The sequence below is a fragment of the Lactuca virosa genome, chromosome 8, assembly GCF_052849685.1.
Source record: "Lactuca virosa cultivar CGN04683 chromosome 8, Lactuca_virosa_CGN04683_v6, whole genome shotgun sequence".
In the NCBI taxonomy this organism is placed as follows: Eukaryota; Viridiplantae; Streptophyta; class Magnoliopsida; order Asterales; family Asteraceae; genus Lactuca; species Lactuca virosa.
Window position 1 is genome coordinate 100382380 of NC_136433.1, and position 72089 is coordinate 100454468.

General features: G+C 35.2%; 5 protein-coding genes, 1 non-coding gene and 1 pseudogene across 8 annotated transcripts; 2 read left to right on the forward strand and 5 right to left on the reverse strand.

Moving 5' to 3' along the window:
- Nucleotides 1-22825: 22825 nt before the first annotated feature.
- LOC145129576 (pre-mRNA-processing factor 39-1-like) lies at nucleotides 22826-27641 on the forward strand. 2 transcript variants are annotated; one of them, XM_079064334.1, is made up of 13 exons: nucleotides 22826-23064; nucleotides 23659-23999; nucleotides 24069-24172; nucleotides 24247-24476; nucleotides 24882-25049; nucleotides 25132-25609; nucleotides 25692-25844; nucleotides 26207-26323; nucleotides 26450-26533; nucleotides 26635-26784; nucleotides 26878-27147; nucleotides 27219-27311; nucleotides 27392-27641. In XM_079064334.1, exons 2-13 carry the CDS (start codon nucleotides 23684-23686, stop codon nucleotides 27476-27478), a joined length of 2250 nt encoding a protein of 749 aa, XP_078920460.1. In that variant the 5' UTR covers nucleotides 22826-23064; nucleotides 23659-23683; the 3' UTR covers nucleotides 27479-27641. The 2 variants fall into 2 exon arrangements, with proteins under 2 accessions (XP_078920460.1, XP_078920461.1); XM_079064335.1 differs by having other exon boundaries at nucleotides 22828-23064; nucleotides 27395-27641.
- Nucleotides 27642-27775: 134 nt separating this feature from the next.
- On the reverse strand, nucleotides 27776-29066 carry LOC145129578 (uncharacterized). Of its 2 annotated transcripts, none has more exons than XM_079064337.1 (3): nucleotides 28270-29066; nucleotides 27993-28081; nucleotides 27776-27921 (listed from the first exon to the last, which is right to left on the reverse strand). In XM_079064337.1, the coding sequence occupies exons 1-3, from the start codon at nucleotides 28624-28626 to the stop codon at nucleotides 27780-27782; spliced, it is 588 nt and encodes a 195-aa protein (XP_078920463.1). In that variant the 5' UTR covers nucleotides 28627-29066; the 3' UTR covers nucleotides 27776-27779. The 2 variants fall into 2 exon arrangements, with proteins under 2 accessions (XP_078920463.1, XP_078920462.1); XM_079064336.1 differs by having other exon boundaries at nucleotides 27993-28165.
- Nucleotides 29067-30437: 1371 nt separating this feature from the next.
- On the reverse strand, nucleotides 30438-31478 carry LOC145130680 (zinc finger BED domain-containing protein RICESLEEPER 2-like). The gene is made up of 2 exons (XM_079065450.1): nucleotides 30632-31478; nucleotides 30438-30529 (listed from the first exon to the last, which is right to left on the reverse strand). The coding sequence occupies exons 1-2, from the start codon at nucleotides 31476-31478 to the stop codon at nucleotides 30438-30440; spliced, it is 939 nt and encodes a 312-aa protein (XP_078921576.1).
- A 6174-nt stretch (nucleotides 31479-37652) lies between these two features.
- Nucleotides 37653-41501, reverse strand: LOC145130681 (phosphoinositide phosphatase SAC8-like; annotated as a pseudogene).
- A 2600-nt stretch (nucleotides 41502-44101) lies between these two features.
- Nucleotides 44102-44185, reverse strand: TRNAL-CAA (transfer RNA leucine (anticodon CAA)). The gene has a single exon. It is a non-coding gene; the product is annotated as a tRNA-Leu (tRNA).
- A 406-nt stretch (nucleotides 44186-44591) lies between these two features.
- Nucleotides 44592-45520, reverse strand: LOC145129068 (nucleolar-like protein). Its single transcript, XM_079063822.1, has 2 exons — nucleotides 45365-45520; nucleotides 44592-45153 (listed from the first exon to the last, which is right to left on the reverse strand). The coding sequence occupies exon 2, from the start codon at nucleotides 45151-45153 to the stop codon at nucleotides 44794-44796; it is 360 nt and encodes a 119-aa protein (XP_078919948.1). The 5' UTR covers nucleotides 45365-45520; the 3' UTR covers nucleotides 44592-44793.
- Nucleotides 45521-59242: 13722 nt separating this feature from the next.
- LOC145130682 (putative aquaporin NIP-type) lies at nucleotides 59243-63719 on the forward strand. Its single transcript, XM_079065451.1, has 5 exons — nucleotides 59243-59404; nucleotides 59592-59813; nucleotides 59942-60139; nucleotides 63385-63446; nucleotides 63542-63719. The coding sequence occupies exons 1-5, from the start codon at nucleotides 59291-59293 to the stop codon at nucleotides 63717-63719; spliced, it is 774 nt and encodes a 257-aa protein (XP_078921577.1). The 5' UTR covers nucleotides 59243-59290.
- The last annotated feature ends 8370 nt before the right edge of the window (nucleotides 63720-72089 follow it).

Below are 72089 nucleotides of genomic sequence, written 5' to 3' on the forward strand. Positions count from 1 at the left end.
AAAACCTCCAGAAGATCGCGAAGATGCTCCTCATGTTGCTTTCTGGTCTTGGAATACACCAAGATATCATCAATGAACACAATAACGGAATGATTGAGCATCGGCCTGCATACCCGATTCATCAAATCCATGAATACTGAAGGTGCATTGGTGAGCCCAAATGGCATCACCACAAACTTGTAATACCCATAGCGAGTCCATAACGCGGTCTTCTCCACGTCCTCCTCCCTCACCCTAACCTGATGACGCCCAGACCTTAAATCTATCTTAGAGAACCAAGATGCACCTTGCAACTGATCAAAGAGGTCATCAATCCACGGAACAGGATAACGGTTCTTCACCGATAGCTTGTTCAACTCCTTGTAATCAATGCAAATCCGATGTGAACCATCCTTCTTCTTGACGAACAAAATCAATGCTCCCCACGGAGAACTACTTGGTCTGATGAACTGCTTGCCTAGCAACTCCTGCAGCTGAGATGACAACTCTTGCATCTCAAGCAGTGCTAAGAGGTACGACGCCTTAGCAATAGGGGCCACACCTGGCACAAGGTCGATCCTGAACTCGACCTGCCTCTTGGAAGGCACACTGGGTAACTCCTCTATAAATACATCTGCGAACCCCCTCACAACCGGGACCTCTGAAACTGAAGTATGATCCCCAACACACGTATCCACCATATAATCCAAGTAGACTGTACACCCATGTTGAATATACTGTCGAGCCCTGTCTGCAGAACAAAACCTTGAACCCATCCTGGTGCCCTCTCCATAGATAACCAGTTCTCCCCACTTGGGGTTCGAACTACCATGCGCTGGACCTTACAATCAATCATAGCACCAAACCGGCTCAGCCAATCCATACCCACAATCACGCAAACATCCCCCATGGGGATATCAATCAGGTCGATCAGATAAGGCACCCCAAAGATCTCTAGAAACACAACCCCGATACACTGATGATGTAGAAACCCCGTGTTCGTTGGCGATAGAATCTCGCAACGGACACTCCAACTCCATAATTGGCATATCATACTCCATACTGAATGATCGATAAACAAAGGACCGACTCGCACCTGAGTCAAACAACACTAGAGTAGGCAAAGAGTTCACTAGAAACGTACCTAACAGAGGCATAGACACACACACACACACACACACACATATATATATATATATATATATATATATATATATATATATATATATACATACACACACATAAGCATAACACAAAACATAATCAACAAGATAACGGATATAAACATACCAGTCACAACATCTGGAGCTGGTTTGGCCTCCTCGGCACTGAAAAGCATGATCTCGAGCCCTCAAGGGCTCCGCCTTCCCCTGGCGCCCATCTGTGAGCCTCAAAGTAGTTGGCACGGGGGGTTGGGCCGGCTTGGCGGCGAGCAATGGACAGTTGACCTTCACATGGCCAACCTGATCAAAATGATAGAAAATCCTGGTACTCAGAGCGAGGGCCAACCGATGACAATCCCTCACATAATGCCCCTCCCTTCCACATTTGTGGTACACACCTACTGATTGACAAGCCCCATCATGAACCTCACCGTACTTCCCATAAGTGCGGCCTCGCTGGCCCCCATATCTAGAATCAGCGGCCTTGAACCACTTCGGCGCTGGCTGCGACTGCGTCAGGGCCAGTCTCTACTCTCTCGTCTGAAGCTCTATCTCGATCTTACGCCGTCTGGCGGCCTCCTGCATCTCCAACAAAGAATCATATCACTGGGTGGAAACAAACTGCCAGGTATACGTCTTAAGCATGCTCAAGTAACGGGTCATCTGAGCCTACTCCGAAGCAAACTCAGGGCAGAACATGGCCCTTTCAGTAAACATCATGGTGATCTTCGTCACCGACTCCGTCCCCTGCCTCAGATCCAAGAACTCTTGGGCCAACCTATCGCGCTCTACCCACGACACATATCAAGTATGGAACATCTCCATGAACTTCTTCCAAGATACCTTAAACCTCTACTTAGAAAAATAAGATCCCGTAACAAGTCTCCACCAATCCTTCGCTCCAGACCTCAGGAGGTTCAGAGTGCACCTGACCTTCTGGTCAGCTGGGCAAGAACATGTGAAAAAGCATCCCTCAACATCAGATAGCCACCTCATGGCTACGATCGGATACTAAACTCCATTGAAAGTCAGGGGCTTCATATTGTCGAAGTACCGATACTGAAAAACCCGACCCGGTCCAACACCTGCAGCTACAACGGTTGTGGAGGATGCAACAGCAGTAGTCTCTGCAACGGTTGTGTATCCATCATCAAAGAACTCCATCATTCTGGTCTTAATAGACCCAAATAACTATGGTATCTGATCCCTAACAATAGCCACAACCTCCTCATGGAGAATCTCCCTAATCCTGTCATCCAACGCAAGTGAACCACCCTGACTGCCAGCTCTCGATCCCAATCCGGACCCAACGTCAAATCGCCTCGTAGTCACCATACTGAAAATAAACCAGGGGGATATCAGATAACACACATATCATATCAAGGGAACCAACTCCCAACAAAGCCCTAGGGGTTGTGATTTCCCTGTTACACATACGGGTCCTGTGCTTCCAGTAGTACGGGCCCATACTACCTTCCACACCTACCCGTATTTGTTTCAGAGGATCATCACAACAACCCTAAAAAGACACACTAGCATAATCATACTCTCAATCCTCACACCTTAGAGGAAAGGCTAATCATCTCAAAACTGGCCGGCTGACCCCACACAACTCATCCATGAAACTTCCATCAACCCTGCAACACTCATGTATGCTAATCATACATAGCACCGGACCCTATAGAAAGTTGAATATTTGATCCTACCATAATCCCTTCATCAAACAAGAATAGGAAATAAGTCCAAACCATACATTCTCAGTCTATAGAATCTTAGTTATGTATAACCATGATGCATACACTAAGCAACTATAGTAATGATGTCAATTCCATATAAGAAGAACCCTAGGCTATCATGCATCATATAATCAAGCAATTCTATCATGCAAATTCCTGAAGATCCCTAGCCTATCACTAGCATGCTGTTCTAACATATCGTAAAATCGAATAACAGTGTGGTATTTTGGGGTCTACTTGCTGGCTCCAGCAGATCGTACACATCGCATCCTCCTTGATTATTTTGAAAACATTTTGAACATCGTTTCTTTTTTAAATCGTTTTCCTTAGTTTGAAACTGGATTCACACGAGTGTTCCTCCAATTCACTCAAACCAAGGCTCCGATACCAACTTGTAAGATCCATAAAATTCACGAAACTTTTAAACTTTTCAAACAGTTCCACAAACCATCATTGTTTACAAAATAGTTTTCAAAACATGTTTATTGTTAGAGTTATCCCAAAATCAAAAAGCAAAACACGAGGAGGTGCACAATCACGACTTTGCCTTCCCGCGATCATGTGAAGTACCTGAAACATAACCCAAAATTGTAAACCCAAAGCTTAGTGAGTTCCCCCAAAATACCAACACAACACAAATCCATAATAATAATAATAATAATAATAATAATAATAATAATAATAATAATAATAATAATAGTAATAATAAACATCATACATACAGAGCATTCAGCCTGACTGGAACGCCCCACCGGCCTGTAGTCTACCTGGTGCGCTCACAGAACCTACGACATGATTGGCACGCCACACCGGGCCTTCAGCCTATCTGGAACGTTCTCCGGGACTTCGGCCTGACTGGTACGCCCAGCTGACCTTCTATTTATCCAGGACGCCCTGAGTCTGTTGGACTTTAGCACAAAGTAGAACCACCTCAACCCAACCACACATACACCATGTCGATACAAATATATAACAGATAATCATACAATTAACCAGCCAATAACAAGCAGACAAATCTTATAGATCACTAAGCATAACATCATCCTATTGTTGGATTAGGTGTCTAAGCCTATAACTATTTTGGTATGTACTTCGCCCGATTGTGAGCATGGTCTTTTTGGGTTGCCTTCACCATAACAACTGATAGGATGAACTAAGGAGAAAGAAGATTAATTATGATTTATTAATATATTATAAGAATAATATATTAAAAGAGAAATCATGTTGTTTAATTAATATTAGTCAATAATTAATTAAGAATTAATTTTGTGGCTAAAAGAGATTAATTAAATAAAGGGGATTGATATTGCAATTATATGATAGTTGCAATTGGGCTATGGATTCCTAATGGAAAGGGCATTGGACGAAATCTATGGGAAGCCCATATGATTTTCGTCCAAGGGCTTTCTATAAGGACTCCATGGGTTGCTTAAGGCCTAAGCAGAGAATTAGGGTTTCACCTAAAACCCTAGCAGCCCACACAAGTATATAAAGACCCCTAGGGCTCCCAAAAACATGGCTAAGCTTTCTCTTGGAGATTGTAACACCCCGATTCTCAGGTATTGATTTATATAAGAAATTCTTTGATTTCAAGGTCTACTCGACGAGTTGGTTGCCCTACTCGTCGAGTAGCAGCGGGTTAGTCCACGTGTTTTAGTGACCTACTCGCCGAGTCCAAGAAGGGACTCGACGAGTAGGAGCTGGCAGATGAAACCCTAAATCTCGGGGTATTGCACCCTATTTAAAGGATCATTGGCCTTCCCCAACCTCCCCTTTACAGTTACTTGACACCCTTAAACCCTAATTCGTGTGAGTGTACTCCATTTGTGTTCTTAAGCTTGGGAAGAGGATTTTCGGTGGGAAGAAGCTTGGAGATCAAGTGACTAGGAGCAAGGAGCGTGTGGAACAAGAAATCTATCTCAGTTGGAATCCTTTTTGGAAGGTATTAAGTCGTTATCCTAACCCCCTTTTCATTATAGATCTATTTTAGGTGGATTTTAGGGCTTTTGTAGCTTATTAGGAAGCCTTTATTGTGTTTGAGCTCAGATCTGAGGTTGCAACCTCAGATCTGAACTCTCTTGGGTCTCTAAGTCCATAAAGTTTCTAGCTCTTGCAAGAATGAGACTCTCCTAAGGTGTAAAGCTCCATTAGAAGCTTAGATTGGTCATTTAGAGTCTCTAGGGCATTGCATGCACGTAAAGTTTGCAACTTTACGTGATAAACATGCCTTAGAAGATTGGATCTGCAATATGGAGATGTTACATGGCTTAAAAAGTACATGTATGGATGAAGGTCTGAAGGGAATCGGCGAGTTGCATAGTCAACTCGGCGAGCCACATGAAGATGGTCATGTACTCGACGAGTTGGATGAACAACTCGGCGAGTCCGATGAAGATTTCCTTGGGCTCGGCGAGTCAGTCGAATGACTCGGCGAGTCAGCTAGGGTTTCTCCCAACCTTTGGACACGCATGAACTCGACGAGTTCTAGGGGAACTCGACGAGTCAACCAAGGATTTCACGACTTTTCGAGTTCAGGAAGGACTCGACGAGTTGGTGATCTACACTCGACGATTCGGGTCAACATGGACTGTTGACTTTGACTGTGGACTTTCACTTTGACCAAGGATTGACCAGTTGACCTCTTGGGGCATTTTTGTAATTTGGAGATTTATGGAAAAAGGGTTTTATGGTAAATATAGGTGGCGGAGTTCGTGTTGGTGAGTCGAGAGTTTGAGCCTATCATTTTCAGTGTGACATTATGAGGTGAGTTTTCCTCACTATACTCAAGGGTCTAAGGCACCAAGGTCGGCCCTTTGGATTGTTATCTGGTTATGTTATGCTAGTATGATCTGTTAGATCGGCATCATGGTAGATAGGATGGTGCTATGTGCTATGTAGTATGATCCGTTAGATCAAGTATTGTTTGTAGACTGTTATGTGATTATATGTTATATGTGCACATGTTTGTTTGGCGGTTGAGGCTTATCTGCTTTGTGCGAAAGCCAATAGACCTGTGCATTCCAACCTATTGGTTGTGGGCCGTGAGTATTCCATCCCGAGGATGATTGGACTCATAGTATGCGGGAATTCCAACCTATTGGTTGTGGGCCTGGGGTATTCCAACCTGATGGTTAATTAGACCCATAGTGTGTTGGCATTCCAACCTGTTGGTTGAGGGCCTGGGGTATTCCAACCCGATGGTTGATTGGACCCATAGTATGTTGTTTACGATTATATGTGTATTATTGTGGGTATGAGTATTTTGGGGGAACTCACTAAGCTTTCGGGCTTACAGTTTCAGTTTATTGTTTCAGGTACATCAGGAGATCGCGGCAAGACGAAGGCATGATCGTACAGCTCCTCATGAATCGTTTATGTTTGTGGGAAACTCTGATATTATACATTTTGAAAACAAAGTTGTAATGATTTTTAATGGTTTGAAATGTTTTTAAAAGTTTTAAATTGGCTTGAATTTTATGGTTATTACAGAGATCTTGGACGTTTTTGGTGCCTCCTCCCTCTCTGCTTGTTCATCTTGTTGCTTATGGTGCTTGTGACTCCATTAGAGGTGCAACATTTGAGGCACTAAGCTTTCAAGAGTCAAGATCAAGAAGGTTTGTGATTTTTATTGCTACATAACAATCAAGGTATGATCTAAACCCTAATAGTATGGTTAATTCAATTATTATATGTTGGATCTAGGGTTTATGAGCTTTGGATGATTATTGCATGTATACTAGGCAAACTAGATCCAAAGCTTTAGGGTTTGCATGTACACCATAGGATTGATGTAGTGCTCAAAACCCATCAGTGGTATCAGAGACTAGGTTGTTTATCTAATGTATTTGATGCTAATGTGAATTGTTCAAAGCTGGAAAAATTTTCGTTTTTGCTTTCTGCCTGATCACCACGAGGTGGTGAAAATCACCACGAGGTGGTGTCGGGTCAGATGGCAGTTTTTTTGGGGATTTTGACCTATTTTGCTGTGGGATAATTACCAAAAACGTTTTTTATTGATAGAATCAGATTTTTATTGATATTATGTGATTATCCTTTCCAAAATAGTAGATAATTGCCAATCAATTAGATAATCATTGCCTTATATGATAAACTTGATTTATTTGAATTAATTGATTTGAATTATCTTGCAAGAAATTGAATCATGTCAAATTTAGATAATCACCAATTATTTGATTAATTAAATTATTTGTAATTTGATCTAGTATGTTTTGAAATGTTTCAAAACTTGCCCTCAGGTTTTGGAATTTGAATATTTGATTAAAATGTTTAACGTTGAAATATTAAATTCTAAAACCCTAGTTTTTAAAAAGTTCAAATTACACCCTTATGGTTTTATTAAGTTAATTAAGTGTATAACTAAAAGAGGGTTAATAAATCCATATTGATTTGGGTTACATTTAATTAAATTAAAAGTATAATTTATTGAATTAGACCACATAGTATTTTAAAAGTATAAAATACACCTTGTACTATATAACATCTAAAAGTTTAACATATTATATATGTATGAGTAAAGAGCCAGTCTTATCGTTAGTAGGTCTCATTCACAAAGATGGTCTCTAAGGGGTGTTTAAAGAAATTGCCTATAAAATGGCGATTGAATGGGTATCCACTCTTACCCACCGTACTCTTGACTAGTGGAGGGTCGTTAGCCGAACGGGAAGGATAGGACACAACCTTCCATTATATGTATAATGAAATACAAAGTAGCTAAACACTCTTCATAAATCCCCAAATCTTAGTTACCTTAGGCAAAATGTGAAAATGATGCTATTTCATGGAATTACACTTTGTACCCTTGCCAAGACAATTAGTGGAGCGTGTGTGGTTAACCGACACACTAAGTTGGGATTGGCATTGGTAGCGAAGGGTGACTCGATGTTTGTCATAGATCAATGGAGCATGTGTGGCTAACCAGCACATTGATTAGGTGATAATGACATTGAGTACACCACGTACATTCGCGTGGTTATTCACACCTTATTTGTGATCCTCGGCATCCCAGTCACAAATGAAGGGCATAATCGAGATTAAACATGCCATTGAAAAGTTCAATGAATCTCAAAAGATCTAGGAGTTTCAATTCATTTAAAACTTAAACCTTCAATTTTCGTTTTTCATGGTGGAAATTGGTAAATCGTCATTTACCTACCTTCAAATGTTCTGTGATTTGGATTATGGCATCCCTCTTCCAAATTGTAGAATATTATGTCGGGTCCTAGCCTTAATATCTCATTTGGGTGTTTTATTAAGGACTCAATCAACTAACTTGAATTTTCTCCCCTTGTAGATGTCTAGTTATGACAACTATGGTCTTCCCAAATCCATTGGAAAAGGTTTTCCACATGAAGCTGATGTTCCACGATTGGATTGTGGAAATGGAAATCATGCTTCACTTCCTCCACCTCCTCCAATTACTCTCCCTGACCCACGTGTTCGAAGACTTGAAAAGTTCAAGGTCACTCAAGCCCTATTGGCAAACAAACACGAAGATGGAAAGTATATATGTGCTCATGTCTTGGATATGAAGTTGCATATTGACAAATTGGGAATGTTGGGTGTCAAAGTCTCTAGGAAGCTGGCTGTTGACTTGGTTCTTCAATCACTTCCTGACTCATATAGTGAGTTCATTAGAGAGTACTATATCATGGACCGAGACGTGACCCTCATTGATTTGACTTATTTGCTTGTTGCTGCTGAATCAGAAATGATCTGGCGGACTGGTCAAGAAAATTTGTCTGGTAAATCAATGTCTCAACCTTCTATGGACAATGGAACCATTGGAAGTCCAGAAAAGTTTTCTCTACACAAGAGAAAGGCTAAGTCTGAGATAGTCCCTTGTGTCATTCCCAAAGAATCTGTGTGTTTCTACTGCCAAGAGAAGGGCATTGGTCACGAAGTTGCCCTAACTACCTGAGAGATCTAAGAGATGGGAGAGTCAAGATGTATGACTCTACTTCAGGTAAAATCCACTATCTAACTCTATTAAGTTTTTTTAGATTCTTAATACATAATGTGATAAGATTACATTTGGTGTTTTGTAGGATCGAAGAAAAAGGAAGCTTAAAAGAAAGAAGTGAGTTGAATCTGGTCATGAAGAAATGGATTTCGATCGCATGATTCAAAGATCGGATTTTTGAGCTGCTACTTTAGAGTTAGGATAGATTGCTAAATAATATTTATATAGTTTTCATTTGTAATCGCATTGTAAGGACAAGATTTTTCCGCAATAAAATAAACTTTGATTTTGTCTTATTTATGTTTCCTTGCGATGGATTATATGAAAATTGGTGTTTGAATGTTTCTATTGTTAGCAATATTGTGAATGGATTTGATTGTTAGTTATGTTATTTGTGGTAATGTTAGAAATTTACCAAATAAGGAAAGATTCTCATCGCCCAAGTTTCAATTGGACAAAAACTTGGAATCATCCAACTGGTATTGTATGATGAATGAGAAACTTCGTATTTGGGAAATTAAGACTAACTCCTTATTCACATAAGTATGTGAGTCAAGTAAAGGACTAAAGGATCTGGTACGCATTGTTGTGCACTAGGTCGAGTCCACCACAAAGAACGATAAAATATTCGTCATGATTTGCTAAAAGATTAGTAAATGTTATTATACTTAAAAGATTAAGTATGATTCTGAATCATTGAAAAGGTTTCAATGAATAGCAGAACGAATAAAAGGAATCAATTAGGCAGAAAGATAAAAGTTTCTCTAATCTGAAAAGATGGGAGAGTACTTAAGTATATGTTTTATGATTAACTTAGTGATTATGAAACCGTATCACAATTGATCCTCTAAGGACACCTTAGTGTACTAGTATGGCTAAGAAGAGGAATCAGAAATTGTTGAAATGGTTAAATCAAAAGGTGAATCATACTTCATTCCAGAATCAAGTCTTAGAGTCGTACTCCAAAATTGTGATTTGAGTGACATCATCTTAAAATTTTTAACACACTCATCAAATGTGAAGTAGGAAAATGTTTTCTTGCTCTTGCACGTTTGAAATTGGTAAGTTGTGATGTCTTGGATAAGACAAAGAGCAACTAAGACCAATTGTGTGTAGTATTTGCCTTGATAAGGACCCACACTAACTCTTGAATATTTGTTTTGTCAAGGAATGTTTCTTGACAAGAGAATCTTATATGTCAAGAGGACAGTGGGAGTATAAATGATCTTGAATAGTTTTAAGATCTAATCAAGGGTAAACCTATTGTTAAACACTAGCACACGACTTGAGGTTTGTAACCTATCGTGTTGACACATTTTTGTTTCTGTGCCATTCCAGTTTAAGTCAACTATGCATATGAGTTCTATGAGTTCTCAGTTGATTACATAGAGGCAAGGCATCCTAATCAATGGAAAATACATTGATAGGTAGGGGTGAGCTGCTCAAAGACTTAGAAGCAATGGTGGGACCCTTGACGGTAAGAAATTAAGAATAAACAAGTTCTGTCCATATGGGTTGGATTTGTCACAAACATTGTCATATGATTATGGTTATGACAAATTCACATAGATAGGAACACATACGCCATAAAATATAAGTGTCATAAGGTTTCTCTCCTTCATGAAAATGATTGTGAGGAAATGCTTTCACTAGGAAGATTTTAAGGAGATAACGATTGTGTAAATTGCATTCTCAAACTCGATTATGATTACGACATCCCTCTTCATAGTTCGAATTGTGAGATTTGGCAATTTGTTTGAACAATTAAGACTTATTGTTGTAAGTTCTGAAATTGTTTAGACACACATATGAGATATCTAAGTAAAGGTTTATGAGTTTGAGAAGCTTAGATAAAGGCTTATCATAGCATCTCGTATCAGAAATATGAACTTTCGTTAAGGAAATCAATAAGTATTGATTTTTAGAAGTTCAGCTGTTTTCTGAGTACATGTCAAAGCTAGTGGGAGCATAAGTGTTATGCTAGTAAAAGTAATAATTATCATGTTAGTGGGACCATGATTATTATGTTGCAAGTTAGCAATATTAATTATAGAAAACAAAGGTTTCGCTTTGCAAAGTTGCAGGGGTTGAATGGTTGTTTTGCTATAATTAAGGGAGAGAGAATATTATACTTCATTTCAAATCTAAAAGTTTAGATCGAGAAATTTTAATCAAAATTAGTCAAAAGATATATATGGATGTTATGTTGAAAAGATTCAACATATAGGAATCCTATATGGCAATATTATAGCAATAAACTGGTAAAGTATCACGTTTTTCATGAATCGTATCCCATACGCTTCTGGTAGAGGATCGATTGTATATGCTGTAATATTCGACCATTCTGATTTTCCAAATGCCTAGGGCATTAAGAGGGAAAAAGGATCAGAACCAGATATGACTCAAATAATTAAAGAACTGTCAAGGACGATCTAAGGTTCGCCAAGGATTGGTCACTTGTGGGCAGTTGGAAGTATAGTAACAAATGAACCATAATGACATTATTATGATTAAGATATGATTCTATTAATAATGAGTTGTCGTATGGAAAATATGGAAATGTTTCCATATTGGGAGTTGGACGTTAAGAATTTATGTCTAGATAAGAAACTTTTATGCAAGAAGGATGTTAAGCCCCCCATCTCCAACCACATCTTCCTTTGATCCTTATACATCCTCTTATCGTAATCCTGGACCTGACATATCCACTCCTTCCAATACATCCCCTACACCTCCTACATCACCTACACCATCTCCTTCCAATACATCCCCTGCACCTCATACATCACCTACACCATATCCTGCATCATCTTATTCCCCTACATCTCCACACGGACCTCCTCTTCCGCCTCTCCTTTATACCTTTTCACGATGCCCTAAAACTACCACCACCTCTCAACCAGAAAACACCACATCTCAACAAGCAAATTCTACCTCCCAACCCGACACTTCCTCCTCTATACCTCGTCCTCGTCCCTTTAATTTGCGTCCTAACACTAAACCCTCTCAACCATATAATCCTGCCTCCTATCATACTACTACTGTTCCTACTGAACCAACCACATTTAACGTTGCTAACAAATCGCCTCAATGGCGTCAGGCCATGGCCGACGAGTATTCTGCTCTTCAGCGCAACAACACCTGGTCCTTAGTGCCTCCTCCATCGAATGCTAATGTTGTTGGTTGTAAATGGGTTTATAAGCTCAAACGGGATCCGACTGGGGCAATTACACGTTACAAAGCACGTCTTGTTGCAAAAGGTTATCGTCAGAAACATGGTCTTGATTATCATGAGACTTTTAGTCCCGATGTCAAAGCGACTACAATTCGGGTGGTTCTATCCTTGGCAGTCTCACACAATTGGCCTTTATGGCAACTTGATGTTCAAAATGCCTTCTTACATGGCGATCTCACAGAGACACTCTACTTGCAACAACCACTGGGTTTTGCTGATCCGGACAAACCTGATCATGTTTGTCTTCTCCACAAGTCTCTCTATGGACTTAAGCAAGCTCTCCGAGCATGGTTTCATCGGTTGTCGACTGCACTTCATGCTCTTGGTTTTCGTGGATCTAAAACGAATCCTTTTCTTTTTATATACTCCTCTAACAGTGTTCTCTTGTATATTCTTGTTTATGTTGATGACATTATTCTCACAGGAAACAGTACCGCTGATATCGACCAGGTTGTTCAGAATCTTAGTCGCACTTTTGCTCTACAAGATTTGGGGTCGTTATCTTATTTTTTGGGGGTTGAAATTATTAAACAGGGGTCCGACATTGTTTTGTCTCAAAGAAAATACATACTCGAGCTACTTGAACGTGCAAATTTGTCTAATGCCAAATCTGTGCCATCTCCGATTACTACCACCGCCAATCTTTCCCTTGGCGACAGTCCACCATTTTGAAGACCCGGTTAAATATCGCCAAACCGTTGGTGCACTTCAATATATGACTCTTTCAAGCCCGAATATTTCGTTTGCGGTAAACAAAGTGTGTCAATTTATGCACTCTCCGACTCAGAATCATTGGTCTGCGGTTAAACGTATTTTGCGTTACCTACTTGGCACAATAACAAGTGGACTTTTATTTCAACGCAATTCCGATAGTGTTCTTCATGCTTACACGGATTCCACTTTTAATGCCTTGAGTGCTTTCTCTGATTCTGATTGGGTTGGTTGCCCGGATGACCGTCGATCCACCGGGGGATATGTTATATATCTCGGTTCTAATATTGTCTCATGGTCTCTAGGAAACAAAAGACCGTCTCGCGATCATCAATAGAATACGAGTACAAAGCCTTAGCTGATACAGTTGCTGAACTCACATGGCTTCAAACTCTTCTACAGGAACTACGATTTTCTACTCGTACTGTTCCAGTTCTATGGTGTGATAATCTCGATGTTACATACCTATCTGCTAATCCTGTCTTTCATGCTCGTACCAAACATGTTGAAGTTGACTTTCATTTTGTTAGAGAAAAGGTTGTCCGAAATCAACTCCTGGTTCAGTTCATCAATACAGATGACCAGATTGCAGACGTGTTCACCAAACCGCTACCTTCTTAACGTTTTCAGTTCTTGCAGTCCAAGCTAAGAGTCGCTCCCCGACCTTAGCTTGCGGGGGAATATTAGACAAATGTTATAAATATTAGGCATTAATTACATGTTTATATTCTAGAGGGATCATAGTGTAAATATATCTATTATTAATACTTATGTAATCGTGACATTCTATGACATAATATACAATTCACGTTTTACCAAGTTATCTCAACACGATGAAACAAAAACAATTAAAATAGGGCATAAAAAGTCAGTAATCAAAAACATCAGGAGACAAGGATCCAATACATAGAATTAGAAGAAAATTGGTATTTCTATTGTTTTTCATGTGAAAATCAATGAAGCCATTAATGAAAAAGCCGCCATTTTCAACAAACTGACAAAACTTCAAGACATGTAGAAACAAAGAAATTTTATCCGGATACCCAACTGGGCAATGTTCATCTTCCAAAATTTTCATTTTGATTACACATTCTTGAAAATTATTTTGTTTAATCAAGTTTACATTTGCAGTTCATAAGGAAGCATAGATGAAAATTGCAGTTCATAAAGAAGCACAAATGAAAATTGCAAAGGAATTTTTTTTTTGAAATATATATGAAACTTTGACGTTGTACAAAGATTTCGTATGTCACTGATTGTTTATGTGATTCATCCCTAGGCCGTCTAACTTAACATCACATCCGTTAAATTTTTAAATTGACCATTTTACCCTTGGATTATCCCTTTTCTTTACCACCTTCAGAAAGTAGTGAAAGCAAGGGCAAAATAGTCATAACCATAACATTTTAACAACAGGATCGTTAACGTAGATAACCCAGACACAAAAATCTTTAAAAACCATTGAAATGAGCAAAAAAATGTTAACAGGGAAATAGCAATGACAACTAAAAAGAAATTGGTTGGAAACATAAAAAGACCAATATTGGAGACGGACGAAAAACAAGGAATTTCCTTTACATTTGTCTTCCCTGTTTCACAACTAGTTAATGTTTTAGGCCGTTTAAAGATCTGCATCATAGTGTTTTTTTAAGTAAAGAGAATATATATATATATATATATATATATATATATATATATATAGTTTGAATTTAGGGTGAGGTGAGCTTACTATGTTTTCAGATATATGGGGATTTGTTGTTTCAAGCAGTAAGGCGATGACCACTGGATCTGCTTCTGTTTGGTGGTTTGATATCAAAATCACATTTTCTCCCTGATGGTTTAATAGTAATTATTAGGATTTGAACTAATCATATTCATATAATATAGCCTGTACACATGCAATTAGAAAAGATTATCAGTATAATTTATAGAATTAAAAAAAAGTTTATAAAATATTGAGAAAAAAAACATCTGAATGAGTTCCCAACAAGATGAACTAGTTCCCAATAACATTAACAATAATGCTCCAAAAAAGCACCAAAACCATGCACAAGAAGAATTGCAGGACCTTCACTTCCCACAACAACATACTGAAAAGAAAAAAAAACAAGAAAATCCCATGAGTGATTTGAAATCAAATTCAGCTATATTAGATAACCATTCCACTTCCAGTACCGAATAAAATATTGTTTAGTTGAATCAAGTTAACTTCTTGATGCCAAAAGACTATACCACTGCCAAAAAAGTCACAATTTTGGAATAAGATTCATCAAGATAGAGGGCAATAGTGGAAAAAGCACACCTCTGTTGAGAGATCATGACCTGCTGTTGCATCAATGGTGGCAGTTGAGTACCCAAAGGGTAGCAGAAATCCACCATTTCTGTATTTTTCATATTTTATAGTCTCATAATACACTCTCCTTCTAGAAACTATTCCAAGCTCAAGGGCAGGTCCAAAAAGAGTACCAAATTAAGCTCCTTCATGGATATAAGACATGCTTCAATTATCTGTAATAACAAGTCAAAAATCAAGATTACAAATCCAAATCCAATAACTCACATGCTTCAATTATCTGTAATAACAAGTCAAAAAGAGTACCAAATGAAGCTCCTTCACGGATTTATTGGACACATCCAATAACTCCAGAAAGCTTCATATAACCTCCTGATCAGATTACTAATAAAAATGGATTTATTGGGCAAATTGAACCTAGATACCAAGTCTTTTAGTTCAATCATCTTGTGCTCGAGTCCTTTTGTTGCATATAGATAGATAAGGTAGCCAAAAGTGGTCTCATCTGGGTGAACATCTAACAGAGACATTATGTCGAGCACCTTGTGCGCATCAGTAACCGATTCTTATTTAAGGCAACAATAGATCTGATAATACATAAAAAATATCTAAAATGAAAAAAAAAACATGTATGTATACCTTCCCTGAACCGTCCATGGCGACTATACGGGTGTAAGGTCGTTTAGAAGGAGAGGAGAGGCGTATGTAAGAATTGACATTTTGGAAGGGTGATTGAGTTGTGAAGAGTGAAGTGGAGTCGAGCTAAGAAGAGCGGCAGAGCCCGAAGAAAAGAGGCGGAGTAGCAGCGGGGGATTTAGGACCGAAGAGTTGGGTGTTGGTGTAAGAGAAATTGAAATTATCGTCAAAGTAAACCCTAATTTAGAGCTTGGAGGCCATAAAAATGGTGATAGCTGGTAGCAAGTGGTGAATAGGGGGGCGGATGAGTATTGAATATGATCTAGGGTTCATTGTTGTTTGTAGTCGATACCATGGTTGCAGAGCGCCAAAAATCTGAAAGGGAGAAAGATTGACAACCGCATAGTGCTAATAGGGTTTCTTCATTAGAGGATTTTACACCAGAAGGAGGACATGTATCACTTTGATAACATCAACATCAAAAAGATGAAAGGGAGAGGATCGGAGAACAAGTGGGGTTTTGAATTTTTTGGGATTTCATTTCCCCCCTTAGGTGTTAAAGGACAGAGGTGCGTTTCACTAAAAAAAAATATAAAACGACATTCTTACACGACACCCGTTTAAGATAGGTGTCCTCCGTGTTTGTAATTTTTTTTGTTGGACACCAATTTTAGTGCACACAAAAATGTGTGTCCTCTATCCTTCATATTTTGAAAAAAATGACATTATTTTTAGGGCACGCAAAAAAGCGTAACGTAAATCAGTGTGTGTCATTGTTCGCGTGTCATTAAAGGGTTGTTTTCTAGTAGTGAGCGAGAGATGATTGCTAGGACGAAATCTAATTTAAGTGGGGGAGAATTGTTTCATTTTGTTTCCTTCCATTTCTTATCCATTGACCGGAAGTCGATTGTGTGAGGTTTTGGGCCTTAAGGAGGCAAAGTTTAGTACGTGTGGAAGGAGGTAATGATAGTTAAGAGATTTTACCCTTGAATTGTGTTATGAGCCGAATGATAGAAAGGGAAAAGTCATAGGCCAGGTTCTTGCGTCAAATATGGATTTTTGTTCGAGAAGTTTTTAGTCCAAGATATTTAGATAATATTGTAGAGTTATTCAACACCTTTATGTGGATATAAAGAACGTCGAAGACGGAGTTGGAACGAAGAAGTTATGGCCGTTTGAAGTTATGGCGGTTTTGAGTTGAGTCGCGTACACTGGGCGTACTCAACGTGTACGTTGGGCGTACTAGGGCATCCCTAGTATGCTAGGCGTAAATTGAGTACGTTGGGCGTACGCGATCAGCGACCAAACCCTATTTTCGTGGTTTGAGCCCTATTTAAGCTTCTTAACTCCCCCAAACCCATTCCATTCTCAGCCTCCACCTCTCCAACACCCTCTCTTGAAACCCTAACCCTAGATCGAGCCTTGTGATAAAAAAGAAGGTGTTTTTAAGTGCTTGGAGTGTTCTTGGTGCACCTTGGAGAAGAAGGAACTCATTGAAGAAGTGTTGGTTGCATTGGAGCTTGTAGATCCAGACTTTGTTCACCTTGATCTTTCTTCTAGAGGTATAAAGTTTGAATCTTGATGATGAAATTGTTAGATCTAGCTAGTTTTGGGTGTTATGAGATTTTGGTAACTTTAAGTGCATAAAGTTTAGATATTGAAAGTCTGTGACCTTGTAATGGATAAAGTTGGAAACTTTATCCATCTAAACATCATTTTGATTCAAATTTGAAGGTTAGAGACTTGGACTTAGTTGATTAAGTTGAAAATATGCACTTTTTGGGTCCCTTTGAGACTTAAAGATTATATATTGTTTGTTGGGACCATTCTAATGGATAAAGTTGAAAATTTTATCTTATTATGGAGTTATTATGAACCATAAAAATATGATATTTAGTGTTGTATGTAACCATAAAAATATGATATTTAGTGTTGTATGTAACCCATGCATAAAAATATGATATTTAGTGTTGTATGTAACCCATGCATGTGTTAGATGGTCTTATTGGGTTAAGAACATAGGGTTTTGAACATTAAGCACTTAAGAGCCATGCAAAGTCATAAAGTTGGAAACATTATGACTTAGGACATCATTTTGGGCTTGGATCTGATTTTTGGACGGAAGGGCTTAATGGAATAAGCTCTTAATGGAGTTTTTGGACTGGGCTGCACACGCTGGGCGTACCTGGAGGTACGTTGCTCGTACGCAGTCAACGCCCCACTTTTTGGTCAGCATTAGAGTACTCTCTTGGTACGCAAGGCATACTCCGTTGGGAAGGGATATTGACTTTTAGGACCTTGACCGTTGACTTTGACTTTGACCAGGGTTGACCAAGTTTGACCTAGGGTTATTTTGGGTATTTTGGATTGTGTTCGAGAATTGGTCATTTAGATGGATAGGTGATGGTTAGAGCTGAGATTCAGAGTCGGTACCTCATAAGCTACTGTCCAGATTGAGAGGTGAGTTTTCCTCACTGTACTTACGGGTTGAATGCACCAAGGCCGGCCCATTTGATTGATATACTGGTTTACCGTATGTTGCTATGTTGTAGTTATCTGTTAGATCTATACTATGGTATATAGGATGGTGTTATGTTGTAGTGATCTGTTAGATATGTATCCTGGTATATATGATGTTAGCATGAGGTAGTGATCTGTATATCTGCTTGTTTGTTTGTTGACTGCTTATATGTTTATCTATTATATATATATATATATATATATATATATATATATATATATATATATATATATATATATATATATGTCGACATGTTATGTGTGGTTGGGTTGAGGTGGTCTTGCTTTGTGCTGAAGGCCAAGATACCCACGACGGTCCGGATAGACTATAGGCCCTGCGAGGCAGTCCAGTCAGGCCGATGGCCCGACGAGCGGTCCGGATAGGTTGTAGGCCCTGCGATCCGGTCTAGTCATGCCGAAGGCTCGAGAGCGGTCCGGATAGGCTGTAGACCCTGCGAGGTAGTCCAGTCAGGCTGAAGACTCATTTAGGCATGTTGTTGTTTTTTATGTTTATGTGGTGATACTTTGGGGGGGGGGGGACTCACTAAGCGTTGGCTTACAGTTTTTGGGTTATGGTTTCAGGTACTTTCGAGGATCATTGGAAGGCGAAGGCGTGACTGTACACATCCTGATTTTATGTAGTTGATCTTAGGAAACTCTGATTTTAAATAATATTTTGGAAACAATGGTTTTGAAAACACCTTTAATAATAAATGGCTTGTTTTGAAAAGTTTAAATTGGTTGTGATTTTTTGAGGCGTTACAGGCTTGATGGATGTATTGTATGCTATTTATCTTAGGGACTCTTGCATGTTTTTATGTGTCTGTATCAATATCGACCAGGGCCCGATTCCAGACAGGGTTTGATGAATGTGATGGGCGGGGCTTATCTCATGTTCTGACAGATTTGTTCCGATTGGGGCTCGATGCTGGGCGGGGCCCGATGGTTGTTAGGCATGGACCATTGTATGTTTGATATGTATGGTATAAGTTATTTTGGGAACTAACTAGGTTTAGTGCTTACGATTTTCAGTTTATGTTTTAGGTATTTCCGGATTGAAGGGGAAGAGCGCAGGATGATCGCATCGCACACACCATATTGTTCCGCATTTTATTTGACTCTGATGTATTTTGATGATTATTGACATACTATGATTTCATTATGGTTTTATGAAAACATTTTGGATGATGGTTTTATTATTATAAAAATGAAATTTTTGGTATTAAATTTTGGGACGTTACACCATTCGTAAACTCATTTTAGTGTTCTTAGAAGTTCTTGAAAGAAGAAGGAAGAAGAAGTGAGCCAAGATCCAACAAGCAAGGTTCCATACCTCCTTTTAACACACTTCTGGACCTTTGTAAGTGTAAAAGACTTAATCTTTATGTTGTTAGGTTGCTAGATCTTTAGTTTTGTCCCATGTTCTTATTGATTAGAAAGATTGGGGGTGGTGAGATCTCATAAAGGTCGCAACTTTATGAATCTCTGGGATATTTGGGGTGTTTCATGGTTTGGATCTGAAGTAAGAGTGGGTTTTGAATCCATGCATGAGGTTTTGGTCATAAACCCTTATTTTTGACCTAATATAATCTCGAGCATCGCCACGTCATGACAAACCCTAGGCCACGCCGTGGCTTCTGGCAGAAAGCCAAAATCTCCATCAAGTGCTTAATTCCTTCAGATCAATACCCAAAACTTCAGATCTAGTTATTTTTACTGACTTAATGGATAAAGTTTCCTACTTTATCCATTAGGACCCCATCCCAGAGCTAGCGATCTACAACCCTAAGTCCTCAATAGCATAAACCCTTCTCAAAACATACATGACTTCAAGAACAAGATCAAGATGCAAACTTTCCCCGTCCAACAATATTATGAGGTGATAAAATAAGCTCAAGAGGTGTTGGAGTTCACTCAGTTCCAAAGCACAAGCTCACAAGGACCAAAAGGGATATATATGATCAAACTACAAGATCTAGCAAACTAAAGTTCAAGATGAAAGCTTTTTACTTACAATGGTCCAGAAATGAAGCCCCTTTGCTAGATCTACACTTGAGCTCCCTACTAAAACACTTTGCAAGAAACTTAGGCTTCAAGCTCCACAAAAAAAACATGAGAATTTAGTCTTTAAATGGCCAAGAACACTAAGAACACTCAAATAGGCTAGAGTTTTTGAAATGGAGAGGTTAGAGGCTGAAAATGATGCCCTAACTTGAAGTTAAGTTGCTTAAATACGGAGAAAACCCTAAAAATCGTGGGCTTTGGCTGCGACATTCACCACGTCGTGACACCCTTCATGTCATGTCATGGTGACCATCCGAAATACACATTCTTCATTTGGTATGCCACGTCGTGACACCCTTCGTGTCATGTCGTGGCACATGGTTTTACTCAAAAACCATGTCTTTGACTCCTTTATACAATCCAATGATCCATTTTGGGAAACGAGTGTTACACCATCCCCTTAGGCTGGTAGCTGTACACATACTGCATCCCACAATAGGGTTGAGGTGGCATGTGTTGGCCACGATAACGCTGCATCACTTCCCCATTCCCAAAACTCACCTACTTACTTTCTCTCACATTTAAAGTTCACGACAATTCACCATACTCTCTCTCTCTCACTCTCACACACTCTATATATATATATATATATATATATATATATATATATATATATATATATATATATATATATCTCTTTATTTCGCCCCCCCTCTCTCTCTCACCCTCTTTAATGACTATATTTCAATTTTTCCACACTCTATAAATAATAACTCACATAACTCATTTAACAAAACCTTCATTTAATATTTTATACTATTTCAATCATATGTTCTAAAATGGCTTTAAACGATTATATATATAAGCTTGGTAAAATCAACTTGCATGCCGATTCCCATGTATTAGAAACATGAAAGGCATTCATCAAGATGAAGTTGTGTAGTGAAGTTTGCCCTCAAAATCCTCATAAAGATTTCCCCTCATAGATTAAACTTATTTAATGAAGATAACAAAATACTAATAATTTCACTGGTGGTCATTAAAGGCATATTTGATAGAAATATGAGACCGAAGAGGATTATCTACCTATAGAGGAGAATTCAACAACATATCGTGCAAAAAATTGTCACCTATATCGATAGACCACAAGAGTGAGATAAACAAAGTCCATCTGCATGGATAACTCTCCAACAATGAGAAGCACTCATATGAAATTGAAGAGAGAACAACCCTATCAAGGGCACCATATTTGCTTCGCATGAACATAACATAAAGAAAAGAAAGACCCCTTTATAGTATAGAATTTCACGCCTATGTGCAAGGCTTGCATCACTTGATGTAACGATCGAATTCTAACAACCCCTTCATTCTTAAAACAACAAATGATCTCCCATGACACCCAATGATGTCAATATTATCCATTAGAGATCTAAAAAACATTTTAAATGATACCACGCCCAAATATGGGACTATGTAGGGATTTAAAAGGAAATTCATAGTGGTATTCGAAATGGCATCTTACTTTTGACCTATCCCCTCTTCCTGGGCAACAGGTGGACTCTCAACTGAGAGTCTGAGACTTTCTTGTATATTGGTCGTATATTCTTTTGAATGTCTATCCTTGTAGAGTATATAGTGGCAAACGGGGACCACTAATTATCTTTTATGCAAATATTGAAATGCATTAAACCGATGGGTGTGGTACCTAGGGCTGTAAACGAACTGAACGTTTGGCGAACTGTTCGTGAACTGTTCGGCGGGAAGTTCGTTTATGTTCGTTTATTTAATAAATGAACGCATATGAACACAAATTCTCGTTCGTTTAGTTAAACGAACGAACATGAACAATTGTCTCGTTCGTTCATTTACGTTCGTGAATGTTCGTTTATGTTCGTTCGTTTAAGTTTTTTATGTTCATATATTTTCAATTGTTTTTTTTATTACATTACTATATTATAGTTCGTTTATGTTCATATATGTTTAATTGTGTTTGTTTATCTTTGTTCGTTTATGTTCGTTCGTTTATGTTCGTTTAGCATGTTCACGAACATAAACGAACGAACATGAACAAGACAATTTGTTAAACGAACGAACATGAACAAGAAAACTTCGTTCGTTTATCTGTTCGTGCTCGTTCGATTGTTCGACTAAATTAAACGAACGAACATGAACAAGCTTTTGTTCGTGTTCGTTTACAACCCTAGTGGTACCACAACGCACCACACTTTTTGCTTGTCATGTCAGTGCCACATCAATTTTCCATTACCATCCATCAACGGATCAACCCACAAAACTAATAGGAAATAATACCAACACACCACACTCTTTTTTCTTTATGATTTTATGTACAAAATACAAGCCACCTATGCATAAGAACCAACCCACCATGTGATAGATTTCCCTTAGGCACAACCCACCAACCCACGACACCTCTAGTCGGTGTCGGCTTTATAATATTGAAAATATGATTATCAAAGAAAAAATAACAATATAATAAAATATATTATTATCTTCAATATTAAAGATTTGAAGTTACCAAGTAATTTCGGCACAAATTTGATGTGAAAATTATACAAACAAAAAGTCTATTCGTGCCATTTCGTGGGTAGGGCAAAAAATGCACACTTCACCCTGAACACACACTCGGCAGCTGCTGGGCCTTCTCACTATCGCCTATCCAGTTACGCACCTCTTCCCATTTCTCATTCGCCGTCGTCACAACTCATCGTCGTCCGCCGTGTTACGCTTCTCACTCTTGCTTCGGATTACCTTAATTGCCGGTCGCATCCGCCTTCGTTACTACTACCGTGAGTAATTATCACGCTTTTTTACTTTGATGATGACATTTAGGGGTTCTAATTGAAATGTATCTGTTTTTTCCTTTTATTCAGAAATTTTTGATAGGGGTTTCTGATACATTTGGTAGGGGAGTTGTTCATTTGTTTAGTTTACCGAATTAGAGAAATGTAAATATGACAGTATGAAACATATAAATATAAGTAAACCCTGCAGCTGTGTGATCCGTTCATATTTTTTGAGTTTGGTTTTATGGCTTGAAATTCATCACTTTAGAGCATACAATCATATTGGATTCATTGATCATAAGAAAAGCTGCATTGACGATATATACTGAAAGGGGATGTATAGGCTATAGGCAATACATCTCCGTGTTATTGTTATTTCCAAAAAAAAAGGTTTTCCTTTACGTGGCTTAGCATATTGCCCCCCTAATCACACACACCAATGCTACCCTGATAACAGTTGAGAGTACTCTTAAGTTTGCACTTACACTTCCAATATTGAGATCATTCAAGTTCTGTTTACGTAATGCTTTCTTAAATTTCAAATCATAATCACTCTTATCTATCTTGCTTATGTATTTGCTGCCATTTTCTGTACAGGTTTCATATTTATCTTCTTGTTACAATGGGAGATGGTGAAACAGTCGTTTCTCAAACATCAGCTGTCGATGATTATTCATCTGCTTCTTATTCTGCCTCTGATTATGGTGATATAACTGGAAATGCTGCTGAAGCCACAGTTAGTGGAGATGTAGCTGCATTTGTTGCTACTGATAACACATATGTAGATAATACCACCTCTGACATTACTGGAAAGTCAGAGGCTACAGATGTGGGTCAACAGGTTCCATCTACTGCCCCACAAGATGTTAGTGAGAATGGAATTGGTTCATACAGTGTTCATACTTCTGCATCTACAGAGCAATTGGTGGATGGTTCTGGTATATCTTCATGGCTTTTACATTCTTTATTATTTTTAATTTTGGGTCTGACTTTTGAGATTAATGCAGCATTATCTCCTGAAGAAGACCGATTGTGGAACATGGTAAAAGCTAATTCACTGGATTTCAATGCTTGGACTGCACTAATAGAGGAGACAGAGAAAACATCAGAGGTAGGCAACTTTTTCAACATTCATTTTTTCTATCTTTTTTTTTTCACTATATTGATTTTACACCACATTGACAGGCCAATGTGTTAAAGATCAGGAAAGTTTATGATGCATTTTTGGCTGAATTTCCTCTGTGTTATGGCTACTGGAAGAAGTATGCTGATCATGAAGCAAGATTGGGGTCTATTGATAAAGTTGTGGAGGTTTATGAACGTGCAGTTCAAGGGGTAACATATTCTGTAGATATGTGGCTGCACTACTGTGTTTTCGCCATAAATACATATGAAGATCATGACACCATAAGGAGGTAACTATAGTCTGCTTGTTAATCAATCAACTTCTATTGCTGTATAATTAGCTGTCTTAATTTCTTTAGGGTTTGAATTGTATTTTTGATGACCTCATATTTAGTTGTCCATGAGTTTTTGCTGTTTTAAACCATGACCCGTTGAGGTGCACCATTAAACAAATTGCTGCTGAGAAGATCTCGTCCAGTTAAGGGCTAAGATGGTCATTGTCACTGCCACCTTTCTCAGGCATTATATGATTTTTATTGGGGGGAAGGTAAATTCAGTGTTTTGTGTGTACATTTGGAAAGTGTCATGCTCATTTAGTGGAGCTATTTTTGCATACGGGGACATTATAGCTATTACTGCAGTCCATAATCTATGGTTAATATAACTAAATATTTTATTTATGATGTTCTTTTCAGGCTATTTGAACGGGGTCTAGCTTATGTTGGAACTGATTACCTCTCTTTTTCTTTGTGGGATAAATACATTGAATACGAGTATCAACTACAGAAATGGTCGAATCTTGCCATGATTTACACACGGATATTGGAAATTCCTAATCAGCAGTTGGATCGGTATTTCAACAGGTGATGATTGATATATGTTTTTTCAACACAATCTTTCTTACATTAGTCACATCTTTTCATTCTAGTTTTTTACTTTTGACAGCTTTAGGGAATTAGCTGCTAGTCGCCCTTTATCAGAACTGAGAACAACTGAAGAAGTTGAAGCTGCAGCAAGGGCAAAAGGGGAATTCAAGAATCAAGAAAGTGAGGGTGAGATCCATCCGAATGATGGATTAACAGAAGCTAAAAAGTTGGAGAACTATATTTCCCTTAGAGAAGAGCTTTATAAAAAAACTAAAGATTTTGATTCTAAAATCATAGATTTTGAAACAGCCATCAGGAGACCTTATTATCATTTTAGGCCACTTAATGTTACAGAGCTTGAAAACTGGCATAACTACCTTGATTTCATTGAAGGATGTGATGACTTGAATAAAGTAATCAAACTGTATGAAAGATGTCTAATTGCTTGTGCAAATTATCACGAGTACTGGATACGTTATGTTTTGTGCATGGAAGCTAGAAAAGATATGGATGTTGCCGAAAATACCCTTGCTCGTGCTACCCATGTGTTTGTTAAAGTAAGTTATATGCAATCTCAATTTCTGTTGGCATGTATTATGTAAACATCTTTTAGTAAACGTTGACTTTTTTCTTTTACAGAAGCAACCAGAGATTCATCTTTTTGCTGCTAGATTTAGAGAACACAATGGAAACATTGAAGGAGCTCGGGCATCTTATCAACTTGTTCATAGTGAAATATCTCCTGGTCTTCTAGAAGCAATTATCAAGCATGCTAACATGGAATATCGTCTGGTAAAAATTAAAATCACTTAAGGGTTGTTTCTTTTTTCCCCATTAAGTTCTGTATGTGTAAACTTAATGCTGCATATCTGGATAAAGTGTTGCATATATAAAGTTCTTTTTTTTCCTGGACTGAATAAACCTTCCAAATGAAACTAAATGATCATATTACCCTTACATTCCAACAAATAATTTTCAGTATTCATCCATTTTAACAAGTCAAAAAGAAATAGCCATGTATAGCTGTCTGGTTTAAGTTCTTAATCCATTTAGCTCATCAAGTAAAAAAGAATGTACCCGTTATTCAAGCATTTTAGTGCTTTAAATCGATTGCATATTTCTGATCTTAATTGGTTGTTGCTTTGAATTGTTAGGGAAATGTGGAAGACGCTTGTTCATTGTATGAGCAGACTATTGCAATTGAGAAAGGGAAAGAGCATTCACAGATTCTGCCCTTTTTGTTTGCACAATATTCTCGATTTCTATACTTGGTCTGTATATATACATATATATATATATATATATATATATATATATATATATATATATATATATATATTATTCAGTTGTACAGTTATGTTATGGTTTACTCTAAGTAATGTATAAACTGCTTTCAGGTTTTGGGAAGGGTAGAAAAGGCAAAAGAGGTTCTAGATGAAGCTGTTGAGAATACTGCCCACCTCTCAAAACCACTTTTAGAGGTCTCTTTTTCTCCATCTTACGCAAATGCCCTTTTCCATGCCTATGTTCCTTTTCTTGCTTTTTGTTCAAATCTATAATCTTTTATTATATGGTAATGCAGGCTTTAATCCATATCGAATCAATTCAATCACTTCCAAAGCGAATTGATCATATAGATTCACTCGTTGAAAAATTCATATCTCCCGAATCCGATAATCCAAATCCCGCAACTTACATCGAGAGAGAAGAGCTATCTAGCATTTTCTTGGAGGTGACTATTTCTAGGGTTAATTTCATTAAATAACTATAAAAAATGTGTTGTGTAGTGTAGGATTGTTTTAAGCTCTCATGATTCATTTTGCAGTTTGTAGATCTTTTCGGGGATGCGGGGTCCATGAAGAAAGCCGATGTTCGGCATTCTAAGCTCTTTTTACCTCATAAAAGCAGCTCACAGTCCAAAAAGCGCCACCTGGAAGGCAATTTGGTCTCGGATAGAGCGAAACTTGCAAAAACAAGTGCGGTTTCATCAGTGAACCAGTGGTCTGCAGCAGGTTATGGTGTGCAGCCTCAATCTTGGCCACCTACACAACCTCAAGGGCAGCAATGGCCTGCTGGATACACCCAACAGCAACAGGTATATTATAATTTCATTTTTTTTGGAACACAAAAAACCAACTTAACCATTTTTATTTATTTTACTTGTAGGCTGGTTATGGCACCACATATAATGCTTATGGAAGTAGCTATGTGCAACCACAAGTCCAACAAACAGCTGCTTACACTTCATACCCGGTTCAGGTATTTTAAGTAGATTTTCGAACTTGAAGAAATGAGTTAAATGTTGGAAATGTTGAGTTTATTAATTATTATGGTTTCAGCAGGTGGTCCCACAAGAAGTTTACCCACAGCCAAGTGTAGCTGCTGCAGCCCCAGTCCCACCTGCAGCATATTACGGGACCTACTGAGCACTTTGGTTTGTTTTTGTTTTTGTTTTGTTAAGTGGGTTACATGTCATTGAGCATGGTCAACAAGTGTATCAGTAATATAGTTGAAGAGAGAGACCTATAAATAATTTGTTTTGTTAAAACTTTGGTAAAAAGGCTTCTGGTAGAATATTTTGTGCATCCATTTTGGTTGTGTGATTCTTAATTTGTAAAATACAAATTTTAGCATATGCAGTTTTCCATGACTTAACTACATATTTTTGTAACTACCCCTAGATTTCTACCACAACGCTGATGCCACCCCATTTTAGAATCTTGAAACTTAAGCAGTTGCAGAAGCCATTGTTCCATTGTTGAAGATTGGTGACTTATTTTTACTATAATACCCTTCTTCATCTTCCTCTTCTTCGTCTTCTTCACCATCGATTTCCCATAAGAAACTTGCATAAGCTGCATGAACGTAGCTGAAGAAAAGATGGAGTTAAATTTGAGATTCTTAGTTTGATGGGAACAAAAACACCATGGAAGTAGTTACCTATCTTGAGAAGCTGCCTGGACTGCTCTTTCAAAGTAACATGTTGCTCTTTCTTTATCGTGATGAAGCTCCCATAGTAGCTTCGCATACTGTGAAAGAATTTCACCATCGTTAGGATCCACTAGGATAGCCCTACAGTAATATTCCTCTGCTCCTTCAAGATCTTTCTTTGACTACAAAGCAAATTCATCGGAACAACAAAAAAAAAACCTTATAATGCCCTTCTTGTATTTACTATTTACAGTAGCCCCTTTAAATTAAAAAAAAAAAAACATACCTGATATAGATATTGAGCATAATTCCCTAGAAACAGAGGATTCCCCGGATTCTCATTCACCATCTTCCTATAATGCTCCTCCACATCATGGTTGTCACCACCACCACCGCCACCCCCTTGAGAAAGATTCCGACCACCACCACCACCACCTGCAGCACCACTTCCAGTATGAGTATCAACTCCTAACCCTTTTGCAAGATACATTTGTGAACCAGTTTCCAGCATATAGTCGTCTTTTATCGCCAAATCCATTTGCTTATTCAAGCTCAAAACCTTGTTTTCTATATTAAAACCATGGGTGATGGGAGCCGTCGTCTTCCTCCTCTTGTTCTTCGTGGCCACTGGATTCATCTTCATCCGACTTGAATCTTGAGTTGTGGTAAGAGAAAGATGGGATTGTCTCCAGCAAAGAACTGTGAAGCCTACTTACTTTTTTGGGTTGTTTGAAGAAACTGAATTCTTCATCATTGCCATTGCTGGAACTGGAACTCATCAAACTTTCCAAGTTCCCTTCTGATTGTGCTCTCCGCATTCCGCCATTACTGAAGGAAGGTGAAGGTGAGATAGGAGAGGGGCTGCATGAAAGTGGGGTGAAATGTTGAGATCCAGGCGATGGAAATGAGAATTTGTGGGTTGGTGAGGATTTGTGTGGGTGGAGGGCGGTGTCATGGTGGTTGTTGGGGCTCTCAGATGGTGGCAGGGGGGATCCAAGAAGTGGTGTTGAGGAGCTTCTCAGCATCATCTCTCTTCTTTTCACACTTGTTTTTGTTTATCCCAGGAAATCTGTGAACAAGAAAAAAAAGGGTGACAATTTATGATATATATATATATATATATATATATATATATATATATATATATATATATATATATATATATATATATATATATTAAAAATCTTGGACATCAGAAATAAATTATTACATGAGTGGCGGTGTTGAAAATTGAAATAATTAAAGAAATTTTATTTTATTTATATAAATAATAAATTTATCATAAGTTATAAAAATTTAAAATTGTATTATTAGAAAAATTATCTTAATTTTAATTTAATGACTAAAAATGAAATATTAACTTTATCAACTAATTTTCAAAAAAATAAAAAAAATAAATAATAAAATCAAACGAATAGGTCGAAGCTGCCTCCCTTTACTTTGAGATTTCTACACAGGCTACATGGCCAACAACAGAACCAAACAAAGAAGATTCACTTAAAACTCAAACACGATTTGCACAGACAATATTGAAGCATTTTTTAATTAATTTTGTATAAAATATGGACACACAAATGGGAAAAAAAATCATACCATTCTCTTTGAAGGGTCTTCTTATGTATTAAACCAAAAGCTTTTACCCTATGCATGATTTTTATAAAATGTCAGATAAAATAATTTATAAAAAGTTGAACAACTTTTAAGCGGTTAACCAAATATACGACTGTTTTCTTGAAATGGGAGAAATGCAATATAATGGTTATTACAATGTCGTATAAATGAGTAATCAAATACTTCTCCCATCCTATCTTTTGTTTGTATCCGGTTATTTATCATCTTAATCACCATATCAAACAAATGTTAAAATCAAAAGAAGAAACTAAGAAAAAGAATTAATGGATTCATATGTGATTTCTTTTTGTATGGTGGAAATGGCTCTGTAAGGTCATAAAAAAATCCTATAAATATCTTTTTAGTTGGTGAAATGTACATTTTTTTTCGTACACAAAAATATAATTATTCGGTCCAAAACACATATGTTGAAATTTCAATGATATCAAGCTGGAAACACGCAAAGGCTTATTAGGCTGAATTAGAGATGCAAACGGGGCGGATATTGTCGGATACTACAATACCCGTCCCCGCACCCGAACTCCGACCCTAACACCCGCCCCCGCCCCGACCCGCCAAATCCCCGACGGATTCGGGTAAAAAAAAACCCGTCGGATACGGGGAACCCGATGGATATCCGTTAAGTAAAAAAGATCCAATAATTTTTTTAATAAATCTGAGATATATATAAAAAAGACATAGTAATAATCATGATAACTAAAACATTCAACAATTCATACTTCATTCTCATACACAAAATAGTAAAAACAAAAAGAAAAAAGATAAGCACGACATCCTCATGTTTGTTAAATAACTAAAATAAAAACAACAATTTTTCATGAACTAAATATCAAAATCCACAAAGCTTGGACCGGCTTCGTCATCTTTTATAACTTCAAACTTTGCAAGATGTTTTTCCTTATTGGAATGTGCACCTAGCAATAAAAATAAACAAATATAAATATCATTACAAAATATTTTATGTTATAGAAAATTTAAAATAAAATATACAAAGGTTAGAATATAGAAAATCATACCCAATTTCTCATCCCATAACCAATCTTGTACACAAATCAATGCTTCTAATGTATCCGGATGAAGTCTATTACGATGAGGAGTGACATGTCTTCCACCGGTACTAAAGGCTGATTTGGAAGCAACTGTAGAGACCGGTATAGCCAAAATATCTTTAACAACTCGTTGCAAAGTAGGATATTTAAGACCATTAGCCTTCCACCATGCTAAAATATCAAAATCTCCGGTCCTTGGCAAAACATTCTCCTCTAAATAATAATCTAACTCAGATTTGTAAGTATCAACAGTTGATGTGGTACTCACGAATAAATCAAAACTAGCCAAAGGATCTCCATCATCGATATCTATGCCAAAATTAGAATTATTGAAAGAAGATTGGGTTTCTTTGACATCATATGACTTGTATTCTCTTACCAATTCGTATGTTAACTTCCTAATTCTCTCAACTTCTTGTGGGGAATCATCACCATAAATTTTGGGGAAATAATACTCAATCAACTTCATTTTGAATCGTGGGTCCAAAATAGTGGCTATTGCTAATCCATGATGTATGAGAGACCAATATTGGTCAAACTTCCCAATCATATTAGTAGTCATTGCCTTGATCTCCACATAAGGTGATATAAGACACTCTTGAAGCAACATTCGGATCTCACAAATCTTTGGAAAAAAAAGATTAGCAGTTGGATATTTGACCCCTAAAAACATTTCAGTCACACTATAAAATAGTTTGAGCTTCTCACACATCACTTTTGCTAAATTCCAATCTTGATCACTAGGTGCTTGCTTGTAGCTTTTGTCTTTGTGTACAAGGTGGTTGAAGACTTCCTTATATGGAATTGCACTCATAAGCATTAGATAAGTGGAATTCCATCTAGTTTTACAATCTAAAACTAACTTTCTCTTACTTGAAAGAGACAATCTATCCTTCGCATCCTCAACATTTCATGTGTGCACAACATTTCATGTGAAGTAATTTCCCTTTTGTTGTTCCAGCAACATCAACACTTAGTTGTGGGGGCTGTCTATCTTGAGTGTCACTGCAAAAAAAAATGTTGGAAATCAGATTGATAGAACATAGATGCTGTAAAAAAAGATGCAGTTTGCTAGAAATTAGATTTACTGATAATACAAAAAACAATTACATATATGCAGTAAAAAAGATGCTGCAAAAACAATGCACTTTGCTAGAAATCAGTTCCACTTTATGCAGTTAAATTGCAACAATCAGATTTCTGTTTTGCTAGAAATCATATTATAGTTACAAGAAAACAAGATTCCTAAAGTTACAAAAAAAAACGTGGTAGTTCACTGAGATTACAACCAAAACAGATAAAAAATGTTGACTTATTAAGTTTCTACATTCTACTTTCCAGACAAACATTTAACAAATAAGTTACAGGAAAAAAAGATTCAATGGCTGCAATCAAGTTCAAGGCATGATATTGATTATAACAAAATAAAGTGTAAGAAATTGAGTGACTAAGTTATCGATTATAACCAACATCACTCAAAATAGATACAAATCCATCAGTTTAATAGGTTACAACCAAAATCGAGTGTAATAAATAAAATCAAAAGCATTTAACAAATAAGTTACAGGAGAAAAGATTCAATGGTTGTAATCAAGTTCAAGGCATGAAATCGATTATAACAAAATCAAGTGTAAGAAATCTAGTGATTAAGAAATCGATTATAACCAACATCACTCAAAACAGATACAACCAAAAATCATTCAATCAAGAAATCGATTATACCAGAATCGATTATACAAATTCATCAGTTTAATCGATTATACAAATCCATCAGTTTAATCGGTTACAACCAAAATCGGGTGTAAGAAAATAAAATCGAAAACTTACCTGGGCTTAGGATTTTGGGATGAAGCTGGAACTTCTTGTAGGTTGTTCTTCTCTAATTCCATGAGCGCCGAATCGGTGATGAGAGCAGGGTAGCTTGAAGGTGAAAGATTGATGTCGTGATTTTGTGAAGAACTGAGAATCAAAGACGAAGGGTGGCTGCATCTTTTATAATGAAATCTTGATTCTATGCAAAAAGATTAGAGAGAGAGTGAGATCAGTTAATGGCTTGAAGAAACGAGGAGTCAATTCCGAAGCGTCGTCTTGATACTGTGATTCACGAATCTATTTTCCATAAACAATAATTCTAATTAATAATTATATATATATATATATATATATATATATATATATATATATAATATCGGGTTTTAAACGGGTCGGATAGTGTCATATCCGTCTCCGACCCGTCCCCGCTTCGGGTATAAGAATCTACGCCCGTGCCCGCCCCGTTACCCGCTAAACCGGGTAAAACCCGACCCTAACGGGTCGGGTACCCGCGGGTACCCGAATCGATGGGTAAAATTTGCATCTCTAGGCTGAATTCACTGCCACCCAATTTCGGATTTTTCTTAAGGCATTGGATCATTGGTATGATAATTTGAAAATGAAATAAACGTTTAGTTTTTAAAAATATATAATATTATTTGGTATTTCATTTTATGTGCATCTTTCTAGCAAAAAGTGATTTAGAAATTGATAAAAATATAGTAAGTCGTGCAAGAAAGATTTATTGATCGTATCAAAAGATATAACATTTCTATGTATACAAAAGAGTCCATGCTAACTTTATAATACATCAAATTATTATTATTATAGTTCTATTAAATATAAATTTGAATTCAAAATTGAGATAAACCTATTTTATTTTCTATGGTTATGTTATATGATTATTGTAACACCTCCTTCACAAAGACCTCAAAAACTTTAACATTGCCTCTTAAAAATTATTCATACCCATGTAATGTTAGATTGAGTTATAAAATTTTCTAAACCAAGATTTTAAGCGTTGTACTTAGACTGTTAGATATAGGTACTAACTAGATTATGACCCGCGTTAAACGCGGGGAACACATAAAAAAAGATAAAGTAACATAAAGAGACTTCGTGTTATTAATTATTATAATGTCTAAAAAATAAAACGAAATGTCTGATTATCTATAATTGTTGAAGGATCTCTTTATAGACAACATTTTTTGTTTTATTGGTTGGACGACCTTCCTCGTCACATATGAGTAAATTTGAAAAAAAAATGAACAAAAATACGCAAGTAAAAAAAATACATATCTTGCAATAATATTTCTTTGGTGGCGTGTACATCATGCAATGATAGTTGTACAATCGTTATTGGACTGAGATCGAGACTTTTGTGAAGAGAAAAATATTTACAATATTTCTCACTCAAAAGGTGGGGTAACTTGCTCTCTATCTCTCATATGCAGAAAATACGTGAATACTTCTTCATCCCTATCATAATGAAAATGAAAACAGAAGTGGAAAAGAGTAAAAACGGAAAATGGCAAAAACATGTAAAACTGGAAAATGGTAAATACATGTGAAACTGCACAATCTCAAAGTAGGATGCTATTTAACAGATTTTCCAACTTTAAAATTTGTCAAAAATAGTAACCTACTTTGAAAAATCTTGAAATAAAGTGTTTTTTTGGTCTTTTTTTCAAAAAAACAAATAGAAAAGTTGCAAATTGGTCATTTTTGTAGATAAAAGAAATGTGTCGTTTTGAGTATTTTTTTTACAGAAAAGTAGCAATTGCCGATTAGGACGTTTTTTTGGAATTTTATATCTCTTATGGAATTTTTTCTGTCCATGGGTTTTGACAACCGTTTTGGTCATTTTACTCGAAAACATAGAATTGGTCGATTTTGTTAGAAAACTGAAGCAAAAAAATATGTTGTAATTTTTGTTTATATTGACTCTTTAAAAAAAGAATACTTACAAATCTTCCAAGGATTGCAACTGAAAATTTGTCAGTATATAAAAAAAATTGTATTTTTTGTCCTTATCACATGTTCCAACACCGTTTTAATGCTAAACACAACATAGATTTGCAAGTATTTAGTCTTTTTTTAACAAAACACATACACATGAAAGTATAATGTTATAATCAACCACTAAATGAAAGTATGTTTCTATAACGACAAGAATGTACTTTAATATATTTTTCTGATTACAGGATCCTATTTTCATTCATGGACCAAAATAAGGGAATAGATTGCAAACTGAAACCTACTTTAGGTACCAAAACTGGAAGAAAAAAATTAAAATTTTGGTCCTTGTGCATACTGCCTTTTTCCTACATCTTTTTTTTTTTTTTAAAATCAGGGATGTCATACTGTGTAATATGCATCCAATCATGACATTTTACTTTCACTTATTTTCTTACTATGACATTCTACTTTGAAAATTATAACCAACAACCACAATGAAAAATTGTTTTGTATCCCTATCTAAAAAAATTAATTGATGTAGACCATGTTTAAGTAACTACGTGGCTGTAACACATAAGAGGGACCAAAAATTAAAATAACAATATGTATTTTTTTTTTCTTTTCTGATTACAGGATATCCTATTTTTCTATATGGGACCAAAAATGTCATAGTAATTCATGGATAAAGTTGAATGATCATCAAACTCCTGATACATATAAGTTGTTATTTGAACAACCTAAACTAGTAAACATGTTATCTGTTTTGAACAAAATGAAAAAAATCTTCTAAAATTCAAGGATATAAAACGTTGTTTTAAAATTAATATCTACAAAATATAGTGTTTAAGGCTTCCTTTGTCACACGAGACGTGATTGGATTATAAAAATAAGAAGATTTACAAACAAAAAAAATTGAGAGGGAGCAAGTTTTTTTGTTACTGCTTAGGCGAGACAAAAATAACTAATGTACTAAGTATTAGAGAAGGAAAATGGCATTTTAGTAATTTAACTATATCGATGAGCTAGTTAGAATTTGTTATTACAGTTTGTTGGCTTCTCTGATACTCTTAATAGTTTAACTTATAATATTGTTTTTGAAAAATCATTAGATGAAAGTGATGTAAATTAATAAAGAGATATGACAGTGAGAGATTTACGTTCATATAACGTTAACGGTGAGGGATTTTCATGTCGACATTTGTATTCCTTGATTCAAGTTTTCTTGGTTTCTACAAAGAATCACTTCTTTTATAATGTTAATAGTTAACATTCAGATTTACGTTCATAATATGATTTTCTGAAAATAAAATCACAATTTAACCTAATGAATCAATTCAACTGTGATAACAATAATGAAGAAAAAAAACAAAAGAAAACAAAGCAAAAAGAAAAAGAAGTTCAAAAAACATATTGAAAACACGATTTCATACATGATTTCATATAGTTGATTCATACCATAAAAACAAAAATAATACGGTGGAGAGGATAATGAAACATGCTATGGATGATGGATGATGTAGCAACAGCAGGACGTCGACACATAGGTTGAAGATTTTTTTTTTTTTTTTTTTTTTGTGTATGATACGTGATATTATGGAGGGTTAATAAGGATAGATTGGTAAACCGTGTGATTTTATAAGATGCATAAAATAAGGAAACAAATAAAATGCAAGAATGGAGGACGATTTTTATGCATTAATCCTATCTTTATTAAATTCCAGGTATTTAATAGTTGACCAACGGTTTGTTTTCATATGTTGACTTACCTTGAATATAATAGTTGAAATGATATTCGATTGCTTTAATTGACAAATATATGCTAACAAAATACTTTTAAATTAACTAAGATATAAGACATAAAAACAGATTCTTGTTACATAAGGGCAGATGATACTTCTACTTTGTTCTTTTATCTATCCCCTTCATAAAATTGTATTTTTCCTTTTTTGCCCTTTAGAAACTACACTCATAAATTAGATTTTGATCCCTTGACTTTATTTCTATGCGTTATTTAGATTTTCTATCCGTTTTTTATTTTGATTTTTACACATTTTAATTTGGAAACCCATGTCCTTGATTTTGGTTTCCCTTATTGGTTTTACCTTTTTTGTTTTACTTTTTTTTATTTTATTTATATATTATTAAAATAAAGTATATAAAAAAATTGAAAAAAAATTAAATAAAAAAATCATGCAAATATGATACGCAGACCGAACGGATATAATATTATTGGAATCGGTTAAACATCGTTTAATAAATTTCATGACATGCGCTAATAAAAAATTAATTTTTTTTATTAATGGTGTAATCTAAGTTTGTATCATAGTCCCCAAACAAAATAGTGGTTACGGACCGCAATTTGAAATAACAGTTGTCAACGATGTAATAATGACGATAAAAAAGTATTCCTCATACGCAGGTAAAATGTTGCTCAACAAAAATATTAAAATCAATGCATATCGTACAATTGTCCAAACTAATGCATCATGAGAACCGCTAATTCAAATCGCAATCTGTGACCGCAATGTTATTTGTGACCGTTATATTTGCTTAGATTACACCAATAATAAAAAAATTAATTTTTTTATTAGCTTATGGTTTGATACTTAATAAATCAAACAAAAATATTTAACCGATTATGATAATAACACAACACATACGTATTATTATCAAAATCAATTAAATATATTTGTTTGATTTATTAAATATTTCATGATGCATTAGTTTAAACATATGGTGACATACAAACCCATTTTGACCAAAATGCCCCTGATTCAATAGCCAATAACAATGATAAAAAGATAACCCATGCATAAGTAGTGTTTCTGTCAAAAGAATCCCAGAAACACCAATAAAACCTAGGAATAGGTAACCCACAAAAATCTTCCAAAAATACCCTCCAAACCAAGAGGTAGAATTGTCACTGATAAAAAAATATATATCATTCCCCTTTATGAAATCCAAGTCGACAAACCCAAATTTTTTTGTACATGGTCTAATAAAAATCACAGACATAGTATTTTGTTAATAAAAGAGACTGAAATACCCCTATTCATTACAAATCGACTTGATGCTGTGAATAAAAAATTGACAAGCACATCGAATTCCGTTTATAAAAAAGACTGAAATACCCCTATTCACAGACCTAGTATTCCTCAATTTTCCTTTGCTTTTCCTATTATTAGAATCCGCAGTCTTGTAAAATCTTTTGTATTTATTAGAATCCGCAGGCTTGTAAATTATTTAAATAATATCTTGAAAGAGCACTCATCCCATCTTTGATTAATCCGGATATAGTCTGTTTCCCATATCTTAAAAAAAACATCATGAATGAGAATGGAAACATAAGAAAGTTTAATATTATTATCATTATTATTATTACATGACAATGTCCCTTTTAGAGCATTGGTCCCAGAATACTCGAGGCTGATTTCATCACCTTGATCCACCCACACTATTCCAAAAGTTTGAACATAATTTATCTGATAAGCCCCAACTAATCCTAGAGTGCTTTTATTTGATTTGCTTTATTAGAATCATTCCGTTATCTATTGAGCTTTAGGGGTAGAATGGTCTTTTTTTGGTATTATGATTGTTATTGGCTGTTTTGTTATGTTAGGAGCACTATCTTTGTCCCTTGTTTGTTTGAGGGACCATTCCTTTTGGAGTATCTTTCCTTGGTCATGTCTAGTTTATATACCCTTCAGGGGTTGTTGTTTAAGTAGCTAAGAATTGATTTGTAAAGAACTTTGTTCTTCTTTTGGAGAGTCCATTCCTCTCAAATGAATGAGAATTCTATCTTAATTTTCTGGTATTATTGAGTGTTTTGTTGCTGTGAATCTGTTAGAATGTCGGGGGTTTACGATAGATTCAACAAGGATCTATCATTATCCATACATCACTTTATCCAGACATTAACTTAATGGAAAAAAAGGGCCTTAGAAGTCCTGAAAATCTCAAGATCTTCATCAGCTGTGAAACTACAAATGCTTTCTGATTGTGTTAGGGCACACATCCGCTGCAATTGTTGATCCATGTAACGACGTAAATTTCCAAAACAATTTTTCATTTTAAAAACATACTCTCATTCATAAAATATCATAGTAATCCAATGTAACACATGTTATCTCAATAAACAAATCCCAAGATCCTCAAATACATAAATCCTCTCAGTGTGTACGGATCATGCCGGCGCCTTCCCGCGATCCTCGCTAGTACCTGAAACACATAACACAACAACTGTAAGCATAAATGCTTAGTGAGTTCCCCAAAATACCACATGCAACACATATGCCACTCGAGGCTACAATACGACCCTCCGGTCGATGTGTCTCAGCGGGACCCTCCAGTCCCGTAGCTCGTTGGACCCTTTGGTCCGGTCATAGCTCGTCGGACCCTTCGGTCCAGTATGTGTCGTTGGACCCTTCGGTCCGGTCTATATCGTTGGGCCCTCCGGCCCGGTCTGTTCAACACATAGCATACATACAACACAATGCACATAACTCATATATATACACATAGCATACAAGACCCTCTGGTCTACACATAAATACCACTCTAGATAATGTATAGTGAGAAGACTCACCTCAATGAAGTCGGATAAACTCTCGTGCTCAACGTCCCGACTTAGCCTCCTCCTATTATTCAGATAACATCCCCGATCAATATTCACTCATGATCTCATCTCTACAGATTGGGTAGAAGGCCATTCTACCCTTCCCTGAACTCTCCTGAATCAGTTTTGACCAGAACCCTAAAGTCAACGAAAGTCAACGGTCAACTTTGGCCCGACTCGTCGAGTGCACAAGGGCGACTCGGCGAGTCCATGCGGGTCCTCTGAATCCTTTCAGCCTCTCTTGGCTCGTCGAGTCATCCTTCCACTCGACGGGTTACACCTGTCACGAATCGCGGGGCAACCCCGACTCGACTCGTCGAGTCCACTTGGGGACTCGGCGAGTTGCCTCCATGTTCATCCTCAAATGACCTCCTAAGGTCAGATCTGCTTCCCTAACTATCAGATCTACCCTTCAAATGTTCAAATGTCACGTAAAGGTGCAACCTTTACGTGCATGCAACCCACAACAAGTCATAAATGGAGAAATAACTCTAAAAATGGCAACCTAGTCCCCAATCTTTCATTTGCTTGCATAAAGTTGAGGGATAGTGACTCTATGGACCTCTCATGGTCCAGATCTGATGCTATTAACACAAAGGGGGCCTCATACTCACTAGATCTTACATAAAATGGAGGTAAAAACCCTAAAATCATGAAATCTATCATATCAACACGAAATAGAAGGGATTATACCTCCAGAGATGAACTCTCAAGATGATTAGCCCATATCCAAGCTCCCTTCACGCTCTAGATGGGTGTTTCCTTCTTCCTTCTAGCAAAACTACACCAAAAGTGATGTATTAGCCTCTTCTTGCTCTCAACTCTCTCACTGCTCTCTCTAGGGTTTCTCTGGGGTGAATTGGCCGCAAATGGAGGCCATAAAGGCCTTTAAATAGGGCACAGGCCCGGGGATTTAGGGTTTCACTTTACAACGCGGACTCGCCGAGTCCACGTATCTACTCGTCGAGTCCGGTCATTAATCCAGTCAAGAACTCGCGATCCTACTCGGCGAGTCTGAGCGTCTACTCGCCGAGTCCCTCCATAAAACCCAAAATAAATAACTAAAATAAGACACCTGGGAATCCAGATGTTACAATCCAAAGATATCCTTGCAAGATAACTCTGCAACAATAAATAAATAAAAAAAACGCCAATTTTACATTTTTACCCTTTTAGGGCTTGAAGAATGACAAGGGCATTCACGTCTTTTGGTAATACCTGGGTAACGTTTGTGTGGTCAAGGCAGTCAATGTAGTTGGATCGGATGATTCCTTTCTACTTTGCTACCAACTCTCCTTGTGTGGTTTGGAGGAAGAATCTACTGAGATGGAATAGTGAATATTATAAATGGTTTTATGGAAGAAAAAAAACCATTATAGCTCCATTTTTAAGGAAACTATTCCAGGTGACAAAATTGTAAATAGTGCAGTTAAGTTTTGCTAATATCCCTGCTTTTCAAAGTCATCGGCTGTTTCATCATACACAAGTTTCAAATTCTCAAAATTTTGGTTGCCACATCGTTGATGGAAATCAAATGAGACATATCTGAATCAATAATAAGCTCACATTAAAATTGCAATCAAATGATATAACTTATTAAATCCTAAGACATAATTAAATATTAAAGAATCATCTAACATCAGGAAGCTTTTCCATTTCTGTGGCATATGCCAGGTTTAAAAGGCTCTCATTTCCATGCTACATGAAACACAATAACATAAAAAGATCACTATAATTGTAGAGAAATATTACAACATATGATACATATTTAAACAGGTTTGGTCAAATAGTAAAATATTTAAACATCATTTATCAGTTAGTGCTTTGGGCCAAAGTGTTACCTGGTCAGTTAAGTCAACAACAATAGTATCTCCATATCTTTGCATAAGATCTTGAAAGTGGCATTTCACCACCATGGGATGCATCCAGTTAAACACAAGGTTAAAATTACCTATGTAAATAAAACATCACACACTTTAAGGAAATAATATATAATATAATATTCTCATTAAAGTAGAAATCATGAATTCAGGAGTAAAGTAAATGGTGTTATTATGATAGAATCCATATTGTATCTTGATGCTCAATAACAGCAAGACGTGGTTTATAACTTAAATCAACAATTTGTTCCCACAATAGAGGAATTGAACCTCGGACCTGAAATCAAAAATTAATTTCATTAATAGGATAATAATCATAATATAAGTTATAACATCCTCAGTGTCTATTAAGAAATATAATTTCAATATATCTAGTAAAATGAATGTTTAGAAGCTGCTGAAAGATCATGTGTTCAGAAGATTAACACAAGTCAACAACCATTATTTGGGAATTTGAAATTTATCTACTGAAATGTTGTGTTATAGTAATTACCTGTAAAAATGATGACTTGAATCCATCATACTCCAGCAATTGTTCAGTTTCAATAAAATTTGCAATTAAAACAGAATATCATATATGAGAATATACCTGCTTCCAAACTGGAAGTAAGCCTCATCTTTTTTCTATATAATGATGGTTTTATGAAACAATTAAGGTGTGAGACTTAATGGAACAGCTTGCAGAATAAATGAACTTACTTGCTGATTATTAAGATTACTTAAACCTTCATTACAACATAAGAACTTCCTAGACATGACTCTGAAGATAGGATAACCAAGGTAAGTTCCAACCTCCTTGCGAGAAGTTATGACCAATACATATGTCCCTACACAAAGACAACAAAAGGTTCAGTACATTCATCAAATCTTTGGGCTTACTATAAGTTGAACAACTGTCCATGTATGGAAAACCAACTATAAGTATCATTGTTATGGATGCTAAATGATATTTTATCCAAAAGGTTCAATGGCTCTCTACCTGTATCTAATATATATGTACAAACCCTAATATAATAGTAATTATCACCTGCAAGCAATCTAATTGTTCCAGCAACTCCAAATATTGTATACATCCTGGAAGCAGTTTCCAAATTAACTTCACCTGTGACAGGTTAAGAAATTTCCATGTTAGCACATCTTATAAATAGGATTATGCGTATATTTACATCTTCAATGAATTTGTTGTTTCGATTTACCGTGAAACTTTTCAAATTATTTAGGTAAGTAACAAATTTATGTTTCTGAAACTTCAACATACTGAATTACTGATTTAATTTTAAACTCTAGTCTACAGAAACAACGCCCGAAGTGAAAGGATCAGGATCTAAAATCACCAGATTTTTTAGAATTGTAAATTTATCAGATGGATGCAAAAGACAAGAATAATAAGAGATTCATTACATAGAAGTATTGATAACTCGACACTCTCGAAATGGCCAACATCATCCAAAATTTCCTAGAACAAAGAAAGAAGAGATCTGTAAAAGGGGAAAATCGGATGAGGAATTCTAACAATGAAATTGATATTGAAAAGGATCTGTCAAAAGAAAAAAAGGAAAAACAAAACGATGAAGAACAGAAATCTATTACACAAATGCACCATTGGAAGATAATTTTGAATTTGGGAGTAAAATCAAGACGAACTAACCGTATTCTTGGAGGCGTTTGAAGAGGCGAGGTAGATACGAATTAGGGATATGTTTTCTGGCATGATGAAGTAAAAAGGAATGATTTTTATGTTTCTTTAGGTTACAATTGAGGGGGTGTTTGGGAAAACTTTTTAAGGCTAAAAGTCGTTTTTGAAAAAGGACTTTTTGTTCAGTAACTTTTTCCAAAAGAAAATCTTTAAAAAATGTTTGTATTTGCTTTTGGCATAAAAGTTAACTTTTCAGGTTAAAAGTCTCAAAAGTCACAGAAAGATAGGATTTGTGACTTTTGAAACACTCTCTTTTACTTCAATACAAAAAGTCATTTTTGAAAGATCTTTTTCAATAGCCAAACATCTTTTGGATGTTTTTCAACTTTTTGAAAAAGTTAAAAGCCAAAAGATGTTTTAAAAGCAATGCCAAACACCCTCTGAGAGAGAGAGGGTAGGTGAAGAAGGAAAGAAAAAGATAATCATATAACGGTGTTTGAATAACGAGGATGATGTCAGCAAAACAATCTAAGGGTGAAAAATTAAGGACTAAAATTTAATGAATGGTACTGATTTCTTAAGATTAGAATTTAAGGTTTTCTTTTAATAATATTTAGAGATATGAAAGATCAACTTTTCTTTCATAATTTTTCAAGTTTTATAAATAATTTATACATTAAATATAATTTACAATTTTATATTGTAGAATATGAATAAGATAAAAAATTTATGTCATTTTAATGTAATTGCAACTCCATCTATTTTAACTCATATGACTTTATCAGAAAAAAAATGATTAATTTGGTGTGCAAAATATAAATTAACAAAATTAATTCCAAATAAAAAACCATAAAACGCCTACTGCCCACGATTAATGAATTGGTGGTCGGGCCCCACTAAGTCACAGGTTTGGATCTTTTATAAATGAGCTGGGCCCCACTTACCTCTGACATGTCCTCCTTGCCGCCGTACACGTGGTGTCATAATTGTCGCCGATGATATGCAGCACATTGTAGGTTGTTGCCGCCGATGGTACACAAAGTCTCACTTGCCTTATATATAAACGAGTGAATCACTCAAATATATATGGGATATTAATAAAACTAATAATTTCTAATGTAAAATTAAGAAAAAAGAACTTATTTTTTTTTAGAAAAATGGCCAATCAGTTTGTTGAGAAAATATTTTTAATATGACGACTTAATTAGAACATGTTGAGGTTTTTCATGGATCGTTAAGGCGGTGTTATTATGATAACAAAAATTATTAAAATAACAGACATACATAAAAAAAAAATCAACGATCACTAATGCTCTAAACACTGTCTAAAATATATTCGTTAGAAGTATGATTGTAGAAGACGAAGTAATCAAAGCAAGAATATGGATAAATAAGATGTTTTCATTTATTGTAAAAGTTTCATTAGAATGCTCAAATATATCTTAGACATGAAAAATGAAGTTCAACCTAGCACTGAGTATTTAATAATTTTATTAACCTGAGTTTGTAGGAGAAAATAAACAAACTCAAAAAAGTATCAGAAGTGGGATTTGAACCCACGCCCTCTCACGAAGACCAGAACTTGAGTCTGGCGCCTTAGACCACTCGGCCATCCTGACTTTGTGCATTATTTTCTACAATCGTTAAATAACTAAATAAGGATACTTATGACATTTATCATTTTCAGTTCTAGGAAAAAAAGATTTATATGTTTTATGTATATAGATGTTTGGAGTTTTTATTTCTAAAACAATCAAAATTTCAAAGTACAACACAAGACAATGTCAGATTATCCGAATACAATATAAAAGTTTATATTATGAACTGATATTTACAAAGTATAGAAACAATTTTGTTGCTCAGTATTAATCTGCTTAACCTATAGTACATATTTATCTAATTAGTCATCATGTTTTTATTCATCTTTTCAAATCTCTTGTAAATAAGTTCACAAAATAAGTAGGTCTGAGAAGGCATCATATTTTTATCCAATAATTATCACATAATCCGGCTTACAAAACCATATACAACCCAAACCTACTCTTGTATTTTTTTCATCATTTGCAACCATGAACTCAATATCATCAAAAATTGATTCTTACATGAAAACTAATAATAATAATAATCAAGAAACTAGTTTATCACCACCATCAAAATTATCTAGAAGCTAAATAAGGTACTCAATAATGAAATCTTTATCGAATTTTCATATGCCTATTCATCACCTTCAAGTTTTCCTTCTCTTCTTCCTTTCGGGCGCTTCCAAATTACCAATTTCTCCTCCATCAACCTCTGCATTCTTCCTCTTCTTTTTCTTTTCTTTCTTTCTCAATTTACCCTCATCTTCTTCTACATCCCTATGGCTTATATCAGATATGGTTGAAGTTTCATCCTTTGGTTTTTTCTTCAGCGCGTGGTGCTTTTTAAAGTATACAAGCTCGTTAAATGCCACAGAAGCACGACGGAGGTAAGCAGACACCGGTTGTGAAGCTCCATTCTCGGAGGTTACAAATTTTGACAAGATATTCGCAGCTTTGGAGAGATTGACAGGCTTCAAAGATACAATTTTCCCAGAAACCGTCTTCATCTGAATCAAAGAAACTCACATATATGAAAATGACTAGTATTTCCCTTATATTAGCAACAAAAGGAAATTGTGAAATACATAGCTAACTGATAATTGGAATAATTACGACAAACACTCGAGAACATAACCTAGAACGGTCAACAAAACCCTAATTTCACAAAAAGCAATTAAATAGGTTGAGAAACTGATACGAATAACAGAACAAACAAACCTTTTATCGATAACAATGAACAAATGACCTGAAATTTGAGAGAAGCGAAGACGATTGGGGGAAGATAGAAGTGATTCGAGAGTGTAAAGCTTTGAACATTTGTTGACTTCGTTCTAGTTAGCTTCCCTCAGCTTCTGCTTTGGGCGGCGGTTTATTACATCGACCCGGATCATCCGAATTTTCTTATTTGAGAATTGAGCCCATTTCAATCCTTAGCAGACTAAACTAAACGGATCTGATCTTTAAGTTTAAGAGACCAGCTTCTATGTTGGGCTTCGTTACGGGATATTGTCACAAAAACTTTTAAGTTTGTACGTTTTGGTCCAGCTCAATACTTGGTAAGCTTCTTTATATATTTATTTTATCATGTTAAATGTTACGTAGTTGGTTACCAATGCCACGTTGGAGGTTCTCGTGGCTGTTAAAACCATTCATCCCTCTTAAAAGGCTTCCCTTATTTCATTCCTTTCAAATGATTTTCAAAAGGAATCATTACAACTTCTTCAAAAAAAACTGAGGTTCAAAGGAGATTCATATCTCCATTATGGAAGAACAAGGGCATATGCCGATGTGGTGATGTCTTTCTAATTTTCATTTCAAGAACATCGGACAACATTTTTCATTTTAAGAACATCAGACAACATAGGAAAAATATTTTAGGATTGCCTTCCAGATGTGCGGCACGCATATGGCGTGCGCGACATGTGTAACATTCCGGGTTTCAAGTATTTTTAAATCCTTCCCTTGGTTTTTAACTATATCATTTTGGTCCTTGGATTTGGTTGGAGTTAGCCCTAAGAAGCCCTAGTGGCAAAATGGTAATTTTGGGGCAAGAGGTTTACGCTGAGCATACATGTGAGTACGCTAAGCGTACCAGCGCACGCCCTAGTACGCTGGGCGTACACATATGTACGCTGGGCGTACTAGTGTCCGGGTGAAACCCTAAATTTGACCTTTAGCACCTCTTTTGCTACGCAAAAGACTCGGAACACTCCCAAGAGGCTAGAAAGGACCTTGAAACACCAAAACTCCTACATTTCACCCAGTGTTTACGGCCGTAAACTCATGGGCCGTAAACCCACATGCCGCAAACCCATGGGCCGTAAACCCATGGACCGCAAACTCATGGGCCGTAAACCCACATGCCGCAAACCCATGGGCCGTAAACCCATGGACCGCAAACACTTGGGCCGTAAACCCCATTGGACCGTAAACTCATGGGTCGTAAACCCTGTTGGGCCGCAAACCCCTGACCGTACACCCCTAATTACGGCCGCAAACTCCCTAGCTTCAATCACGTGTGATTCTAACACTTAGTTTCAAACGATTCCTAGTCCCTAAGGTGGTTTCCTCCATAACAGATAATGTTATGTCCTTGTCTGATACATATATGTGATACCATATGTTAATAGGATCCACTTGTGTACAAAACATCAGTTGACACTCAGTATCCACGCCGACCTTACACTCGAGTCTTACGACAAACTGTGAGTTCATACCCCTACATTTTCCATATTTTCAATGTTTTCAGGGGGGGGGGGATACAAGCTAAACATAAATGTTTTCAAAACTTATGCAAACCTCATACTTTAACCCTTTTGTACTGTGTTGAGCATAAGGGACGTTTTCACAAAAATTGCATAGTTTTTCGGACATGCTATTCACTATACATGCAGACTATAATCGGTATAGTTTGGGATTTTTCTAAAACATATCAAGTATAGAAACTTTCACTACTAAACATATGCACTAAGACAGAAACAGTTTACAGTAATTATCACTACATACGGTATACATACGGATTTGTACTATGGTAGAACGCTACTACACTACATGTAAACTAGATTGTACGATACTGTGAGGCGCTACTTCACTACTGTACCCTTAGGTGTACAGGGATAAATCCTACCATAGTATAACCAGAGTCTCCTCGAGGGAGAGCGTAAGATTTGTGAATATATCTATTCGGGACTGACAATCCCACATCTGAACTGCTAGCTACAGTTAGGCGGGCACGCCTGGGATGTACAAATGTCATTTAACTCAACGCCTGAAGAACGTTGGAAAGGTCACTAGTCATATCAAGCATGGTTATACGAATCACATTATGTATAAATCACCTTTAGTTTACAACCGGGTACTCTTCAACTGTTCTATTTATACTAAATAGAACTAACACACACTACGTATACTGGCTGAAGTCAGGGTTTTCAAACAGAACCGATTATGCATTGGTTTCACATACAAAATACCTATACTTCATGATTAGCCCTAACTAGTCACATGAGGTAGTATTTTCGCATATCACTACGGTTTTCAGTAACGAACATTCATGGTTTTATACGGAAATTGATAACACTACTCTTTCACTAAAGAAAATATCGGATTTTCTTGAAACTATACAAACATTTCTGCTAGCTCATCAACAAGTTTTCATTACGAACTACTGCTTATGAACTCACCAGCGTTATGCTGATATTTTCAAACTGCTTGTATTCTCAGGAAATCAGTAGACAGGTACCTGCTGGGTTTTTTTTAAGAGTTGAAGCAATAAGAGTTTAATGTTTATATTCATACAAACTATATGATGTAATTCAAACAATTTTCAGAATCTATGTAAACATTTTTACTTAAGTATTCATTGTAATGGTTGCGTTGCTATGATTGCTATTATTCATTGGTTGTGATGCTACACATGACGTCCTCCGCCCCGGAACGTTTCCGTCATCGGTTTCGGGGTGTGACACGTAAGGAGGAGTACGCCCCACGTACTCAGTCAGCCACCCCGTTGTGGGTCAATACGAGGCAGTGTACGCCCATCGTACCGAAGGAGTACGCCCTGCGTACGCCTTCTGTTGGATTTCAGACTTTAGGCTTCAAGTTTTGGGCCACCTGTTGGGCTTGAATGCTTCGGTCCTTATTGGTCTATCTGAGTATGAGTGTTTTGGGCCAAGTGAAGAGTTGGACCTTATGATAAGACCCAAAAAGGAGTTTGGGCCCAATTTGGAAAATTGAACCAATGATGGGCCTTGTATAATTTTGGGCTTTTTGGATCAAGGATTGGACCTGGGTCTTAGCCCATTTATGGATTGAGTAAAGTGGCTGTTTACCCTAAGTTTGGGTCATTAGTCAGGGATGGTAATCCAATTATTAATTGGATGTTTATTCGTTGTGATAGTTCGGGATTTTAGTGGGCCAGCAACCGGAGGTTTTCTGTGTGATTCGTCAGTGTGAGGTGAGTTGTTCTCACTATACTCTCGGGTCGAAGGAACCAAGGTCGGCCCTTCAGATTGTTATCCTGGTTATTGTATGCTTGCTATGCTATAGTGATATGTTAGATTGGCATCCTGCTAGATAGGATGTGCTATGCTATAGTGATCTGTTAGACTTGTATGGCTGTCTCTATATGCTAGCTATGTTTGGTTATGTTATGTGTGGATATGTGATGGATGGTTGGGTTGAGGCGGTCCTGCTGTGTGCAGAAGGCAAACAGAACCAGGACGACCCGGATAGACTGAAGGCCTGTGAGGTGGACCAGTTTTGGGGAAACTCACTAAGCGTTCGGTTTACAGTTTTGGGTTATGTTTCAGGTACCTCAGATAATCGTGGGAAGGCAAAGGCTTCATTGTGCACCTCCTCATGTTATGTTTTGTGATTTTGGGGATGACTCTGATGATAAACATGTATTGAAAACTACAATGTAAACAATTATGATTTTGGTTGGTTTGGAAAAGTTTTTTTTTTTTTGAAATTTTATGAATGCTACAGCGTGCACACCTACTATAAATAAAACTCTCCAACCTCATTCATTCCACACACCTCCCACACTTTCTCTCACGATTTTCTCTGCATTTTGCCCAATTTTCCCTTAGTTTTAAGTATCCGGCCCCTGCAACACCTGAGGTATTCAACCAAGTAGTAGCCATCAAGTAGGAGGCATGCGAGTGCGATTTGTGGACTTTGGTCAGGAAGAATCACTATAAGTTAAGCTACACTCTAGTATTTTCAGTGTAACTTATATTTATAGTTTTAAGTCGTTATTATGAACCTATAAATAAGATTTATCATTAATTCTAGTCATAATTTTGATTAATCCACTTACGGGAGAGGTGTTAAGAATGGTCACGTTGGTTTGGTTGTTGGATTTCAGAAAGGCTATATGTCGAATTGGTCTTGCCTCCCAAATGTCCATCCTGGATGATCCTTATTTGATAGAAATATCAGTATTCATTGGGATTAGTGATAGGTCTAACCCACATTGCCAGATTTCCCTAGTATCTAATAAGCGGTAGTATTATAGGTTAACATTAGCCGGGTACGTTACCATCAGTTGGATCATCAGTAGATTGTTGTTAGTTGTCAGATCAACTGTCTAGGTGAGTTCATCTCACTATATTATGTATTCCAGTATATATCCATGTGTGCTAGGATATAGGCACCAATAATGTAGAGTCGTAGTATAGTTTTCTATGTGCCTGTAGAGCCGAATGTGTGTGTGATTGTTGATATGCTTAAAATTTATTGCGAATTAGTTAGGGGATGATGGCGGAACGAAAAAGAGGTCGGAAGCCTATAGGCCCACATGTTAACAAAATGACATGTAGGCCGTAAGTACACATTGACATGTGTTAACGAAATGATGTGTAGGGCTTAAGTACACGCAACCCGTGTTGAAGACGAAATGACGTGTAGGTCGTAAGTCTAAGATATGCATATTATTTGTATGCATGTATGTGTATTGTGGTATATGTTATATTGAGGGAACTCATTAAGCCTAACGTTTACCCAGTTGTTATAAATGTTTTTCAGGTACTTCGTGAGAAGAGCAAGGTTTGACTGTACACACACGCATTCACAACATGTTTCTACATAATATCATTATACTCTGATATATTTAACAAATAAAAAAATAAAAATTTTTGGTTGAAAATTGGGACGTTACAACTATTTTTACTAATCTAAACAGGAATTCGATGAATAATAATTTATGTGTTTTTTTATAATTATTACTTAAATTAAATTATATGGACGATGATTAATTGAATGCACTAACCTTCAATTAGAGAGAAAGCGATCGGGGGTGTACAAAGACATTGTGTAATTTGATTTTTCCCCACTTAGATTTGCTGATTTAAATGGAGTCGCTAAAGCTTCTTTTATATCAGAAAACATCAATGGAATTGGATTGAAAGACGAAATCGTATGGACAGATCGAGGTGATCGATGGAGACAAAATGGAGGCTGATGATCGTAATATAGGGTTAGCGTGAAAGAGAGATTAATAAGGATTAATCCTTAAAATGGTGGATTTTAAATAAAATATATTAATTATGTTTTCATATTTGGTCGTAAATTCACACAATACTTATATGTTATTATCAGGACCGACCATGAGATTTTGAAGGTGTTGTTCATATTAGTAAAAATAGGCCTCAAAACTTGAAAAAACTAAAAAGTTGAGCAAAACAATTTTAATTTTTAATTTTCTATTGCAACGTAAGTTAAAGCTCACTAAAAAAAAACTTGCTTCGACTTAAAAGTGTCATCCTTCTAGGATTTCTTGAAACAAAATTTTCAATTACTTCTTCATAAACAATTTTATCCAAAAAAAATCTCTCAGTTGTAAACAAAGCCAATCCATTAATCCGTTCTTGTGTCATTGTAGATCGTATGTAAGACTTTAATATCTTCAATTTGAAAAACTTTTTTTCTGTAGATGTAAAAATAACATGAATAGTTAATAAAATTCTATATGCAATAGATGTATTAGGAAAACAATCAACATGGTTTAAAAAGTTTAGAATATCTACTGCAATCATTTTTTCTTTAGGTTAAAGATATAGAGGTAATTTTAATTCAAAATATAAATTATTTCCATCAATATCTGATTGTTCATCTTGCTTAAGTGAAGTTTCGAGAGACTTACAACATGACTTTAAGCGCATATCATCTAATGAACGCAAATTTTCAGAATTAAATAAAAACTCAAAAATATTATCATATTGTTGATATTATTCAAACGTTGTAGTTAGAGAAGAAATTGTTTGATCAATAATGTATAGAAAATATTTTACCCTAAAAGACTCTTGTGAGGATTTTAAAACACTAGAAGACGTATTATTTAAAGTCTCATCAAAATTCTTTTTTATTTTGATTTCATGTTTTTTAGGAAACATTGGTTTAATGTTCATTTCCAAGGTAATTTCTTTTGCAATTTGTAAAGCATTTAAAAACCTAATTTCTCTATATTCTTTAAAAAAAAGAAAATAAGCCCCTTTATTTTTTCCATTGCAATATCAATAAGCATATCTTTTGATTGCAATTGTTTTCTAACTAAATTAATAGTATTTTACATTTCGTACCAAATTACTAGAGTCATTATAAACTCAAAGTTACCAAGTTTATTTTTTGCTAAGGATTTAACTTCACTTTTTATTTTTGGATTATTATCATTTTTAGCAACTTGAAGTATATGTTTTGGAATATATAAAATTTGAAATCTTATTGATTTTACACTATCAACACGACTCTACCAACGAATTGATGACAAAGATTTAGAAGTTAATCCTTTCATATTATCTTTTAAAATTTTCCATTTTTTAGTCGACATTTCGACTAAGCCTAAAAAATTTATATTGTTATTTTCATACAATTTCTCATTAGTACCATGAAATGATAGAATATGTATAGCACGGAATTTCACAACAAAAATAATTCTCAATAAAACTTTTCTCCAATGCTTTTTTTTTCTATTTTTTGAGTCTTTTTATCAATAGTTTTATATTTTTTATAATTTTTAACGCAAATCATACCAAATATTTATATTTTTCATATGTTCTATACTTGTTTCACTCTCTTTAATTCTAGTGCTAAGATGTATCCAATCCCCAAAACCCTCATTTGCTAATGATTTTTTCAACATCCAGTTCTGAATATTTTACAATAAAAATAAAATATTTTATCAAGTTGTTTAGAAGTGCTAAGATGCATCTAATCCCCAAAACCCTTATTTGTTAATGATTTTTTCCACATAATTTTTTGAATATTATACAACAAAAACAAAATATTTTATCAAGTTGTTTAGAATAAACAAGCCAATCTTTATCATATTTTTTTTCCCATTTGGTAAAACTCTAGTATAATAGAAAGCATAAACTCTTATTAAATATTTATCTTTAGGATATTTTTGAATATATAAATCTCTTTTATGACCTTCTAATGCTAAAATATTTATCATATTAGAGTTTAGAGTTTCCCAAATTTATGGATCAAATATATCAAACGTATAAAAGTTATTACCATCATCAATATTAGCTTCATCAAAATTATTATCAATAATATTAGCATCGTCAAAATTATTATCATCTATATTAGCATCATTACTGTTAACATTGTCACTATTAGTTCCATTAACAGTAACATCATTACTATTAGCTCCATTAACTAGGGCTGAGCATGGGTCGGTTTGGGTCGGTTTTGACCTAAAACCGAATCCAAAACCGAACTATCGGTTTTTAGAAAATTAGAACCCAACCCAACCCCAAATCAATGGGTTCGGTTTCTCGGTTTTTCGGTTTCGGGTTTAATCGGTTTTAAAACAGCAAACCTTAAAACTTAGAAACCAAATACTAACCATGGACTTATTAGGTTAGGATCAACCCAAATCCAATGACTTCATTATATAGAAGAAGATATAAGGGTGAGTTTGATCCCAGCTTCGATGTGGGACATCTCTAGTATGATATCTAAAATACATCTCTTAAACTCTCCTTTATACAATCGTATTTAGTAATAAGTTTTGTTCCAGCGTCGATGTGGGATAGCTTTAGGATACCAGAAAAATAAAATTGCCAAGAACACTCAGCAAGATTCGAACCTAGATCTTTTCTGTATAAGAAACAACGACTTACCAAGCCACCAAGACGCTATATGCTTTCTTATTTCTCATAATATATATAAAATATATATGTATAATATGTTTTTATTATGTATTTAATAAACTTCGGTTCAGTTCGGTTTTTCACGGTTTCTTAAATTTATGAAACCGACCCAAACTGAAAACTTCGGTTTTTGAAAATCCCAAACCCAACCCGTCGGTTTTGAAGTCGGTTTCGGTTTTTCGGTTTCGGTTTTGTCGGTTTTTTTTGGTTTATGGGTTCGGTTTTGCTCACCCCTACCATTAAGAACAACATCATCATCAACATTTGCATGATTATTAATAGTTTGCTTTTCTTTTGTTTGTTTTATTATAAACTTATACATAGATCCTTCTTGAGCTTTAGTAGATTTTTCAATTTTTTTTTGTTTTTTTTATGTTTTTCATATCCAAATTCATATTTTTTTTATTCGAGGAGGCATAGTAAAGTGTAAAAAAAGGAGAGGAAACACGTGATTTTTAGATTTCTTCTTCCTCTATGATATGACTGTAACACCTGTTCCAGCTATCATCTAATTTTTCCAAGTTTTAGAGTTTTATGCTAGGAATCGACGAGTTGGGGAGCTCCAACTCGTCGAGTAGAGATCATTTATGAGGACGCGAGATTTAGATCCTACTCGACGAGTCGAAAAGCCCCGACTCGACGAGTAGGCGATGTAAAGGAAAACCCTAATTTTTAGGGTTTGCACCCTATATAAAGGACTTAATCTGCCTCTTGTGGCCTCCTTTACCACTACATTACCCAGAGAAGAAACCCTAGCCGTTCTTTGGTGCTTCCTTGTGCTTGAGAGGCTAAGAGAGTATTTTTGGTGCAACTTGTTGAAGAAGTTTGAAGGTTGAGAAGCTTGGAACGGGAACGAGCTTGTAGATCCAGCATCTACATCGTTTGGGCTTCCATTTGAAGGTATCAAGCTGTTACTTTAGTCATTTTAGCATTAGATCCCCTTTTTCTTAAGTTTAAGGTCACTCTTAGTACATTTGTAGATTATTTCGAGTATTGGGCATGATGTGAAGTTGTAACTTCAGATCTAGACTCCTCTAAGTCCTCAGAGTTATAAAGTCACTTAATTTATCAAGCATTGGTCCTCCTTTTTGGCTTAAACCCCTCCCTTTGCTTGGGTTTGGCATTTAGGACATTGCATGCACGTAAAGTTTGCAACTTTACGTGGAAACCATGCCCTAGGAGGCTAGATCTGCAACTTGGAGCTTCGAAGTAGCTTAAAAACGACTGAACACTAAAAGGACTGAAGGGACTCGTCGAGTTCCTTAGCCAACTCGACGAGTCGGGTAGGGTTTACCCATTTTCGAGATTCTGAGTGATTTTGGTGAAGGATTAGAGTTTGCGGTCCACATGAGTTTTCGATCTTCTGGACATTTAGGAACTCGACGAGTTACTCCGGTAACTCGGCGAGTTGATGAGTTACTCAGGTAACTCGGCGAGTTGCTGGATGCACTCAACGAGTTGGGGTCAACATGTACTGTTGACCTTGACTGATGACCTTGATCGTTGACCTTGACTTTGACCAGGGTTGACCAGGGTTGACTTTGAGGGCATTTATGGTATTTCAGGATTTTGACAAGTTAATCACATGATGATTATAGGCAGTTGAGTTGGAGCAGTGCGTGGGACTTATCTGATCTTATCTTGTCAGTTCAGCATTCACGAGAGGTGAGTTTTCTCACCATACCAATGGGTCTAAGGCACCAAGGCCGGCCTATTTTGTGATATGTGGATTGTTGTTTGATTATGTGTTATGTTAGTATGACACTTGTAGGGAAGACCATGGGGGAGCCTATGACGCTTAAATGTAAGACCATCTGGGGGAGCCCATGGCTTTTCAAGTAAAGACCATGGGAGGAGCCCATGACACTTGGATGTAAGACCATGTGGGGGAGCCCATGACTTTCCAGCTAAAGACCATGAGGGGAGCCCATGGCACTTAGGTATAAGACCATGTGGGGGAGCCCATGACATTGTGGAGTAAGACCTTGGGAGGAGCCCACGAAATCCTTATATGTTTGTATGCATGGCTTGTATGGTTTATGTAGCGTTTATAGCTAATATGGATTATGTGATTATGTGGATTATGTGGGGTATGCTCTGGGGAACTCACTAAGCATTAGCTTACACTTTGTGGATTTGTTTCAGGTACATCTGAGCCTAAGGGCAAGGGCAATGCTTGATGACGCGACATGCACTCTCTATCTGGCGTTTTTATGGGACACTCTGATGTTTGGGATAATATTGTTATTATTTTGAATTTGAAAACAAATGTAGTTGGGATTTTATGGTTTATGGAAAGTGTTTTTTTTCTATTTAAAAAGGAAAATTTTCTTTTGAAAATTGGGTCGTTACAATGACAGACTTGTAAATTCATTCTCACTTCTTAGTTTTCAGTTCTCAACAAATCAAATACACTAAATCTATAAAAATATAAATATATTATGAAAAAATTACTAAAAAAAGAGGTCAAAATGATTATCAATATAGAACAAGGTTCTAAATAATGAATGACGTGACTTGGCGACAATGTCAAGACTCAAGCTTTTTCGAGCCTTGGCGAGCCATCTCGTTTGTAAGGCGTGAATTAAGGCGATAATTTTTGTACATAATTAATAATTATATATATATATATATATATATATATATATTATTCATTTTTATATACATATATGACTTAAGGCTGCATTTTGTCAGAGCTCGGAGGCAAGTACAAGTCTTGAAGCCATGAAAAACTTTTTAGAATCTTGATATAGAATAGAGGAAGTCGGAAAAATGGTAAAGTGGTAAACCTTGATAAATTTTTAGATTTTTTGAAAAACCAAAAAGAGCTATCAAGAGTTCAAAACCCTGTTAAGAGAATCAAAACCAAATTTGTCAACTGTCAAGAACTCAAGTTTAAGAGAGATATGATAAAAACCTATTCTGATTTTTAAAGTACCTTTTTTTTATATTCTGAATTTCCGATTCTTGTCTCTTGAATAGACCGTTTCTGATTTTGATTTTTGAAGAGACCTGATCCAGATTCTAAAAATCGATTCTGATTTTTGATGATGCTAACTGCTAAATATAAGCGAGATTATGAGAGAAATAGAGAATCAATGAAAACAAGAAAGAAGAATAGAGGAGAAATCAGAGTAATTATCAGACTCTTTTGGGTTGGGTTTTGAGACCGTTGCTGGATACGAAAGGGATTCCTTGATTTTTTTCTATTATAAAGAGAATAGATGAGAGAGTGAATATCGATTGATCGCCTCTCTTTTTTCCCACTCTGTGCCCTGTAGGTGTCTGTAGTGACAATTCTCCAATTCTCTTATTCTATTTAGTCTTGGCTCATACATAATTAACTAGTATTAAAGGATGACAAAAATTTGGGCCCCATAAAATTATGGGCCCTATATAGATGCACCAATTGTACCCCTTAATATCCGGTCCCGATTATTATATATGAGCAGAACTCTCTCTCTCTCTCTCTCTCTCTATATATATATATATATATATATATATATATATATATATATATATATATATATATATATATATATATATATATATATATATATATATATATATATATATTTACTAATAAAATATGTGCTTTAATTGCACCACATGCATTTGAAACCTCCATTAATTTTCATTTTTTTCTAATAATTATTGTAAATTGGTTAATAATGTTAAATTAATATGAAAACTAAATTCTAATCATAAATTAACAAAACTATAATATTAAAATATTATATTTTACTTCTATTCATAAAATTATAACTTTAACTTTTTAACATAATACAGTTAACTTATTAGTTTAAATATATTGCCGTATGTGAACAATTGTCATTTTAAAGTCATAACTTTTATATAATTTATGATTTTATTTAAAATAGTTTAATTATTAATTTCAATATAATGTTAAACGGTTAACTTAAATCAAAATTCCAATTAAACTTGAAAAAATCGAGAGACTATCTTATAAATAGTTAAAAGTCATAAATTATAGTGTTAAACCTAAATTGTAATCCTAAATTAATAAAAAAAACCATAAAACTATTTTTTATAATCATTAAGAATTTTCAAATAATTAGCTTAAAAATAAATTACAATAATAATAGTTAAAAGTAATATTATATAGAAAATTATAATGTTATCTTTAAAAACAAAAACAATGTTTGTTGTTTTAAATAATTACAATCAAAGAAACTAACAATATTCATCCAATAAATTTTTAAAAAAATTTAATTTCTGAAACCAAATTAAAATAGTTAAGAGTTTCCAAATACGTTATTTTAAATAACTTACAACAACAATAATTAAAAGTAATATTATATACAAAAATTATATTGTTACCTTTAAAAACAAAAAAAAAATGTTTGATGTTTTAAATAATTACAATGATAGAAATTAAAATCTTAAGCAAATAAACTTTTTAAAATTAATTAATAATAACAACAACTATAAATATCATTAAACTATATATTATATTTAATTTGATTCATGAGTAACTTGCAGTTAAGGTCATTGAGACAATTGAGATTATAGAATTTTAAAAGATGTCTACATTATGATATAATTCAAAACAAACAATGTTTATACCAACTTATTATAAGATTTATTATATAAGAGCTAACAACAACGTCATTGATATATTGAAAAAACATATATTTGTAAAGATTTCAAATATATTGTTGTATTCTGCGCAAAGTGCGAATATTTGCCTAATATATATATATATATATATATATATATATATATATATATATATATATATATATATATATAAAATCGTAATCGATCTCACTATAAAGAGTAATGGTTATGTCACCATCAGTCCATCATCATAATTTGGAAATAGCTACCACACTAAAAAAAGAAGATCTTTAGGCATACATACTTATGACCTCTTGAATAAACATTATCACCACACATCAACATTTTGATCAACTGCACCAATCTTTGCCGGATATCCAAAAATCAGATATTCAGAAATTTCAGATAATGAATTTTAATATCCGAATTTTAAATTTTTTCATGTTTATATACCAAAAGGAAACATCTTCATCTTTATAATAAATGTTTAAACAACAAGACAAAGGTACAACAAAAAAACTTGTCTGATAGAATTGTTACCGGCTCTTAATTACGTTGTAGGCTATAACTGTCTTTGTAATTGCTTAAGGGAAACGTTTATCTCTGTCAATACAAAAAATAAATAAATTAACCTTGTCTATTTAGTAATACATTAAAATGGATTTTTTAAATTCTTCTTATAAAAGATAAACAAAAATGTCAGTACATCATAGAGTATCACTAAATACTCAAAAATAACCATTATGTATATTAAATATTGGGAACAAAAAATTAAGAACAATTAGTTTCATCTTTTGCTCCTATTGTAAAAGCGAATTAGCTTCATCTTTTGTAATATATTCTTTCTATTATCACATAATATTTTTAAAAATTAAAATGTTAAAAAATTATTTTCGGATATCGGATATCCGGAATATCCGAAAATTTACAAAATTATTATCCGTATCCGAATCCGAAAAACGGATATCCGGATTTCAGATATTCGAATTTTCAAATAATTTCAGATCGAATTTCGGGTTCGGGTATTTTTGAACGCCCCTACTTTCGAAAATAATATAAGTTCAAGAACGAGGGATTTATGGATCGTGGGAAGTCTCTAGACAAGCCAATTGTCTGTCAAAGAAGCTTTTGACTCGGAACCAATATATAGGTGTAAGTTATGTTAGTACAACAATTGTCAAAAAAAAGAAATTATGTTGACTTCATGGTAAACAACGAAATTATTGGCCAATCACCTTTTAAGTTCCCAAAAATAGGTCAAAAACTAATCATATATAGTAAACATATGACTCGGCTCCTCTATATATAAACATCAAGCGACAACCCTTATACTCCTAAACTTATTCATTCTCTCAAATTCTTTCTCTCGTTTATTTAGTTACACGGTAATTAATAATCTTAAATAATGGCACTTCCGAGTGATAACGAATCAAATATCTCAGCAGTGGAGAAAGGCAATTTCGTCTTGAGTTCTGATCTCACCGTTTCCTCGAATCCTGTTGTTGATTTGGCCCAAAGGGTATATGTATATATGTTTAATGTTTTTGCATGCGTGCATCTACTAGTTGGATTAATGGATCGTCCAATTGAAAATGATAATAGAATGCATAGGTTGTTAGACGAAGTTGATGCAATATAATATATGGATCCTCTTGTTCACACATGTACTTATTTGGTTTACTTTTATTATATGTACGTACATGCAGTTGTTATCCGAGTTTATTGGAACCTATTTTCTTATTTTTGCTGGTTGCGGGTCGGTGGCTGTCAATCAACTTTACGGTGGCGCAGTCAGTTTTCCGGGGATAAGTGTAACGTGGGGCCTAATCGTTATGGTTATGATTTACTCCGTCGGCCATGTCTCCGCCCACTTTAATCCTGCCGTCACAATCACATTGGCCCTCTTGGGTTTGTTTCCTTTTAAGGAGGTATTAATTAATGTTTATTTCTCGTTTTAGCTTATTGAAATTTTAATTCAGACTCTACTTTTACCAATTACAAAAGATTATGATTTATAGTAGGGCCTTTGATATACTTATGATGTCTTCATGTGTAGGTGTTCTTTTATATAATATCACAAACATTGGGATCAATTTTCGCTAGCGGAACATTAGCATTGATTTTGGACGTAACACCGAAAGCATTTTTTGGAACTACACCCTCTGGCTCAACCATGCAATCGTTCTTTGTTGAGATCATCATTACTGCCATCCTAATGTTCGTTATTTCGGGTGCCACTATTGATCGAAGGGCGGTATGTATAGTAAACACACAATTATATTATAATTATATTATTATTTTACTTGAGGATGAAATAATTAGTTATTTATACTTTAAGATTAAAATTCCTTATTAATTGTTTGACTTCTAAAATAAAAATAAAACAAAGGATTAAATGTTTCAATTTTAAAGTAAAAATAACATTATCCTTTTTATTTAAAAGTTTTCTTTCACATAGTTAAAACATGTCACATACTTAAAACATATCACATAATTAAAACATATCGAAATAGAAAATAGTAAGTTTCATGTGTTATAAAAAATGTTTTTTATTTAAAGGGCCATTAATATCTGATATGACCAAAAGATGCGAAGGAATATACAAACTTCATACTGTACTATAAATGAAATATTTTTTTTTTCACCACATCCATACTATATACGAACTTCATATCATACTACATACAAACTTCATATCATATTATATTATCACTCTTCAAATTTCCACAAAATATACCTTAATTTATTTACTTAAATATGTTGGTAGTTATAAACATTATCATAAATGGAACACTTCTTGAATTATCAATATGATATACTTAATTTGTTGACTTCAATATAGTGTTAACTACATAACCTAAATTAATATATTAAATAAACTTAAAAATATAATGTAAAATTTAAAACTTAAAGTAAAATATAAAATAATTTTTTAAAAAAAATCAATTTATATTTTTAAAATAGTTAAAAGGAAAATATTAAATATGATAAATGTAAAAAACCTAAATCTAAAAGTAAAATTAACTAAAAGATGTCCAAAAACTATTTTTTATAATAACTAAAATTCAATTAAGTTGTTTTTAAAATTAATTTATAATAATAATCGTTAAAAATAACATAAAGCTATAAATTAAATTATATTACATTACAAAAAGTGGTTGATAGTTTAAATAATCATCATGATGAAACTAAAACCTTGTAAAAAAATATTAAAAATTTATAAATCATAACAATAGTTAATTAAAATAGTTGAGAAATATAACTAATTTTATATACACACGTAAAATGTGAGTAGATACCATTAAATGATTTGATTTTAATAAATGTCATTTTATCTATTGTTCAAATTAATTATAATTTTACATCCAGTAACGTAATAATAATTATTTTATAGTTAATATAAATAACATAAATATTTTCAGTAACATATAATTACCACAAGTTTAACTGTATAATTTTATTTCGCTTAACGCACAAATATTTTCCTTGTATATGAAATAAATACTTGTAATGATTTTTCAGTTTTTTAAACTTATATGAAAAAATTACTTGTTTCATTAAACTGCCTTTTCGAACTAACATTTCTTTCATGAAATTATTCTAATGACAATTCCAAAAATCCTTATTATTTTTGTTGTAATTTAGGACAACTTAAGGTTTATCCAAGTCTTTTGTAAATTCTCTTTCATAAACAAGTATATTGAATTCTTTGCACCAAAGATCTTTCAACTTATTGTTGTTGCTTTATTCATTAATGAAGTGTTATATCATATGAATGTACTATGATTGTCCTAATAAAGTACATCATCTTCATTTTTTATGTCCAAATCCTATATAAAGCTTTTTAACCATATTAATTAGTTCGTTGCTTGTTTTCACAATAATTGTATATTTTGCTTTTATGGTTGAAAAAAAAAACATTCTTTTGAAGTCTACATCTACATGATTTATGTTCTTTATACTCTAAATACATAACACATATAGTGTTCTTACTCGAATCTAAATAACTACCCACATTTGCATCTACAAACCTTTTAATGATAACCCATTTTCATCTAAAACACATGGTGGGACTAGAGGTGACCTTGAAGTAGCATACAAACCATTTTATTGTTTCGTAATGCTCTTTTCTCATATTTAACATGAATATGATAATAACTCCCACTACGTGAGTAATATAATGCTTCATGCATACTATAGTATACATCAAAATACCGACAAAACGATACATAAACAAATTTACCCCATCTATTTCTTGTCTTTGTCCTATGTTGTCTTTTGTAAGTGTCAAGTTACTTCCTAAGAGTGTACTTCTCACTTTTACATTCTTCAGACTAAACTCCTACAACACTTTCCTAATCTACTTCTCTAAGAAAAGTTGAAGAGAACATCTTACTCTATCTTTCATTATAAGCATGAAAACTAGCTTTCTTGGAACCACTGATATTTCATCTCAAAATTATTGAAAATTTTCTTTTTTAATTTGTTGATTTCTTTTGTGTAAGATCCCACTACCAACATATCATCATATAACACCACTATAATATAATACGAACTAAACCACTTTAAGTAGTGACATTGGTATATTTAAGATATCATGTATCTATTTCTCAACATAAACTTGTTAAACTTAAAGTATCATTGCATCTATGCTTATTTAGTTACATTTATAATCTTTTGTTCAATTTACAAACCATATTGATTTCTTTCGTGTAAGATCCCGCTACCAACATATCACCATATAACACCAATATAATATAATATGAACTAAACCACTTTAAGTAGTGACATTGGTATATTTAAGATATCATGTATCTATTTCTATACATAAAGTTGTTAAACTTCAAGTATCATTGCATTGATGCTTGTTTAGTTCCATTCATAATCTTTTGTTCAATTTACACACCATATTGGCTTTTCCAGCAATATGGAATCCTCCACGGTATGCAATATAGGTATCTTTTTCAAGATCACTATTGTAAGAAATATGTATTTTTGTCTAATTGTTGAATATCTAAGTCTTTTGTAGCCATAATACTCAAGTCTAACATGATTGTAGTCACCTTCACTGTCGGGGAGAAGATTTCACTAGATTCAACTCTTTTTAATTTCTATTGCAAACCCTTGATTACCAATCTTGGCTTGTACTTTTGTTTCCATCATCATAACAGTGGTTATGTCCCTTTGGTAAACATCATACTCCACAAATCAACATTGATAAAATAATTTTGCAATATAAATGCATTTCGCAAAGCCTTTTGTGCAAAATAAATGGCTATTTAGTAATAATTGTGAAAAATATGGTATTATGTGAGTCTCCTATTTTTTTTTATAGAATTGATAGAATGTTTATTATATATATATATATATATATATATATATATATATATATATATATATATATATATATATATATATATATATATATATATATATACCACCTATAAAGTTTGAACAATCAATTAAGAATAAAAAACAATTTTTAATGTGAAATTGCAGAATACAAAGATCGGAGGAATCGTAGTTGGCATGACTATAACATTAAATGTCTTTGTAGCAGGGTAACTTCCTAACTTACTAATTTATTTATTATTTTTAGTGAATGGATTTTTATTATTCAAAACTAAAGAGAATCTATTTATTTACTTGAATCCAGACAAATATCCGGAGCATCGATGAATCCAGCACGAAGCCTTGGACCAGCCATTGTGCTCCATAATTACAAAGGAATGTGGGTATACATTTGTGCTTCAATTATTGGAGCGATTCTGGGTGGATTTGTTTATAACTTGTTTAAACCAACAAACAGATTGTTTAGTGAATTGTTTAAATAGATGTATTATATATTGTAATATTAAGCAACTTAATAGAACTTGCTAATCTTATTCATTTATGTTTTTAAAAAATTTAAAATAATTTAAGTAGTCACTACATTACAATATTAGCATAAAGAATAACATTATGATCCTCTATGGTATAAGAAAATAATATAAATTGTTGTTGAGATCATCATTACTTGCATCATAATGTTCTTTTTTTATGGTGCCACTGTTGACCAAACAACGATGGGTGTGTTTGACAAAACTAGCTTCTAGCGGGTAGCGGGAAGCTGGTAGCTGGTAGCGGGTAGCGTTTTCTTAAAGCTACATGAGATAAATTTTAGATTTGGATCATTTTGTTTAAACTAAACTCTAAAAGTTTGTAGTGCCAAACGAGACTTTCCGTTCAAAACGGAGTGTTTTGTCAAACGCTAGAAGTTCCCAAACGTTTCCAAAAGCTTCGTGCCAAACACGCACATGTACAGTAAACACAAGATTATATAATTTTACCTAGGACAAAATAATTATATTTGTAACGTTTTAAATTTCAAACAAAACTTTTCCTTTTAAATCATAAGTGAAATATTCATTTTAATATAAAAGATATAATATCAAATTGTTTAAAACCACAAAACCGAGACATGAAAATCAATGTATCAGAATCATCATTAACATCGGAAGTCTAAAAACATAATCTTCTACGATGCATGTACTGTACAGTCAAGTTGGAGCCTTCCCACGATCAGAGGAACTACTTGAAAATTATTTATTCAGCACTTACAATACTGCAATACACTTACAATGCATAGAAACAAAGGCTCTTAGTTCCAATGTCGATCCACCTGATCGTCAACGACTAACGACTCTAGTGTCGTCTAGTCATTAACAACAACTAATGGCTATCAAGACATCTAGTTATCAACATTGGGTATTCTAGGCTCTCGGCTCCAGTGTCAATCCACCATTAACACCTCGACATAACATATCAACATATCATATAATCAAACAATCAACATGCAAAAGACTATGCTAGCCTAGTTGTATAATCAACATACTAACATACATCTACATCCTATCATACGAAAGATATATACTGTAACATATAGTATAGTGAGATAACTTACCTAAACTGAAAGTTGAACTCATAACTACACATGTACGCTCACAAGAATCGGTCTCATGAAACACCTAGATAACAAAAGAGGTCAAACCTCAGTCTACAACACGAAACCTGTAGATTTGACTAAAATTTAAACTGGTCAAAAAGTCAACGGTCTGCACGACGTGACCTAGTTACAGGTCACATCGCGATCACATCTTGACAAAAAAGTCGCAAACCTAATTTAAATATCACATCGCGACCCTTCCTTGGCCGCGCCATGCTTTCCAAGGCAGATTCCAATTTCTCGTTAAGCACTTAATCCCTTAAGATTAGAGCTCCAACTTTCCATATCTCAAAGAAAGAATGTATTAATGGATAATGTTACCAACTTTATACATCTTCATGTCCCAAACACCAACACCCCTAACCTGGGTTAAAAATGGTACCAAAATGCTACCAAAACCATACATGGTTAAAATGGAAGGATAAAGTTGAAATTCTTATAGATACAGCTTCTTAAAAACACTAATTCCTTTCTTTCCCAATAAAGATCACCAAAAGCACACACACACACACACACAATGTGAAACATCCCAAAAATACAGTCCAAAAGTTTCGTTTGAAAAACATTATCAAAAACTATAATCATCCATAATCAAAAGAAAACCAAGTGTCATGTATCTCAAAATCTCATATCAAATATTGTATCAAAACCAAATGAGAAAATATCAGAGTCTCAATCAATCCCAGGCTGAACAAATGGTGTGTGCACTGCAATCTTCCTGAGCTCCTCTTTTGAAAACTGAGTACCTGAAACCAAAACTGAAAACTGTAAGCACGAAGCTTAGTGAGTCTCCCCAAACTACCACATACCATACAATAACTCATATAGCACATACTGGGCCTTGCCCACTGCATCGGGCCCCGCCCACTGCATCGGGCCCCGCCCGGCATCGGACCGAAGTCCGGATTAAACTGAACATAACATAAGCATGAACATATAACATAATCACATATACTGCATCGGGCTTGCCCGACATCGGACCGAAGCCCAAAACATATAACACATAACACAAACATGTGTGAGTTACAAAGACAACAAGCATACATAGCTACTTCTCGGGATTTCCCGGCATCGGACCGAAGTCCAGAAAACATAACATATAACATGAAGCTAAACCACTGCATCGGGCCCCGCCCGACATCGAACCGAAGTCCGGAAACATACAATCTGCATCGGGCTAACCCCGATATACTACACTACTAAACGGGCCGGTATTGATGCCTTAGACCCGTTCCTACTGAAGGGAAACTCACCTCACACTGATGAAGTCCCGCAGACGAAAACCCTAGTTGCTGGATGACAGATTCCCGAATCTGTCAACATCAAAATAACACCCAATTAATAATCGGGTTCCAACACTTATCCATAAATCCATGCTTGGGGTAAAAGACCACTTTACCCCTAACTTAGTTTGACTCAAGCCCAAGGCCCAATTCAAAGGCCCAAAAGTCTAGTAATGAACCAAGGCCCAATAATGGCCCAATTTTCCCAATTGGGCCCAAGTCTCTACATGGTCTTGCCTTAAGGCCCAACCATTTATTCTTGGTCCAATACTTGACATTCTGATGGTCCAATATCTCATAATCATCAAGGCCCAAACTATGGCCCATCTATGGCCCAACTTTCCAAATTGGGCCCAAACCCTCATATGGGCCCTACCCTAAAGCCCATCTAAATATTCTAGTCCATTGATTGATCTTGGATGGTCCATTATTATCCCAATCACCAAGGCCCAATAGGAAGGCCCAACTCAAAGTCCAAGTGAAATTAGGGTTTCACATAAAATGACAATTAGGGTTAAGTGTTTCTCACTTAACCCATTAAGGACTTAATCCATTAATACCTTTACTCTACTAGATAAATGATATGGAATAATTTGGGCTTAATACACAATCCAATCCCAATGGCCCAAAGGTGGGTCCCAATAAGTCCAAGGCCCAAATACTCACAATTAGGGCTTTCTAAACCCTAATTAGGGTTTCCATCCAAACATGGCCCAATAGGCCCAAAATTAATCTTTAAGCCCATTAGGGTTTTGCTAGGTCCATTAGGGTTTTGCTAGTGGGGAACCACCCACTACCACCTCGGGTAGTGGTGGTCAATGGCGGCTCACGGCGGCGGCCACCACCTTACGGTGGTGGTTATGGTTCTTTTCATTACTCTTTTGCTAATTACAATTACAAGCTTTTAATCCATAAATAAACACACACACTAACTACTCTAATACACACACACAGCCACCCTAGTGGTGGCCAGCGGTGGTACGTGGGTGGCAGCCACCACCTCACGGTGGTGGCGGTGGTGGCTTTTCTGGCCAAACAAACCACCACAACCTTATGAAAATCGAGCACAACTGGTCTACTATGATACACACCCATACACAAACTCGTAGAGGTGGCTGGTGTTGTCAAGATCCGGCAGAAGACGACAGAAGGAAGGTTACACGGCGGCGGCAAGGTAATGGCCACCATGGTGGTTTCCATGCTTTTTTGGTCAACAGAGAGCATGAACGTGCCCACGAACACGAGCTGAACAAGGGAAACACTCCCAATCACAACCACTTCACGGTGGCTCATGGCAGTCGGAGGGAAAGGCAATGGAACAACCTCCTCGTTGGTTGAACAGGCGATGGCGGCGGCTAGCTGCACTCATGACGACGGATGGCGGGCAGCAGCAGCGTATATCGGCGGCGAAGAAGTGAAGGCAGCGATTGATCGTGGTTGTGCCGGCAGCAGGTTCGTGGTTGACTTTGGTAGCTGAGCGACTCCATGCTGGCGACTGGATCGGTCACGGGTGGCGGCTCTACATCTTCAAAGGCAGCAGACGACGTCGGTGGTGGAGGCAAGGGTGGCAACGACGCCGGAGACGGAGGGGTAGAGGATAGATTGCGGCTGCCACTTCTTTTAGGGTTAGGGTTTACCATGCGACGGGTTTTATACCTTGAAACCTATACAATTTATCCCATAATGCCAAGATCAACCCTCCCTTTCTCTTTGTCTTTCAAACCAAGGCCATAATTTACTCTTCCCACCCCTGCTCACATAATTCCTTCATATTTAGTCCCACAGTTACCATTCAGCCCTTCCTTTACAATTTATTCTCAAATAAAGTCCATATGTTACCCTTTTAAATTAAATCCAAATAATTACCACAGAGCCCCTGTCTTCATAAATAATTATAACTGAGTTCGGAACTTACACTTTTAACCCTCAACTTCTAAATTATGCCAATTAACTCCTCGAAACCAATACCCTGCATATATAGTCATTGATTTTAGGGCTACTATACATTCATCAATTTATTTATTTATTTAATAAATAAACGGGGTGTTACACAATGAAAGCAAGGGGTAGGGTTTCTTTCACTGGAGATGGAGGCTGAAGAATCATGCAAACCCTAGGAGTTAATGTCATTTTATAGGGCCCAAATCCCAATATTAGGGTTTGGATTGATTGTGGATTCGTGTCGAGACCCATATAAGGACGTATCACTACTTAATAATGTGGCACACGTCGCGACCATCAACTAGCCGCGTCGCAATCCTCCCCAAAATCCGAAATAAAACTTAACTTAGAAAATATCAGATGACAAACAACATACCAGAAACCTGGTGTTACATTTAAGTTCAAAATCACTTAGGCTATTCGTAGTGGACTAGACAATGCCTCGACAGACACCGTTCCTCAACTAGACATGTGAATTCAGTAATACATTAAAGATAAGAGAGATTGTTTTGCCACTTTTAAAAAAATACCTAACTTTTCAAAAAACTAATCGCTTTTTTTCATATTCAAAATTTAAACTTCTTTTCAACTAAAATAAATATCAATAACCTTCTTCATTTTTCATCACTTTCAAACCTTCAATATTCATCTCTCCCAAACATCCATCACTCATAAACCTATCTCAAGTTCATCTCTCAAAATGGCTCATCATTGGACCCTGACAAAAGATTTAGTTTTGGATCGTGCATGGGTCGATGTAAATGAGGACCCAATTTACAACTACTAAAGTGGGTCTTCTTTCTGGAACAAAATCGCCCAATGATTCAACAATGAAATAGGTCAAGGTCACCATCAAAGCAAAAAATCAAATCTTTAATAATGAAGGAACGCAAAAAAAGTTGTAGTATAGTTTCACTCTTTGTTTAGTAGAGTGAAACATGCTTCAACAAATATGGAAATGATGGAATAATGTTAAACAATGCTCTTTAAATTTTTCATGGAGAAAATAACAAACTGTTAGTGTATACATAGTTTTGGCCAGTTGTTAGGGGGTACAAAAAATGGCGTCTATATGTCAACTAAGGTGTTGTTATTTTTAATTTTTCATGTTTCCTATATTTTAATTTCAAGTGTCATGTGTTTTATTTAATTTCAAGTTTGTTGTATTTTATTTAATTTCAAGTGTACTTGCCTTTTTAATTATAATGAAAATTTTAGTTTTATATAAAACTTTTTCACTTAAATAATAATCAAAATAAAAAACAAATATATCATGGCAAACAAACCCCCTAAAGATGTGACAAAAGAGGCATTACTCCCTCTAGCATTATAGATATGTTTAAAATTGGGATGAATGGATTAATTGTTTCACTTTTAAAATAAAAATAAAACAAAGGTTTAATTTTACAATTCTAAAATAGAAAAAATTATATTTTTTGTAACGTCCCATTTTTCAGAATAAATTTTACAATTTTAAATTAGCATAAACACTCATTTTTATAAAGGTACATTCAAAGCAATACCATTTGTTCATAAATTGAAATCCATAATAAGATTTATAACGAAATTATCGTGAAATCTCAAATCATAAAACTGATTATGTGTGTGTACAGTCATGCCTTCACCTTCCCACAATCATCAGAAGTACCAGAAAAATGTTTAATCCACGACTGTAAGATAAAGCTTAGTGAGTTCCCCAAAGTATCACATACATTAAAACACAACTAAACATATAAAACAATTATGGGTTATAGGCAACCCCGAGTTATCAAAAACTCAATTACAACAATTTGGGTTACCAACAAGTCAATTACAACAATTTGGGTTATCAACAACCCCGAGCTATCAATAGCTGACATACAACAATTTGGGTTACCAACAACCCCGAGCTATCAATAGTTCACATGCAACGATTTGGGTTATCAGCAACCTCGAGCTATTAGCAGCTCACATACAACAATTTGGGTTATAAATAACCCCGTGCTATCAAAAGCTCACATACAAAATATGATATAAGTAACACAGTGAGAATACTGACCTAAACTAAACAACAGAAGTTCAACAGCAACCTCAACAATAGAACGACTAACACAATCTACCTAATACCAAACGAAACCATTCCTTTTGCTAAATACTAAATTCTACCCAAGTTTGACAAAAAGTTAAAATCGTCAAAAAGTCAATGAATGACCCATCGCGTTGTGGCCAACCCTATGACCACGACGTGGTAGCCATAGGACATAACAACCACGTCGAAACCCCTCACTGTGTCGTGGCCAACCATCCACCATGCCGTGGTGAATGTCTATAACAACTTAATGTGTTAAGCCCTTAACCCAAAACCTAGAAAGGCTCAAAAGCTTAGATTTGATCCTTTCAAGGGTTCTAATGGATAAAGTTTCTAACTTTATCCATTTGGACATCTCAACAAGCCAAGATCTACAACCCTAACTCAAAAGTGGTCATTCCAAATGCATAGACTTCAAGGCAAGACCATGTAACCACTTTTTCTTCCTCCTCATTAGTCCAAAAGCTGAACAATGTAACCAAAGGTTCTCGAGTTCACCAAACTATAAGAACATGAAGGCTTTGGTGTAACGACCCAAATTTTCTAACATCTATTCTAAGGGAAATATCAGAGTTTTTCTTACAGTTGAGGAATTCTAAAAAAATTAAAACAATTTACTTCTCAAGATAAATCACGGGGTTACAATAAAATATATCTATATAAATTAGAACAACAAGGAAGTACAATTAATATCATCCTACTATCTAAGCCTTGTCCTTGTGCTTCTGTCCTCTCCTTTGGTACCACGGCTGCTACTACCTGAACCTGCAAAACATAAAACTTATATACAACATCAGACACTATGTTTCTGGTGAGTTATTCTTCTATCTTTTATTATCTTTCATTTTTCCTTCTCTTTCTCATACTCTATCTTCTAAGTTCTTTATCTTAATAACATACATTGATATTCTTTTCTCTTGTTTCGTCTATCTCCTCCACTATTCTCTCATTTTTCCTCATAGTCTTTCTCATAATCTTATCTTTCCTTCTGTTACTCTTTCATATCCCCTTCTCAAGATCTTCTCATTCTCTGCACATACTCTATCTTTTTCTCTTCTCTTTTCTTTCTCTATTCCACTTTGTATCTTCTCTACTCCATCTCTTCTCTACTCTATCTCTTACTCCGTTTTATGTTCTATCTATTCTCTACTATTTGCCTCATCATTCTATTCTCCTCTAGACCCAATGGTCCTATCTCATACCATATCCTTAGGGTAACTACAACCCACTACTATTACTGGGTATACTCATCCGGTCTTTCTCATCTCTCTTATGACCCTTCACGGATCCTTAATCTTTATTCTTCTCTTGAATCCCTCGTATATTCCTTATTGTTAATCCCTCTTGGATAATATCTAAGTTCTTACAAAGAACTCTCTCTTATATTGTTCCACTCAAGGAACCTTTCTCTATCTTATCTCTCTTTACACAATCCAGATTCCCACAGGAATCATCTATCTAAATTCCCAAAACGAATCATCATCTCTTTCCCCGTAGGGACATAATCTCATTCCCGGATGAATCATACTCTTGTCCCTATAGGAACCATACTCTTATTCATGAAGGAATCTCTATCTCTTGTCCGTGATGGAAGCATACTCTTGTCCCCGAAGGAACCATACTCTTGTCCCCGTAGGAATCATACTCTTATTCCCAAAGAAATCATACTCTCTATTCCCAAAGGAATCTCTATCTTTTGTACCTGAAGGAACCTCAATCTCTTGTTCCAGAAGGAACCTCTATCTCTTGTCCCTGAAGGAACCAGACTCTTTTCCCCGTAGGAACCTCTATATTTCCATATCTATCTATGTTATGTGATTCATCACATAACACTTGTCTCATGTATAATCTATCTCTTTGTTTCATCTAGAGACCATATAATATCTCTCTCCTTGTACTTAAATCATTAAGTACTAAATCTTTATCT

Bases quoted from the DNA above. Each gene is read 5' to 3' on its own strand.
- LOC145129576 (XM_079064334.1), top strand. From the start codon at position 23,684: ATGGGAGATGGTGAAACAGTCGTTTCTCAAACATCAGCTGTCGATGAT. The intron at 24,000-24,068 runs GTATATCTTCAT...AGATTAATGCAG, and splicing joins GCAATTGGTGGATGGTTCTG to CATTATCTCCTGAAGAAGAC. The intron at 26,324-26,449 runs GTCTGTATATAT...AACTGCTTTCAG, and splicing joins ATTCTCGATTTCTATACTTG to GTTTTGGGAAGGGTAGAAAA.
- LOC145129578 (XM_079064336.1), bottom strand. From the start codon at position 28,626: ATGAAGATGAATCCAGTGGCCACGAAGAACAAGAGGAGGAAGACGACG. The intron at 28,166-28,269 runs GTATGTTTTTTT...TTTGCTTTGTAG, and splicing joins ATGCTCAATATCTATATCAG to TCAAAGAAAGATCTTGAAGG. The intron at 27,922-27,992 runs GTAACTACTTCC...TCTTTTCTTCAG, and splicing joins CAGGCAGCTTCTCAAGATAG to CTACGTTCATGCAGCTTATG.
- LOC145130680 (XM_079065450.1), bottom strand. From the start codon at position 31,478: ATGAGTGCAATTCCATATAAGGAAGTCTTCAACCACCTTGTACACAAA. The intron at 30,530-30,631 runs GTATGATTTTCT...TTTTATTGCTAG, and splicing joins GTTATGGGATGAGAAATTGG to GTGCACATTCCAATAAGGAA.
- LOC145129068 (XM_079063822.1), bottom strand. From the start codon at position 45,153: ATGAAGACGGTTTCTGGGAAAATTGTATCTTTGAAGCCTGTCAATCTC.
- LOC145130682 (XM_079065451.1), top strand. From the start codon at position 59,291: ATGGCACTTCCGAGTGATAACGAATCAAATATCTCAGCAGTGGAGAAA. The intron at 60,140-63,384 runs GTATGTATAGTA...GTGAAATTGCAG, and splicing joins CCACTATTGATCGAAGGGCG to AATACAAAGATCGGAGGAAT. The intron at 63,447-63,541 runs GTAACTTCCTAA...ACTTGAATCCAG, and splicing joins TTAAATGTCTTTGTAGCAGG to ACAAATATCCGGAGCATCGA.